Source organism: Nerophis ophidion, linkage group LG11, assembly GCF_033978795.1.
Source record: "Nerophis ophidion isolate RoL-2023_Sa linkage group LG11, RoL_Noph_v1.0, whole genome shotgun sequence".
In the NCBI taxonomy this organism is placed as follows: domain Eukaryota; kingdom Metazoa; phylum Chordata; class Actinopteri; order Syngnathiformes; family Syngnathidae; genus Nerophis; species Nerophis ophidion.
Genome location: NC_084621.1, coordinates 4,868,384 through 4,940,472, shown reverse-complemented (window position 1 = coordinate 4,940,472; position 72,089 = coordinate 4,868,384). Strand labels below are relative to the sequence as shown.

Here is a 72,089-nt window from a genome sequence, read left to right as displayed (position 1 = left end):
TACAAAAGTATGAGGTATACAATCAAATTATGGTTCAAAAATTGGCCAAAATCGTTGTAGCTCCAACTATCTAGATAATAGTGTGAGAGTCCAGTCCATAGTGAGGCCAGCAGGGGATCATCTTGATTGGAGACAAGTCAGAGACGTCCCCAACCTCAACCCTTGTTGACTAGCTAGTCGCTTCCTGTGTGTTCTACTTTTTAAACAGCGGCCATTGAAGCGACAGCCACAGTGTTGTTGCGGCTGGAACTAGTCAATGGTTACTTTTATAGTCCACGTTGCTTTGAGACAAGCAACGTGCTTGATTGGAGACAAGTCAGAGACGTCCTCAACCCTTGTTGACTAGCTAGTCGCTTCCTGTGTGTTCTACTTTTTAAACAGCGGCCATTGAAGCAACAGCCACAGTGTTGTTGCGGCTGGAACTAGTCAATGGTTACTTTTATAGTCCACGTTGCTTTGAGACAAGCAACGTGCTTGATTGGAGACAAGTCAGAGACGTCCTCAACCCTTGTTGACTAGCTAGTCGCTTCCTGTGTGTTCTACTTTTTAAACAGCGGCCATTGAAGCAACAGCCACAGTGTTGTTGCGGCTGGAACTAGTCAATGGTTACTTTTATAGTCCACGTTGCTTTGAGACAAGCAACGTGCTTGATTGGAAACAAGTCAGATACATCCTCAACCCTTGTTGACTAGCTAGTCGCTTCCTGTGTTCTACTTTTAAACAGCGGCCATTGAAGCGACAGCCACAGTGTTGTTGCGGCTGGAACTAGTCAATGGTTACTTTTATAGTCCACGTTGCTTTGAGACCAGGGAAGAAGACGTTAGCGAGGGCGGGCTGTGCCACCTCGGAGCCGGCCAGTGACTTCCTGTTCAGAACAAAATAAGCTTCAAAATAAAAGCATGACGGTATTACCCCGGATTCTACCGCAGCAACGAAGAAAATGCAGCTAGGATTTTTTTTTCTTCAGCTAGCCGGCCACCACCAGAAGAAAGAATAGTACCAGTACAAAAGTATGAGGTATACAATCAAATTATGGTTCAAAAATTGGCCAAAATCGTTGTAGCTCCAACTATCTAGATAATAGTCTGAGAGTCCAGTCCATAGTGAGGCCAGCAGGGGATCATCTTGATTGGAGACAAGTCAGAGACGTCCCCAACCTCAACCCTTGTTGACTAGCTCGTCGCTTCCTGTGTGTTCTACTTTTTAAACAGCGGCCATTGAAGCGACAGCCAAAGTGTTGTTGCGGCTGGAACTAATCAATGGTTACTTTTATAGTCCACGTTCCTTTGAGACAAGCAACGTGCTTGATTGGAGACAAGTCAGAGACGTCCCCAACCTCAACCCTTGTTGACTAGCTCGTCGCTTCCTGTGTGTTCTACTTTTTAAACAGCGGCCATTGAAGCGACAGCCAAAGTGTTGTTGCGGCTGGAACTAATCAATGGTTACTTTTATAGTCCACGTTGCTTTGAGACAAGCAACGTGCTTGATTGGAGACAAGTCAGAGACGTCCTCAACCCTTGTTGACTAGCTAGTCGCTTCCTGTGTTCTACTTTTAAACAGCGGCCATTGAAGCGACAGCCACAGTGTTGTTGCGGCTGGAACTAGTCAATGGTTACTTTTATAGTCCACGTTGCTTTGAGACCAGGGAAGAAGACGTTAGCGAGGGCGGGCTGTGCCACCTCGGAGCCGGCCAGTGACTTCCTGTTCAGAACAAAATAAGCTTCAAAATAAAAGCATGACGGTATTACCCCGGATACTACCGCAGCAACGAAGAAAATGCAGCTAGGATTTTTTTTTCTTCAACTAGTCGGCCACCACCAGAAGAAAGAATAGTACCAGTACAAAAGTATGAGGTATACAATCAAATTATGGTTCAAAAATTGGCCAAAATCGTTGTAGCTCCAACTATCTAGATAATAGTCTGAGAGTCCAGTCCATAGTGAGGCCAGCAGGGGATCATCTTGATTGGAGACAAGTCAGAGACGTCCCCAACCTCAACCCTTGTTGACTAGCTAGTCGCTTCCTGTGTGTTCTGCTTTTTAAACAGCGGCCATTGAAGCGACAGCCACAGTGTTGTTGCGGCTGGAACTAGTCAATGGTTACTTTTATAGTCCACGTTGCTTTGAGACAAGCAACGTGCTTGATTGGAGACAAGTCAGATACGTCCCCAACCTCAACCCTTGTTGACTAGCTAGTCGCTTCCTGTGTGTTCTACTTTTTCAACAGCGGCCATTGAAGCGACAGCCACAGTGTTGTTGCGGCTGGAACTAGTCAATGGTTACTTTTATAGTCCACGTTGCTTTGAGACCAGGGAAGAAGACGTTAGCGAGGGCGGGCTGTGCCACCTCGGAGCCGGCCAGTGACTTCCTGTTCAGAACAAAATAAGCTTCAAAATAAAAGCATGACGGTATTACCCCGGATTCTACCGCAGCAACGAAGAAAATGCAGCTAGGATTTTTTTTCTTCAACTAGTCGGCCACCACCAGAAGAAAGAATAGTACCAGTACAAAAGTATGAGGTATACAATCAAATTATGGTTCAAAAATTTTGCCAAAATCGTTGTAGCTCCAACTATCTAGATAATAGTCTGAGAGTCCAGTCCATAGTGAGGCCAGCAGGGGATCATCTTGATTGGAGACAAGTCAGAGACGTCCCCAACCTCAACCCTTGTTGACTAGCTCGTCGCTTCCTGTGTTCTACTTTTTAAACAGCGGCCATTGAAGCGACAGCCACAGTGTTGTTGCGGCTGGAACTAGTCAATGGTTACTTTTATAGTCCACGTTGCTTTGAGACAAGCAACGTGCTTGATTGGAGACAAGTCAGAGACGTCCCCAACCTCAACCCTTGTTGACTAGCTAGTCGCTTCCTGTGGGTTCTACTTTTTAAACAGCGGCCATTGAAGCGACAGCCACAGTGTTGTTACGGCTGGAACTAGTCAATGGTTACTTTTATAGTCCACGTTGCTTTGAGACAAGCAACGTGCTTGATTGGAGACAAGTCAGATACGTCCCTAACCTCAACCCTTGTTGACTAGCTAGTCACTTCCTGTGTTCTACTTTTTAAACAGCGGCCATTGAAGCGACAGCCACAGTGTTGTTGCGGCTGGAACTAGTCAATGGTTACTTTTATAGTCCACGTTGCTTTGAGACCAGGGAAGAAGACGTTAGCGAGGGCGGGCTGTGCCACCTAGGAGCCGGCCAGTGACTTCCTGTTCGGAACAAAATAAGCTTCAAAATAAAAGCATGACGGTATTACCCCGGATTCTACCACAGCAACGAAGAAAATGCAGCTAGGATTTTTTTTTTCTTCAGCTAGCCGGCCACCACCAGAAGAAAGAATAGTACCAGTACAAAAGTATGAGGTATACAATCAAATTATGGTTTAAAAATTGGCCAAAATCGTTGTAGCTCCAACTATCTAGATAATAGTCTGAGAGTCCAGTCCATAGTGAGGCCAGCAGGGGATCATCTTGATTGGAGACAAGTCAGAGACGTCCCCAACCTCAACCCTTGTTGACTAGCTCGTCGCTTCCTGTGGGTTCTACTTTTTAAACAGCGGCCATTGAAGCGACAGCCAAAGTGTTGTTGCGGCTGGAACTAATCAATGGTTACTTTTATAATCCACGTTGCTTTGAGACAAGCAACGTGCTTGATTGGAGACAAGTCAGAGACGTCCTCAACCTCAACCCTTGTTGACTAGCTAGTCGCTTCCTGTGTTCTACTTTTAAACAGCGGCCATTGAAGCGACAGCCACAGTGTTGTTGCGGCTGGAACTACTCAATGGTTACTTTTATAGTCCACGTTGCTTTGAGACAAGCAACGTGCTTGATTGGAGACAAGTCAGAGACGTCCCTAACCTCAACCCTTGTTGACTAGCTAGTCACTTCCTGTGTTCTACTTTTTAAACAGCGGCCATTGAAGCGACAGCCACAGTGTTGTTGCGGCTGGAACTAGTCAATGGTTACTTTTATAGTCCACGTTGCTTTGAGACCAGGGAAGAAGACGTTAGCGAGGGCGGGCTGTGCCACCTAGGAGCCGGCCAGTGACTTCCTGTTCGGAACAAAATAAGCTTCAAAATAAAAGCATGACGGTATTACCCCGGATTCTACCACAGCAACGAAGAAAATGCAGCTAGGATTTTTTTTTTCTTCAGCTAGCCGGCCACCACCAGAAGAAAGAATAGTACCAGTACAAAAGTATGAGGTATACAATCAAATTATGGTTTAAAAATTGGCCAAAATCGTTGTAGCTCCAACTATCTAGATAATAGTCTGAGAGTCCAGTCCATAGTGAGGCCAGCAGGGGATCATCTTGATTGGAGACAAGTCAGAGACGTCCCCAACCTCAACCCTTGTTGACTAGCTCGTCGCTTCCTGTGGGTTCTACTTTTTAAACAGCGGCCATTGAAGCGACAGCCAAAGTGTTGTTGCGGCTGGAACTAATCAATGGTTACTTTTATAATCCACGTTGCTTTGAGACAAGCAACGTGCTTGATTGGAGACAAGTCAGAGACGTCCTCAACCTCAACCCTTGTTGACTAGCTAGTCGCTTCCTGTGTTCTACTTTTAAACAGCGGCCATTGAAGCGACAGCCACAGTGTTGTTCCGGCTGGAACTAATAAATGGGTTGTACTTGTATAGCGCTTTTCTACCTTCAAGGTACTCAAAGCGCTTTGACACTACTTCCACATTTACACATTCACACACTGATGGAGGGAGCTGCCATGCAAGGCACCAACCAGCACCCATCAGGAGCAAGGGTGAAGTGTCTTGCTCAGGACACAACGGACGTGACGAGGTTGGTTCTAGGTGGGATTTGAACCAGTGACCCTCGGGTTGCGCACGGCCACTCTCCCACTGCGCCACGCCGTCCCGGAGCCGGCCAGTGACTTCCTGTTCAGAACAAAATAAGCTTCAAAATAAAAGCATGACGGTATTACCCCGGATTCTACCGCAGCAACGAAGAAAATGCAGCTAGGATTTTTTCTTCTTCAGCTAGTCGGCCACCACCAGAAGAAAGAATAGCACCAGTACAAAAGTATGAGGTATAAAATCAAATTATGGTTCAAAAATTTTGCCAAAATGGTTGTAGCTCCAACTAAACGTGTAAGAAACGGTCTGCTTATGTCGATGTCAAACAGTCATTTAGCATGTCGGGCAGCAAAATGGTAAAGGAAACGGTACTTCTCTCTGATGAATGCATATTAATGATCAGCTGCTGTAAAACCTGTCAGTATGATGCTAAAAAACTAAAGCTGCTAACCGTGCAAATTTTTCCTTGCCTTTGGTTCGTGTAAAACTTTGCACACGGAGCTTTTGAAAGTGGTGCACTTTGCAGTGATGCACATGAACTGACGAGTATATCCTTATAAGAGGACTTATATGCAAATCTCTCTTTTTTTTCTTGCTGTTTTTATTTCTTGCAAGGAGGCATACATTTTTATCGATTAAGTTTTGAGGATTCATGGCTTGAAAGTGCTAACCATCTAGTCTTCTCATGCCACTTGATGTCTGCCAAGCCACACAATGCGGGTGAAACAAAAAAAAAGCCAACAAAACCACCAATTTGAAACATGAAAATAAGATGCGGGAAATATTCAGACTTTTAAAAAATTTTTATTATTGTGTTCATTTTAATGGATCCCTGAAGACACCATGTTTGTACAACTGCATTCAAAATACAGTGGGGCAGAAAAGTATTTAGCGGCATAGCTCGGTTGGTAGAGTGGCCGTGCCAGCAACTTGAGGGTTGCAGGTTTCGATTCCCGCTTGTGCCAACCTAGTTACTACCGTTGTGTCCTTGGGCAAGACACTTTACCCACCTGCTCCCAGTGCCACCCACACTGGTTTAAATGTAACTTAGATATTGGGTTTCACTATGTAAAAGCGCTTTGATCACTTGAGAAAAGCGCTATATAAATATAATTCACAATTCACACACTTAGTCAGCCAGCGATTGTGCAAGTTCTCCCACTTAAAATGATGACAGAGGTCTGTAATTTTCATCATAGGTACACTTCAACTGTGAGAGACAGAATGTGAAAAAAAAATCCAGGAATTTTAAAGAATTTATATGTAAATTATGGCGGAAAATAAGTATTTGGTCAACCATTCAAAGCTCTCACTGATGGAAGGAGGTTTTGGCTCGAAATCTCACGATACATGGCCCCATTCATTCTTTCCTTAACACGGATCAATCGTCCTGTCCCCTTAGCAGAAAAACAGCCCCAAAGCATGATGTTTCCACCCCCAAGCTTGACAGTAGGTATGGTGTTCTTGGATGCAACACAGAATTCTTCTTCCTCCAAACACGACGAGTTGAGTTTATACCAAAATGGATACATGGATGATACAGCAGAGGATTGGGAGAATGTCATGTGGTCAGATGAAACCAAGATAGAACTTTTTGGTATAAACTCAACTCGTCGTGTTTGGAGGAAGAAGAATACTGAGTTGCATCCCAAGAACACCAGACCTACTGTGAAGCATGGGGGTGGAAACATCATGCTTTGGGGCTGTTTTTCTGCTAAGGGGACAGGACGATTGATCCGTGTTAAGGAAAGAATGAATAATTGAGCCAAAACCTCCTTCCATCATTGAGAGCTTTGAATGGTTGACCAAATACTTATTTTCCACCATAATTTACAAATAAATTCTTTAAAATTCCTGGATTTTTTTCCACATTCTGTCTCTCACAGTTGAAGTGTACCTATGATGAAAATTACAGACCTCTGTCATCATTTTAAGTGGGAGAACTTGCACAATCGCTGGCTGACTAAATACTTTTTTGCCCCACTGTGCATTATTTGTTTGTCCCTCACCATCCCGACAGGAACTTATATTTATACAAGTGTGGATTTTTGGGAGGTTTTATTTTTATCAGGAGCTAAATGTATCTCAAAAGTATTTATTGTGTCCTCCTGTAAATATATCTCATTTAATAAAACCACATTTTTGCAAGTGAGCAAAAATGTATTTATTGCTATGTCAATGTTTCTTTATGAATCAAAACATCGCTGCAATCATCCTCATGGAAAATTGTAAACTTGTAGTGTTTCTAAAAAAAAAGACATAATAAAGATATTTTTTGCAGACATTTGTTCAATTTGAACCTGACTCATTTGCAGCCCGTGCTTGTAAAATGTGTGCCATGGCTTCAGTTTTCATTGAACATGACTACACAAATACTGCTTATTTTTTTTAGAATTCCTGTAAAATAAACGTAAAATGTTAGAACAGATAATGTAGTTTATCTGATTAAAATAGTTTTAAAGGAAAACACCCAAACTTGTAAAACATCCATCCATTTTCGACCGCTTATTCCCTTTTGGGGTCGCGGGGGGCGCTGGCGCCTATCTCAGCTGCAATCGGGCGGAAGGCGGGGTACACCCTGGACAAGTCGCCACCTCATCGCAGGGCATTTTCATTGTAAATTCACAGCCAATGACTGGCTAATACAAAAGTGTCAAATCCAAGGCCGGCCACTTAATTTATTGTGGCCTGCAAACAATGCTCGTCAAAGTACTTTAAATGTATTTGTTGTTTTCATTTTGACAAAAAAAAAATACATGTATGAAATTGCATTTTTTTTTTCCCCAATCATATATGAAGTAACAAATTGAATGTTTATTTCCTAAAATAAAAATACATGCTTAAATGCCTGCATGAATCTGTAATAATATTTTTCACATTAATAATGTAATATTTTTACATTTGTATGAGTTTAGGTTGGAATGTAGTTATATCCTGTAATAATACTAACTGTTAGTTTTGTGTTTCCTTTTAATGTAATAAATGTTAAATCATCATACATTACAAACTTTTTTGTTAGAATAAAAAGAAATATCTGATTGACTCATGATTTTGAAGCAAGTTATCCATTAAATTGTGCATTGTTTAAAAATAACTTCATATTTGAAAAAAACAAAACACCAGAATTTTACCCTAAAAAAAAACAGTGGTACCATTTTTCTATTTAAAAACACAACAACCATGGATTTTTTTCACCAGAATTTGACTGTAAAATATGGCGGTACCCTTTTTCATTTACAATGATATGCTGTTTAAAAAAAACCCAACAAAAACGGTTAATTCTACGATAAAATTATGACCGAAATACATTTAAATTTTTTTTATTTTTTTTAAGGAGTATGTAAAAAATATAATGACCAAATACATAAGCAATTGCGTAATATCTTCCTTATTTTTTTATATTTATTTATTACTCACTATTAAATGCGGCCTTCTGAGAGTAGCACGAGATGTGGCTCCTCAATGAAAATCAATCAATCAATCAATGTTTACTTATATAGCCCTAAATCACTAGTGTCTCAAAGGGCTGCACAAACCACTACGACATCCTCGGTAGGCCCACATAAGGGCAAGGAAAACTCACACCCAGTGGGACGTCGGTGACAATGATGACTATGAGAACCTTGGAGAGGAGGAAAGCAATGGATGTCGAGCGGGTCTAACATGATACTGTGAAAGTTCAATCCATAATGGATCCAACACAGTCGCGAGAGTCCAGTCCAAAGCGGATCCAACACAGCAGCGAGAGTCCCGTTCACAGCGGAGCCAGCAGGAAACCATCCCAAGCGGAGGCGGATCAGCAGCGCAGAGATGTCCCCAGCCGATACACAGGCGAGCAGTACATGGCCACCGGATCGGACCGGACCCCCTCCACAAGGGAGAGTGGGACATAGAAGAAAAAGAAAAGAAACGGCAGATCAACTGGTCTAAAAATGAGTTTGACATCCCTGGGCTAATAATTGCATAACTTTCACTGGAACATTTACATCAGGGGTGCCCATTACGTCGATCGCGAGCTACCAGTCGACCGCGGAGGGTGTGTCAGTCCATCTCCAGCCAGGCTTTAAAAAAAAGTAGACCTAAAAATTACCAATCATCAATCTTCACCAAGAAGTCACTTGATTGACATTCACGGCACCTGAAGGTCTTGTGAGATGACGCTGGCTGCTGCGAGATCATTATTATTAAAATATGACCGAGAGGAAGGCGGGAAACACTTTTTATTTCAACAGACTCTCGCGCCGTACCTTCCGTCAAAACTCTAAAGGCCGACTGCACATTTCCATCCATCCATCCATCTTCTTCCACTTATCCGAGGTCTGGTCGCGGGGGAAACAGCCTAAGCAGGGAAGCCCAGACTTCCTTCTCCCCAGCCACTTCGTCTAGCTCAGGGGTGCCCACACTTTTTCTGCAGGCGAGCTACTTTTCAATTGACCAACTCGAGGGGATCTACCTCATTTATATATATCATTTCTATTTATTTATTTATGAAAGAGACATTTTTGTAAACAAGTTAAATGTGTTTAATGATAATACAAGCATGTGTAACACGTATAGATGTCTTTCTTTCACGAAGACAAGAATATAAGTTGGTGTATTACCTGATTCTGATGACTTGCATTGGTTGGAATCAGACAGTAATGATGATAACGCCCACATTTTCAAATGGAGGAGAAAAAAAGTTGTCCTTTCTGTACAATACCACATGAAAGTGGTTGGTTTTTGGCATCTAATTCATCCAGCTTCCATACACTTTACAAGAAAAACATTGGCGGCAAATTCCGTAGCTTGCTTGATTGACATTCACGGCACCCGAGGGTCTTGTGAGATGACGCTGGCTGCTGCCAGTTCATTATTACGAAAAAATGACAGAGAGGAAGGCGAGAAACACTTTTTATTTCAACAGACTTCCGCTCCGTCCCTTCCGTCAAAACTCTAAAGGCCGACTGCACATTTCCTATCTTCACAATAAAAGCCCTGCTTCATGCTGCCTGCGCTAACAAAATAAGAGTCTCGGAAAGCTGGCGTGCACAAGTGATGTGCACGCCAGCTTTCTGAGGGATCGCTTGTGCACGCCAGTTTTCCGAGACTCTGTATTTAGTTAGCGCAGGCAGCATGAAGCAGGGCTTTTATTGTGAAGATAGGAAATGTGCAGTCGGCCTTTAGAGTTTTGACGGAAGGTACGGCGCGAGAGTCTGTTGAAATAAAAAGTGTTTCTCGCCTTCCTCTCGGTCATATTTTCATAATAATGATCTTGCAGCAGCCAGCGTCATCTCACAAGACCCTCCGGTACCGTGAATGTCATTTAAGTGACGTCTTGGTGAAGATTGATGATCACTAATTTTTAGGTCTATTTTTTTTAAAAGCCTGGCTGGAGATCGACTGACACACCCCCCGCGGTCGACTGGTAGCTCGCGATCGACGTAATGGGCACCCTTGCTCTAGCTCTTCCCGGGGGATCCCGAGGCGTTCCCAGGCCAGCCGGGAGACATAGTCTTCCCAACGTGTCCTGGGTCTTCCCCGTGGCCTCCTACCGGTTGGACGTGCCCTAAACACCTCCCTAGGGAGGCGTTCGGGTGGCATCCTGACCAGATGCCCGAACCACCTCATCTGGCTCCTCTCGATGTGGAGGAGCAGCGGCTTTACTTTGAGCTCCTCCCGGATGGCAGAGCTTCTCACCCTATCTCTAAGGGAGAGCCCCGCCACACGGCGAAGGAAACTCATTTCGGCCGCTTGTACCCGTGATCTTATCCTTTCGGTCATGACCCACAGCTCATCACCCTAGGTGAAGATGGGAACGTAGATCGACCGGTAAATTGAGAGCTTTGCCTATGCCCCCCCCTCCCTTGTGGAGGGGGTCCGGTCCGATGACCATGGATGAAGTACTGGCTGTCCAGAGTCAAGACCCAGGATGGACCGCTCGCCTGTGTATCGGTTGGGGACATCTCTACGCTGCTGATCCGCCTCCGCTTGAGATGGTTTCCTGTGGACGGGACTCTCGCTGCTGTCTTGGATCCGCTTTGAACTGAACTCTCGCGGCTGTGTTGGAGCCACTATGGATTGAACTTTCACAGTATCATGTTAGACCCGCTCGACATCCATTGCTTTCGGTCCCCTAGAGAGGGGGGGTTGCCCACATCTGAGGTCCTCTCCAAGGTTTCTCATAGTCAGCATTGTCACTGGCGTCCCACTGGATGTGAATTCTCCCTGCCCTCTGGGTGTGAGTTTTCCTTGCCCTTTTGTGGGTTCTTCCGAGGATGTTGTAGTCGTAATGATTTGTGCAGTCCTTTGAGACATTTGTGATTTGGGGCTATATAAATAAACATTGATTGATTGATTGATTACAATAAAGTTACAGCTGTGTGTTTACAGTTGATCAGCGTGCAGAAAAGTGACGTAACGAATCAATCGAAAAGAATAATCTAATTGATCCATGAAAATAATTTTCACATGACGGCGGGGTCCCTGGTTCAAATCCCACCTAGTACCAACCTCGTCACGTCCGTTGTGTCCTGAGCAAGACACTTCACCCTTGCTCCTGATGGGTGCTGGTTAGCGCCTTGCATGGCAGCTCCCTCCATCAGTGTGTGAATGTGTGTGTGAATGGGTAAATGTGGAAGTAGTGTCAAAGCGCTTTGAGTACCTTGAAGGTAGAAAAGCGCTATACAAGTACAACATGCGTCTCACCAAAAAAAAAAAAAACGCTAATTTCTCACCGCAGTCTGGGAAGCACTTGAAGACTTTCCTGCACAGATTTTGTGAAGCTGCACGGGCTAATAAAGAGCTGATGGAAATCAATAGAGGCCAATCCTCCATTAATCCTGATGATTTGTGGCCATGTGGAGGTCAGGGATGAAGACCTGCGTCTCATCAGCCTGATGGACGTTTACGCTTTGCCTTAGTCTTCTCTTGCTGATCTGCAGCACCACTCCTCTGCACTTATTACCTCCATGTTAAAAGCTTTTCTTCCTGCCAGTTTTTCGCCTGTTTTTGTGGCTTATCAAAGCCTTCCTCTTTTCCCCCCAAAAAATACAACTCTAAAGAAAGCAGGGTTGTAGTGAGATGCAAAGTCAACAGTAATCATTAATGTATCGCAGTTATGCAGGAAGATGACAAATAAGACATTGTTAGTTACAAACCCCGTTTCCATATGAGTTGGGAAATTGTGTTAGATGTAAATATAAACGGAATACAATGATTTGCAAATCATTTTCAACCCATATTCAGTTGAATATGCTACAAAGACAACATATTTGATGTTTAAACTGATAAACATTTTTTTTGTTGTTGCAAATATTCATTAACTTTAAGATTTGATGCCGGCAACACGTGACAAAGAAGTTGGGAAAGGTGGCAATAAATATTGATTTAGTTGAGGAATGCTCATCAAAACTTATTTGTAGCATCCCACAGGTGTGCAGGCTAATTGGTAACAGGTGGGTGCCATGATTGGGTATAAAAGCAGCTTCCATGAAATGCTAAGTAATTCACAAACAAGTATGGGGTGAGGGTCACCAATTTGTAAGCAAATTGTTGAACAGTTTTAGAACGACATTTCTCAATGAGCTGTTGCAAGGAATTTAGGGATTTTACCATCTACGGTCCATAAAATCATCAAAGGTTCAGAGAATCTGGAGAAATCACTGCACGTAAGCGATGATATTACAGACTTTGATCCCTCAGGCGGTACTGCATCAAAATTGGACATTAGTGTGTAAAAGATATCACCACGTGGCTCAGGAACACTTCAGAAAACCACTGTCAGTAACTACCGTTTGTCGCTATATCTGTAAGTGTAAGTTAAAACTCACCTGTACAAAGCGAAAACCATTTATCAACAACACCCAGAAACGCCACCAGCTTCGCTGGACCCGAGCTCATCTCAGATGGACTGATGCAAAGTGGAAAAGTGTTTTGTGGTCTGACGAGTCCACATTTCAAATTGTTTTTGGAAACTGTGGACGTCGTTTCCTATGGACCAAAGAGGGGAACAAATAAAACACCTGGATTGTTCTAGGAGCAAAGTTCAAAAACCAAAATCTGTGATGGTATGGGGGTGTATTAGTGTCCAAGGCATGGGTAACTTACACATCTGTGAAGGCACCATTAATGCTGAAAGGTACATACAGGTTTTGGAGCAACATATGTTGCCATCCAAGCAACGTTATCGTGGACGCCCCTGCTTCTTACAGCAAGACGATGCCAAGCCACATTCTGCACGTGTTACAACACACTACTATTAGACGTTTTTAATTTGATTTAAGTAACCTGATTATTCAACGGCTATATTAATATTATATTTACAGTATGACATCTTTTGTATATACAGTATATATATTTAAATGGAAGGAAAACAAGTATTTTACAAAAGCCCAGGGCCCCCCGATACAATTGCTTTACTTACCCCCCCCCCCCCCCCCCCCCCCCAACTTCGACGCAGCTGAGTTCAATTATTTTTATAACTACAGAGCAAGAGAAGGATTAAAAAGGAGGGACAAAAAAAATTTAAGATTGTGGAAGTAGAAAGTTAAAGAACACAAGAAATCCATCAAAAGACAAAAATCAAATACAAACCCCGTTTCCATATGAGTTGGGGAATTGTGTTAGATGTAAATATAAACGGAATACAATGATTTGCAAATCCTTTTCAACCCATATTCAGTTGAATGCACCAAAAAGACAACATATTTGATGTTCAAACTCATAAACTTTATTTTTTTTTGCAAATGATAATTAACTTAGAATTTCATGGCTGCAACATGTGCCAAAGTAGTTGGGAAAGGGCATGTTCACCACTGTGTGACAACACCTTTTCTTTTAACAGCACACAATCAACCTTTGGGAACTGAGGAAACTAATTGTTGAAGCTTTGAAAGTGGAAATCTTTCTCATTCTTGTTTTATGTAGAGCTTTAGTCGTTCAACAGTCCGGGGTCTCCGCTGTCGTATTTTACGCTTCATAATGCGCCACACATTTTCGATGGGAGACAGGTCTGGACTGCAGGCGGGTTAGGAAAAGACCCGCACTCTTTTACTACGAAACCACGCTGTTGTAACACGTGGCTTGGCATTGTCTTGCTGAAATAAACAGGGGCGTCTATGATAACGTTGCTTGGATGACAACATACGTTGCTCCAAAACCTGTATGGACCATTCAGCATTAATGATGCCTTCACAGATGTGTAAGTTACCCATGCCTTGGGCACTAATACACCCCCATACCATCACAGATGCTGGCTTTTGAACTTTGCGCCTATAACAATCCGAATGGTTATTTTCCTCTTTGTTCAGGAGGACACCACGTCCACAGTTTCCAAATATTATTTGAAATGTGGACTCGTCAGACCACAGAACACTTTTCCACTTTGCATCAGTCCATCTTAGACGAGCTCGGGCCCAGCCAAGCCAGCGGCGTTTCTTGGTGTTGTTGATGAATGGATTTTGCTTTGCATAGTAGAGTTTTAACTTGCACTTACAGATGTAGCGACCAACTGTAGTTACTGATAGTGGTTTTCTGAAGTGTTCCTGAGCCCATGTGGTGATATCCTTTACACACTGATGTCGGTTTCTGATGCAGTAGCGCCTGCGGGATCAAAGGTCCGTAATATCGCTTACGTGCAGTGATTTCTCCAGATTCTCTAAACCTTTTGATGATTTTACGGACCCTAGATGGTAAAATCCCTAAATTCCTTGCAATAGCTCGTTGAGAAATGTTTTAAAACTGTTCGACTATTTGCTTACAAATTGGTGACCTTCGACCCATCCTTGTTTGTGAATTACTTAGCATTTCATGGAAGCTGTTTTTATACCCAATCATGGCACCCACCTGTTCCCAATTAGCCTGCACACCTGTGGGATGTTACAAATATGTGTTTGATGAGCATTTCTCAACTTTATCAGTATTTATTGCCACCTTTCCAAAACTTCTTTGTCACGTGTTGCTGGCATCAAATTCTAAAGTTAATGATTATTTGCAACAAAAAAAAATGTTCATCAGTTTGAACATCAAATATTTGTAGCATATTCAACTGAATATGGGTTGAAAAGGATTTGCAAATCATTGTATTCTGTTTATATTTACATCTAACACAATTTCCCAACTCATATGGAAACAGGGTTTGTACATAAACTTGGTTAGTAGTTATTATTAAACAATATCACATCTTTTAAAATAGTGTTGGTGTTTGCCACCTACTAAACACTCGGATCCTGCACCATCCCCCTCAGTCAGCTTGTGGTGCGTTCAATGACCTGCACTCTGTTTGGTCTTCATCTGACCCTCATGTGGACTGAATGATCCAGGGTCTCGCAATATTGCTGAAGACGACACCAAACAAAGACATTACATAGCATCGAAGAGAAAAAATGGTAGTAACATCGTCTGGAACCACTTGTGGGCGTCACCTGTGCCTGAGACCTGGGTCCCCTCACCCCCGAGATGGTGCGTATCAAATCGGGGTTCCTTGAGGTTAACTTGCCGACTCATTTGTTTTGTAAGGCACTCCGCTTATGTCCGTTCTGGCAATTCCAGTGACGAATAACCAGCGGATGCTTTTCAGATGACCCCATCGAGCTAACACGCACGAACCGCCCGCCATCTTTACTTTCAGTAGGACTTGATAGACGATCGGATACTTCAAGTACCGGACGCTCGTTGCTGTAGTTCAACGAACAACACCGATAAAAATGATCAAGGCTGACTCAACTAAGCCAGGGGTCGGCAACCCAAAATGTTGAAAGAGCCATAATGGACAAAAAATAAATAAATAATACGCCTGGAGCCGCAAATAAATAATTGTAATGAAGGCAACACATGATTTAAATGTCTTTATTAGCTATAATAGTGCGTTATCGAGTCCTTCAGGAGAGTTCCCTAAGATAAATTAAAATCAACCAATGTTTATTTATATAGCCCTAAATCACAAGTGTCTCAAAGGGCTGCACAAACCACAATGACATCATCGGTAGAGCCCACATAAGGCCAAGCAAAAACTCACACCAAATGGGACGTCGGTGACCATGACAATAATATAAATATAACATATAGTAGCCTATTGTCAAAATGACTTCAAAAGTCTTATATAATGCTTTTTTTTGGTGACTTCCATCAAGTAGAGCAGGGGTGCCCACACTTTTTCTGCAGGCGAGCTACTTTTCAATTGACCAACTCGAGGGGATCTACCTCATTTATATATATCATTTATATTGATTTATTTATGAAAGAGACATTTTTGTAAACAAGTTAAATGTGTTTAATGATAATACAAGCATGTGTAACACATATAGATATCTTTCTTTCACAAAGACAAGAATATAAGTTGGTGTATTACCTGATTCTGATGACTTGCATTGATTGGAATCAGACAGTAATGATGATAACGCCCACATTTTCAAATGGAGGAGAAAAAAAGTGGTCCTTTCTGTACAATACCACATGAAAGTGGTTGGTTTTTGGCATCTAATTCATCCAGCTTCCATACACTTTACAAGAAAAACATTGGCGGCAAATTCCGTAGCTTGCTTGATTGACATTCACGGCACCCGAGGGTCTTGTGAGATGACGCTGGCTGCTGCCAGTTCATTATTATGAAAAAATGACAGAGAGGAAGGCGAGAAACACTTTTTATTTCAACAGACTTTCGCGCCGTCCCTTCCGTCAAAACTCTAAAGGCCGACTGCACATTTCCTATCTTCACAATAAAAGCCCTGCTTCATGCTGCCTGCGCTAACTAAATAAGAGTCTCGGAAAGCTGGCGTGCACAAGTGATGTGCACGCCAGCTTTCTGAGGGATCGCTTGTGCACGCCAGTTTTCCGAGACTCTGTATTTAGTTAGCGCAGGCAGCATGAAGCAGGGCTTTTATTGTGAAGATAGGAAATGTGCAGTCGGCCTTTAGAGTTTTGACGGAAGGTACGGCGCGAGAGTCTGTTGAAATAAAAAGTGTTTCTCGCCTTCCTCTCGGTCATATTTTCATAATAATGATCTTGCAGCAGCCAGCGTCATCTCACAAGACCCTCCGGTACCGTGAATGTCATTTAAGTGACGTCTTGGTGAAGATTGATGATCACTCATTTTTAGGTCTATTTTTTTTAAAAGCCTGGCTGGAGATCGACTGACACACCCCCCGCGGTCGACTGGTAGCTCGCGATCGACGTAATGGGCACCCCTGAAGTAGAGGGACTAACTTTGAGTTCCTTACCCAGGTGGAGATCCAAGGCAGGTTGGGCTTCTTAAAGGGACACACACCTAGAAACACTTTTTTTTTTTTTTTACTTCCATCAAGTAGAGGGACTAATGTAAGTGTTATAATGAAGGCAACACATGACGTAAGTGTCTATAATAGCCTACTATCAAAATGCCTTCAAAAGTCTTATACCGGTATAAGTGTTATAATGAAGGCAACACATGACGCAAGTGTCTATATTAGCTATATTAGCCTACTAACAAAATTACTTCAAAAGTCTTATGTAAGTGTTATAATGAAGGCAACACATGACGTAAGTGTCTATAATAGCCTACTATCAAAATGACTTCAAAAGTCTTATATAAGTCTTATAATGAAGGCAACACATTATGTAAGTGTCTATATTAGCTATAATAGCCTACTATCAAAATGACTTCAAAAGTCTTATATGAGTGTTATAATGAAGGCAACACATGACGTGTCTATATTAGCTATATTAGCCTACTATCAAAATGACTTCAAAAGTCTTATATGAGTGTTATAATGAAGGCAACACATGATTTAAATGTCCATATAAGCTATAATAGCCTACTATCAAAATGACTCCAAAAGTCTTTATGTGTTATAATGAATGCAACACATTATGTAAGTGTCTATATTAGCTATAATAGCCTACTATCAAATTTGCCTGCAAAGGTCTTATATAAGTGTTATAATGAAGGAAACACATGAAATAAGTGTCTATATTACCGGGTAACTATAATAGCCTACTATCAAAATGCCTGCAAAAGTCTTATATAAGTGTTTTAATGTAGGCAACACATGATGTGAGTGTCTATATTAACTATAATAGTCTGCTGTCAAAATGACTTCAAAAGTCTTTATAAGTGTTATAATGAAGGAAACACATGATGTAAGTGTCTATATTAGCTATAATGGCCTACTATCAAAATGACTTCAAAAGTCTCATATGAGTGTTATGATGAAGGCAACACATGATATATGTGTTCTTATTAGCCTACTATCAAAATGACTTCAAAAGTCTTACATAAGTGTTATAATGAAGGCAACACATTATGTAAATGTCTATATTAGCTATAATTGCCTACTATCAAAATGACTTCAAACGTCTTATATAAATATAATGAAGGAAACACATGACATAAGTGTCTATATTAGCAATAAAAGCCTACTATCAAAATGACTTTAAAAGTCTAATATAAGTCTTATAATGAAGGCAACACATGACGTAAGTGACTATATTAGCAATAATAGCCTACTATCAAAATTAATGTGTCGCAGTCTGAAGAAAAACTTTGTTGACAGAAATGTTGAAATGTAATATTTATTCTACACATTTTTACAACATTAGTAAATCAGAGGCTACTCAGAAGGTGAGATAACTCCTGGAAATGACTGGCTTTTAATGGCCAAAGGTATAAATGTGTGTGTCCAAGAGGAAACGGGATGGTGTCTTCTTCCAATGGATTTATTACAATCTTTGGCAAGCTAGTTATGTTTGCTGTAGTCTGGAACAACAGTTCGTTTACATGTAAAATCTGCCACTTCTTCTTTGTCTCATTTTTGTCCACCAAAAGTTGTATACTGTGCGTGAATGCACAAAGGTGCGCTTTGTTGATGTTATTGACTTGTTGGAGTGCTAATCAGGCATATTTGTTCAGTGCGTGACTGCAAACTAATCAATGCTAACATGCTATTTGGGCTAGCTGTATGTACATATTGCATCACTATGCCTCGTTTGTAGGTATATTTAATATCCTTTACTTTTATCCTATTTGTATATCATTTAGTTTTGCATGTCTCATGACTGCATTTCTCATAGTTGTCTGTGTGCCATGTTGTTCCAGATCACAGCAAACATTACCCAGCTTGCCAAAGATTGTAATAAATCTATTAGAAGAAGACAGCCTGCCGTTTCCTTTAACTTGGAAACACACATCTCTCTGTATAACTTTTGGCCATTAAAAGCCAGTCCTTTTCAGGAGTTATCTCACCTTCTGAGTAGCCTCTGATTTACTAATGGTTTCTAACGTTGTAAAAATGTGTAGAATAAATATTACATTTCAACATTTCTTTCAACGAAGATTTGCTTCGGCCTGCGACACGGTCATTTTGATAGTAGGCTAATATAGAGACTTTTGTCATGTGTTGCCTTCATTATAAGACTTATAAACGTTTTTTAATTTTTCTACTTCAACATTCTGGGTTGCCGACCCCTGGTCAATAGTAGCTAACAGTCTATCAAGACTGTTTTTTTTCCTCTCTCACTTCCTTTTAAACCCGTAATGAGGAGGATCAGGGTTGCAAAACAGACAGGAAGCAGCAGAGGGTTTTGGGTTTCAGGATTCCCAAGTTAGCGTCCAAAGGTTGTGAAAAGAACACCGTGGATCAAAGTGTCCGTGAAATTGTGAACAAAGGGATTAATAAGACGATAAAAAGAGTATCAATGTCACCATGAAGAGCGGCTTCCACTTCACAGTCTGTCTGAATGTGAGACCTCACTGAGTTTGGGATGCGTGAGTGTTTGTGTGTGTGTGTGTTTCATTCTGCAAAAGCAACTTTTCTTACCCTCTGGTACCTGCTGATTTGTATTTGGGATCTGCATAAATCCTGAAAAATTGCACGCGTCCGCCATTGTAGTCTGTGCGGACACCATAGTCGATAAGCTTCTTCTTTATCGCTATCTTCTTGTTATGGGACATTCATCCTCTGCTGTTGCCTTTTCTAATATAAAGTAGTGTAAAGTTCTTACTTATATCTGTCAGTAAATTCGCCATGAAAGCGCTAAAACACACCGGTGTAGTGAGTATACATTATTCACCCAAGGAACTTTTGTTAGTAGAGAGTTGTTTCCGGATGAGATGCTGCTGTGATATTAATTCAAGTAAAGTCTGAATGTCATTAAAACAGTTAGCTCCATCTTTTGACACTTTTTCCACTCCCGTCCTTGCACGCTACACCGCTACAACAAAGATGACGGGGAGAAGACGCTGCCGAAGGTGAGCCAAGTAAATAAGACCGCCCACAAAATGTTGCATAGATTATTAAAACATAATCCATGCAACATTTTGACCAAAGAACCACCATTACATCACAAGGAAGTGTTTTACATTTAGAAAAAAACTAGTGTGCCTCATAATCCGGTGCACCCTATGGTCCAGAAAATAGGGTACATTTTAATTGATTGGTTCCGCCAAGAATTTGCGATGACAATATTGTGCCAATTCACGCAAATTCAACTAATTCCCAGTAATTATGTAAATACTTTGTCTAATGCCTGCAACTTGCCCACACATTTTCACTAATGGAGTCATTTTGGCCAACAAAATTTGTTTCTGAGCAGCGCTCAAACGCACATGTCAACTGTCTCATCATTTATGTTTGTTTCTTGTGGAGACAAAGCATGAAGAGCAACGTGTAACCATATTTTAACTCTTAATTGGTTCAGCTGCACAGTTTTCTTCCTCCTACATAGCACAGATTTACATTCTGACCCACTACCTGTCTAGGGCGCTAAGCCTTCTGGGTAATGTAGTGCATACACATTTAACTTCTTAGTTAATATATATTCATATATTTATTCAACCTTTATTTATCCGGGGCAATGAAAAATGTAAACATATTCTCATTTAAATGACAGCGATGTTGAAGTGTAATGATAATCTCTCATCATCTCTTATTTACCAACAAAAAGTACAGCTGATGATCATTATAATTATTTATTAGTATAAAACAAGTAGAACATCAATATAGCACAGTATTTGTTTTCCATTTTTGGTTGGGTTTTTTTCGCGCAGTGTTACAAGGAACACTAAAAACATTGATAGCAAATTAAAAAAAAAAAGGTAGGTTGATTCAAAGGTATTGAAACACAAAAACAAAGCCTCCAAACATAACATTTGCAGCAAATTTTCTGAAAAAGCTGATGTAAATTCAGGGATTTTAGACTGCGGCCATCACAAAAGTTTTAATCCTGGAGGGACTGTTGAATTGATTAACGTGGACCCCGACTTAAACAAGTTGAAAAATGTATTCGGGTGTTACAATTTAGTGGTCAATTGTACATGTACTGTACTGTGCTATCTACCAATAAAAGTTTCAATCAATCAATCAAACTGATTAATTTATTAACAAACATTTGACTTATTTACATTTTTTAAACCAATCGTGTAAAATCACTGTAATACAAAAAACACTCCGTGCATTTATTTTGAGACAATGGGTAAAGAAAAACTATGGATAAATATACAGGGCATAACTATTATGAAAAAAGAAAAAAACATCCTCAAATTAACATCTGTGCAAAGCCGGTTGCTGATAAAATTAAGGAAAGCAACATTTTAAAGTTCAATTTGAAAAAAAAAAAGACTTCATTAGTCCAAGCACATATTTATTCAACCAAGTTTTGACTCTTTTTTTTTTCTCGTGTTTTGTAACATTTCCTGTCCAGTGCTCTTATTTTTTGTTCCACTTCCTGTTTGTCTCTCCTCTCGCTTTACCTCTGGCTTGATTGCTGATCTTCACACCTGCCCCCTGTTTAATGATTGCAGACTCTACTGTTGACATGTCTAATTAGGAGGTGTGTGTGTGTGTGTGTTTTTGTGTGTGTGTGTACACTACAAGTTTTCGCTTCGTCTAATGCAGGGGTGTCCAAACTTTTTCCACAGAGGGCCGCACACGGAAAATTTAAGCATGCGGGGGCCATTTTGATATTTTTCCATTTTCAAACCATAACAAAATATGGGGATTTTATTTTTTTTTTAATCCTGAGGGCTCCTGAGGAGCATAGAGGGTCTCAGTCACTAAAATGTTAAAAATAAGTTTAATAATTATTATTATTATTTTATTTAATGCTTACAGTAAATCTCTATATCAACTTGAGTTTGATATAAAGTAAAACAAATAAGGTTTTATGCCTTTTCTGTCAAAGACGACTTTGTTTTTTTATAGTAAAACCGAAATATGCAGTATTTAGATGGATAGACAGATAGTTCTTTATTGATTCCTTCAGGAGAGTTCCTGTATTTAGCAATTAAAGCCCTCAAATATGAATAATGCAGGACACCATTGATTTGAATTATTTAATATTTTGGGATAATCACACTGAAAAGTTAAATAAAATCCTACTAAATATTTGAGATCCGAAAGGTTCCCCACTCATAAAGTGATATGTTTTTATTAGTTTTCAAGATCAACTTCCGATTTACAGTATCTGTCGATTTTAAGTTTGAACTATTATTTTGTTTGTTTTATGCTTTTTGGTCAAAACTTTGATGTTTTTGTATGGCAACCACACAACATACGCAATATTTTTTCCACAAAAAAAATTCCAAAGTGATCATTTTTAGGTAATAATTCATTATAACATTGATTTTTTTTGTCCTTTTTTTGGGAGCAATGAAAAAAAAGAAAATAAAGACAAAAGGAAAAAAAAAACTGCCTGCACGGCAGCTTTGTGTCAACATTGCCACTTTTTCTCATTAGAATTGACCTCATTCCACTTTTTTTGAATGTTTTTTATTTTTATTTTTGCAATGCTATCGATTTTGCAATTTTTGTAAAATGTGTGGTGGGCCGGTAAACGATTAGCTGCGGGCCGCAAATGGCCCTCGGGCCGCACTTTGGACACCCCTGGTTTAGTGCTCTTTGTTTTGCCTTGCGTCCGTCCCTAATATTCTATTCTAATAAAAGGGCCATCTCATTTGCACATTGTCTGTCGTCCCCGTCAACTACCACCTTATGGATCTGTGACTAAAGTTAACACAATCATTGGAACACAGACAGCAAATAACAGATTTTGGCACAAATGACACGTCCTCATAAACATGCTGGCTGTACCATGAAATATTTAACGTGGACCCCGACTTAAACAAGTTGAAAAACTTATTCGGGTGTTACCATTTAGTGGTCAATTGTATGGAATATGTACTGAACTGTGCAATCTACTAATAAACGTTTCAATCAATCAATCAATCATTAGGACGCTTACAGCCAATAGAAACAAGTTCCCGCCTCCAATTGTCAAACTAGCCAATGGGATTTGTCAAAAATCCGGAAGAGGAAGTCTAGGTTTTAAGATTTTTGGTTGAAACTATTTCAGTGTAACCCCAAATAATGGACTACAATTTAAAAAAATGTGACTTTGTTCATAAAAAACAACAAAGAATTGACAGAAAACAGCAAAGGTAAGACAAGATGTGTGCCACTAAATGCTACTTTTTGTACTGTTTTGCTTCCATGTCCATAAGAATAACACTGTCATAGTTTGAAGTGGCTAACGTTAGCTTCAAGCTAGGAAAAGTTTATTTGTGAAAGTCTAATATTTTCATGGACTTACTTAACATGTTTGCTGTTCTTCAAGTCTTTGCATGTTTTTAAGTTTTGCCCATTTAAGTGCTGGAGCTTAATTGCCCTCAAAGTGGGGTTTTTTCTGAGCTTATAGCTGATGTTAGTATAGCATAGGCATCCATCCATCCATTTTCTACCGCTTATTCCCTTTTGGGGTCGCGGGGGGCGCTGGCGCCTATCTCAGCTACAATTGGGCGGAAGGGGGGGTACACAATGGACAAGTCGCCACCTCATCGCAGGGCCAACACAGATAGACAGACAACATTCACACTCACATTCACACACAATTTAGTGTTGCCAATCAACCTATCCCCAGGTGCATGTCTTTGGAAGTGGGAGGAAGCCGGAGTACCCGGAGGGAACCCACACATTCACGGGGAGAACATGCAAACTCCACACAGAAAGATCCCGAGCCTGGACTAGAACCCAGGACTGCAGGAACTTCGTATTGTGAGGCAGACGCACTAACCCCTCTGCCACTGTGAAGCCCAATAGGCATATTGATGTTTAATCAATCGAATAATCAATATTTATTTATATAACCCTAAATCACAAGTGTCTCAAAGGGCTGCACAAACCACAACGACATCCTCGGTAGAGCCCACATAAGGGCAAGGAAAACTCACACCCAGTGGGACGTCGGTGACAGTGATACAATTACTAGTTATAATTTCAGCATAGGAGTGATTGAAAATCCCTCATTGACATTATCATTATCATTATACATTATATATATATATATATATATATATAAAAGAACGATAGTGTCACAGTGGCTTACACTTGTATCGCATCTTATAAGCTTGACAACACACTGTGTCCAGTATTTTCACAAAGATAAAATAAATCATTTTTTTGGTTCGTTTAATAGTTAAAACAAATTTACATTATAGCAATCAGTTGATAAAATATTGTCCTTTACAATTTTATAAAAGCTTTTTTTTTTTTAAATCTACTACTCTGCTAGCATGTCAGCAGACTGGGGTAGATCCTGCTGAAATCCTATGTATTGAATGAAAACAGAATCATTTTGAATCAGAGAAATATCGTTTTTGAATCGAGAATCGATATATAATTGAATCGCGACCCCAAGAATCAATATTGAATCGAATCGTGGGACACCCAAAGATTCGCAGCCCAACTTTTTGCTCTACAAGGCGAAGTTATGAACAATTTGAAGACCAGAAATGGACACTTTCCCTCATACCAAATATACTAAATAATATTGTGATGGGGCTTCACGGTGGAAGAGGGGTTAGTGCGTCTGCCTCACAATACGAAGTTCCTACAGTCCTGGGTTCAAATCCAGGCTCTGGATCTTTCTGTGTGGAGTTTGCATGTTCTCCCCGTGAATGCGTGGGTTCCCTCCGGGTACTCCGGCTTCCTCCCACTTCCAAAGACATGCACCTGGGGATAGGTTGATTGGCAACACTAAATTGGCCCTAGTGTGTGAATGTTGTCTGTCTATCTGTGTTGGCCCTGCGATGAGGTGGCGACTTGTCCAGGGTGTACCCCGCCTTCTGCCCGATTGTAGCTGAGATAGGCGCCAGCGCCCCCCGTGACCCCAAAAGGGAATAAGCGGTAGAAATGGATGGATGGATGGATGGATTTTTTTGGTTCGTTTAATAGTTAAAACAAATTTACATTATTGCAATCAGTTGATAAAATATTGTCCTTTACAATTTTATAAAAGCTTTTTTTTTTTTTAAATCTACTACTCTGCTAGCATGTCAGCAGACTGGGGTAGATCCTGCTGAAATCCTATGTATTGAATGAAAACAGAATCATTTTGAATCAGAGAAATATCGTTTTTGAATCGAGAATCGATATATAATTGAATCGCGACCCCAAGAATCAATATTGAATCGAATCGTGGGACACCCAAAGATGCGCAGCCCAACTTTTTGCTCTACAAGGCGAAGTTATGAACAATTTGGAGACCAGAAATGGACAATTTCCCTCATACCAAATATACTAAATAATATTGTGATGTATATCGTTATTATATACCGTGATATGGTACAGGGGGAATTGAAGACAACTATACCATAGTACTGTTATATACACAACAACATGTCATATACAACTGTGGATCGTAGACTCTGATTCTCAAGTATCTCTGGGTGGTTTACAGCCATGATCCTAAAAGTAATAGGAGATTCAGGTTAACAAGTCAGACTCCAGTGTGATCAGTCGTAGTGTTCTTCTGCGTATGTGCGGACTACACATGGCCTCAGTCCCCCTTGGCAGATTTATGTGTGTTCTAACAGCAGGGCATCCACCTGGACAAACACTGTCTCTTATTGCTACTCATTGTGCTAACAAGTCGTGGATCTGTAGAAAAAGGGAGCATGTCAGCCTTGGAAAACACGTATACATCTCAACTGGGAGTTTTTACAGAACAGCCATGGCGTTTGCGCTCTGAACAACCAGTAGAGAGAAGAAATAATAGACAGGGACACCATGCATTTGTTGTGACTGCGCTTTGTGCACGTTGTAAAAAGTGGCTTCATGCCGGATGTCCTGGAGGTGTTAAGGAGGTCAACTTGGGGAACTGGCCCCCTGAAGTCTCGCATTAGACTGTTTGCACTCTGCGGTGACAGGGTGAGGAGCTATGGATTGACCTGCACGCGAGCACAAAGATGCACCTGTTGCTTTTTGTTGTTTGCTTGAGTACATGGCAACTATAAGAGCCGTATAGTTACTGTTGTGCAAACAGTACAAGTGAGGATAGCCATTAGAAAATTTCTAGCAGACGTTCGGTAGTTTCTGACCTTTCTTCTCAGCCTTGTAAAAATGAACAAACAGCTGTGTGGGGAAATGTTCCGTATGCGTGCAGACTGTTTGGCAGGCCTTGCTTACAATGGACGTTCTTTTTATGGGTGACAAACTCTAAGTGTTATGGCAGCACACACTCTTGAAACTATATTTCACACACACAGTGAGCTTCCACATGGTGTGCAAGTGTAAGCTATTGAATGTCGGAGGCACATGTGTAGGGTGGTAATGCAACGTTTGACCGGAAACTTCGATCCGGTCGACTCTTAAAAACTACTTTTTAAACTGTCGCCATCATATTGGTTTTAAAATGTTTTAAAATATTTTACCATTACCAATTGTAAAACCAAAGTCAGCAAAAAACATAAAACACTCTCTTAGTACCTTCTTTTAAAGGCCTACTGAAATGAGATTTTCATATTTAAACGGGGATAGCAGGTCCATTCTATGTGTCATACTTGATCATTTCGCGATATTGCCATATTTTTGCTGAAAGGATTTAGTAGAGAATATTGACGATAAAGTTCGCAACTTTTGGTCGCTAATAAAAAAGCCTTGCCTGTACCGGAAGTAGCAGACAATGTGCGCGTGACGTCACCGGTGTGAGGGCTCCTCACATTTATAATGTGAGCCACCAGCAGCAAGAGCTATTCGGACCGAGAAAGCGACAATTTCCCTATTCATTTGAGCGAGGATGAAAGATTCGTGGATAAGGAAAGTTAGAGTGAAGCACAAAAAAAAAAAAGAAAAGGCGACGGCTCCAGGCGGTGACAGTGGGACCGTTTCGGATGTAATTGGACACATTTACTAGGATAATTCTGGAAGATCCCTTATTTGCTTATTGTTTTAATAGTGTTTTAGTGAGATTGTAAAGACATACCTGAAAGTCGGATGGCTGCGGTGAACGCCAGTGTCTCTCACAGCTGCCTTCTTGAGCTGCAGGAGGAAGTCCCATAATCCACTGAAGTCTCCGGTAAGAGCCGACTTAATATCACAATTTTCCCATCCAAAAACTTGCTGGTTGACGTAGAAAACATGTTCGCTTGACCGCTCTGTGTTAAAGCTTCACAACAAACAAAGAAACACAGGCTGTGTCTCGGTTGCTAAAGGCAGCTGCAATCCACCGCTTTCCACCAGCAGCATTCTTCTTTATAGTCTCCATTATTAATTGAACAGATTGCAAAAGATTCAGCAACATAGATGACCAAATTACTGTGTAATTATGCGATGAAAAGAGACGACTTTTAGCCGTGTGTGGTACTGGGCTAATATGTCCCCTCCAACCTGAGACGTCACGCGCACGCGTCATCATTCCGCGACGTTATCAACAAGAAACTCTGCGGCAAATTTAAAATTGTAATTTAATAAACTAAACCGGCCGTATTGGCATGTGTTGCAATGTTAATATTTCATCATTGATATATAAACTATCAGACTGTGTGGTCGCTAGTAGTGGCTTTCAGTAGGCCTTTAATGACAGATGAGGCTGAGTTGTTTTTGCATTAAAATATCTTTGCTTGTCTTGTAACTTGACTGGTAATTTTAATGTTGACATCTTGGCCAAGTATTGCTTAAAAACTTTTTTTTTTTTTTATTAAATCAACACAAAAACACACAAAATACACTTTCCATCAGTGCATCAACCCCCCAAAGAAAACCCCTCCCTCCCCCATTCACACCCATCCACACCCACTCACACAAAATAGGGTTGTTTCTTTCTGCTACCAAAATTCTGGTTCCCACAACATATATAACAGTCTGCAAGGGACACAGTCCCTGAAACACACATGATTGTGTGTGTCGCCGGTCCACTAACACTATCATTAATTACTATTTTTCATGTAATTGTTTTATATGATTTTACTTTCTTTTTTATCCAAGAAAATGTCATTGTTTTCCTTTTTTTTTCAATCTCATTTTATTTTATTAAAAAAAACAAAACAAAAAAAAAACCTTATATTCATCAGACCAGGTTGTTAATGAAATTAGACTTGTCTAAAAGGTTTTTAAAACCAGGTCCAGTCCAGACAATGTCCAAGTCAGGCTCAGCAACACACACCCTCATCCATGTACAACAACAAAAATTAGGGAAACAGATTGCATATAAGTTATAAACAAAATTACATTTTCATAAAAAGCATTTGTGTATAGTCCATATTATGTCCAAGTCAGACTCAACACACACCTTCATTTTGTACACTCAAAAATAGGGAACACAACAACAGATAGCATAAAAACTGTTTCAATAAATAAAGTAGATTAAAACTTAAGTCTACACATCCATCTTCTTCCGCTTATCCAAAGTCGAAGCCCAGACTTCTCTCTCCCCAGTTTCTTCTTCCAGCTCTTCCCGGGGGGATCCCGAGGACTTCCCAGACCAGCTGGGAGACATAGTCTCTCCACCGTGTCCAAAGTCTGTCCTACCACTTGAACTCGCCCTAAACGCCTCCCCGGCTTATTAACTTACTGTAAAACATGCTTTTAATTTGTGAAAGTAGAATTGTACACGGGAACACATGAAGAACATGTAAAACATCCATCCATCCATCCATTTTCTACCGCTTATTCCCTTTCGGGGTCGCGGGGGGCGCTGGCGCCTATCTCAGCTACAATCGGGCGGAAGGCGGGGTACACCCTGGACAAGTCGCCACCTCATCGCAGGGCCAACACAGATAGACAGACAACATTCACACACTAGGGCCAATTTAGTGTTGCCAATCAACCTATCCCCAGGTGCATGTCTTTGGAAGTGGGAGGAAGCCGGAGTACCCGGAGGGAACCCACGCATTCACGGGGAGAACATGCAAACTCCACACAGAAAGATCCAGAGTCTGGATTTGAACCCAGGACTGCAGGACCTTCGTATTGTGAGGCAGACGCACTAACCCCTCTGCCACCGTGAAGCCTACTATATAAGCAAAACATAGTATTAAAATTGTAATATCAATCAATCAATCAATGTTTACTTATATAGCCCTAAATCACTAGTGTCTCAAAGGGCTGCACAAACCACTACGACATCCTCGGTAGGCCCACATAAGGGCAAGGAAAAACTCACATCCAGTGGGACGTCGGTGACAATGATGACTATGAGAACCTTGGAGAGGAGGAAAGCAATGGATGTCGAGCGCGTCTAACATGATAATACAAGAAATACTTGAAAAAGTTATAAAAAGAAGAAAAACTTCTTACTTTTATTTCAGTGGTTGGCCGGCAGCTGGCGTTGAAGAAGGAAGGAGGAAGTCCCAATATGGAGACCACTATGTTGCTTAGTTATTACTGTCAGTTTCATAGTAGAATACCCTTTTCATCCTTACCCTTGATGATATCCCCACTGAGCATTTTACAACTTCTAATTTCATGTCACTTTTTACGGTTTAGCTCGGTTGGTACAGCGGCCGTGCCAGCAACTTGAAGGTTGCAGGTTCGATTGCCGCTTCCGCCGTCCTAGTCACTACTGTTGTGTCCTTGGGCAAGACACTTAACCCACCTACTTCCAGTGCCACCCACACTGGGTTGAATGTAACTTAGATATTGGGTTTTCACTATGTAAAGCGCTTTGAGTCACTAGAGAAAAAGCGCTATATAAATATAATTCACTTCATATGTGTGTTGTTATTATTATTATTACTTTTTGTTGTTTTATGCACCGCCAGCAGGAGAGTCTGCCTCATGCTTGAGTTTGATATTGTTATAGTCACATATTGTTGTAGGGTTATCCCCATACCAATATTTTGGTACTGGCACTAAAATGTATTTCAATACTTTTCGATGCTTTTTTTTTTTTTTTAGAAATAAAGGGGAACCACAAATTAATTGACTTTATTTTAATGTAAAATGTTGTGATAGATTAGTTATGTTTCTTATTGCAATCAAATAACAATCTGTCATTAGATAACAGAGTAAACATACAAGACAACTTCTATTTTAGTAGTGAGTAAGCAAACGGGTTACATAGGCTCCGAATTTGGCTGCTGCTGTCACGCCAAATTTCTTCCCCCTACAAAAACCTTCCCCCCGGAAGACATTTGGCGTTAATGCTTTAAGGACCCCAATGAGGGTGGAAGGACCTTAAAGCAGCCCACACAGCTGCCTGTTTTTAAAAGCATTATAATTGGCTTGATTGTCATTGGTGAAAAATAACGGTGAGGAAAAAATATTAGCATTACAGCATGCTAACCTTTCAATCTATTTTTGCTTCGCTAATTTTGCAGCTGTAACCCTTAAGAGTCATATAACTTGGTATTGTTCCGCTCTCATTGGGGTCCTTCAGGCATTGGAGGGGCTTCCGGGGGGAAGGTTTTTGTAGGGGGAAGAAATTCGGCGTGACACTGCCGAATGCAGTAACATATTGTATTCCATCCATCCATTTTCTACCGCTTATATTGTGTTTTTTGTCAGAATTATGAGCGACAAGCGGTAGAAAATGGATGGAATATTTATCTTCTTGTTCATTTACTGTTAATACTGGCTTACTTTCTGTTTTAATATGTTCTATTTTTACATTTCTTTTAAAATGTAATCATTTACTCTTCTGTAGGTTGGATACACTACATAAGTTTTGGGTGATAATACCAATTTTGATATCACTTCAATACTAAGAAGTTACATAGATTGGTCATTTTTAAAGTTCTTCTGTGTCCAGGGGCGTATTTCCTGAGTTTCTAAACAATAAAATTGTGACAAAAGATTTTGTGATAATAAAACATATCAATGTATTCATTGTAGTATTGACTGTATACAACGGGTCTTGTACATGATATCGTTAGTCGATGTCTGTGTAGATCCACCCATGGCATTTGTTTACATTCAGAAGTGCCAGCTTGCTGTTAGCCGTTAGCTACTGTATTTTCCTACAGTGTGTAGTGAACCATATTTAGCTATTCCTGCAAGGAGGATACTTGTAAGAAACATACTTTGTTTGTCTCCATGGAGGCGATTAATGATTAGGAAGTAGCTAAAACATGCCGGCTGTGGATGGACGTTAGCCGCTAGCTAGCTAGCCATGTTCAATAGCAGGGGTTACCAACGCGGTGCCCGCGGGCACCAGGTAGCCCGTAAGGACCAGATGAGTCGCCCGCTGGCCTGTTCTAAAAATACCGGTAGCTCAAATAGCAGCACTTACCAGTGAGCTTCCTCTATTTTTTAAATATAATTTATTCATTAGCGAGCTGGTCTCGCTTTGCTCGACATTTTTAATTCTATGAGAGACAAAACTCAAATAGAATTCGAAAATCCAAGAAAATATTTTAAAGACTTGGTCTTCACTTGTTTAAATAAATTCATTTATTTTTTACTTTGCTTCTTATAACTTTCAGAAAGACAATTTTAGAGAAAAAATACAACCTTAAAAATGATTTTAGGATTTTTAAACACATACCTTTTTACCTTTTAAATTCCTTCCTCTTTTTTCCTGACAATTTAAATCAATGTTCAAGTATTTTTTTTTTATTGTAAAGAATAATAAATACATTTTAATTTAATTCTTCATTTTAGCTTGTTTTTTCGACGAAGAATATTTGTGAAATATTTCTTCAAACTTATTATGATTAAGATAAAAAAAATTAAATCTTATTTCAAAGTCTTTTGAATTTCTTTGAAAAATTTGGTTCTGGAAAATCTAGAAGAAATAATGGTTTGTCTTTGTTAGAAATATAGCTTGGTCCAATTTGTTATATGTTCTAACAAAGTACGGATTGGATTTTAACTTATTTAAAACATGTCATCAAAATTGTAAAATTAATCTTAATCAGGAACAATTACTAATGATGTTCCATAAATTCTTTTTTAAATGTTTTCAAAAAGATTCGAATTAGTTGGTTTTTCTTTTCTTTTTTTTGCGGTTGAATTTTGAACTTTAAAGAGTCGAAATTGAAGATAAACTATGTTTCAAAATTTAATCTTAATTTTCTTCCTTTTTTAAACCGTTCAATTAAGTGTTTTTTTTCTTCATTTATTCTCTACAAAAAAAAATCGAAGGAAAAAAAATGTACGACGGAATGACAGACAGAAATACCCAATATTTTGCATGTATAGATGTATTTATTAAAGGAAAAATTGAGCAAATTGGCTATTTCTGGCAATTTTTTTTAAGTGTGTATCAAACTGGTAGCCCTTCGCATTAATCAGTACCCAAGAAGTTTCTCTTGGTCTCAAAAAGGTTGGTGACCCGTGTTTTAAAGCATCGCTTACTGAGCGGCGTGTCAGTGCTATTCCTTCACCTTTATCATTAGGTCCATTCTCCCTCTTCTGTCTACACACTGTTTCTGCTTGTAAGTACTCCATGTGTAAGTACTCGTTAAATCAGCAATGTCACGACGTCTGTAAAAAAATTAAAAAGTATCAGTGTTTTTCAGAGGCAGTATAGTACCGTTTTTTTATTCATTAGTACTACGGTACTTTATTAGTACAACCCTAAATTGTTATATTTAACATTTTGTAATTGTTTATAAGTAAGTTCTTTGACACAAATATTATTTTCGGTTTTCCTAAAATCTTTATACTCTGATTTAATCTGATTTTAATCATGGCCCACAAAGTAAAGGCTAAAATCACAAAATGTACTTTTTTGAAAAGTATCAGTATTAGTACAGTCCAGGTATATACTTGGTATGAGATTGATACCAAAATGTGTGTTAACAACCAGTGGTTGGACATCTTTTACAAAGGAAATTATGCTGAAATCTCTGAGGCAGTTCTGAATTGTCATCTGTAAAACAGCAGCTGTGAGTGTCTGTCTAGTCTGTCCGACTGAAGTCTTGGCGAAGGATGCTCCTCGATCGTAAATAAAACCGTCACAGAAATTGTATCTACTCCATTCGCCGCTCACATCTTTTCACACATCTTAAATTTCCTCGACACAAATGTCACAGACACAGCTTGCTGTATTTGTTTTCCTGCAGTACAGAGAATGATGTGTGGATGGATCAACACGATATAATAATAGAAATACAAATGCTGTATTTTTTACAAGCCACATCTTATTCTAGTGCATAGAACCAGTTTTTTTTTTCAATCAGTTACAAATTTTGCAATAAAAACTAGTCGGGTAATGCAAAATTAAGCCTGACAAGATTTTGAGTAATCCTAATTGTGATAAAACGTTTTATAGTTATCTCTCCTGAGAAAAAAAAAAAAAAAGACCTTTTGTTGCATAATAAAAAGTGATGATTCAGTGGTGAATACACCAATGTGGATACTGATGACAGCTCCAGTCAGCACCCATCTTGGGTGGGCGAGGCCAGCCATGCTTTAATAGGATAATCTCCATGACAGGCTCAGGTTTTTAATCCTCTTCAAAGAAAAATATCCACCTCATCTCTTACAACAAAGACTACCATCTCGGATATCTCTTCCTTAAAGACCACGGTCATTTTGATCCAACACTTTCATGTCCGTGGCAAAGCACCACAAGAGGATTACAAATGTACAGTATATCGTAGATAAAGATGGCAATGGCCTCTTCTGTATGGATATGAAAGGAAAGTTGGTTTGGTTGTAGAGAAGGACCATGACAGTTGATTCGGCATCGAACCCAAATCACTCGGGTTGTCACTGGTCCACACATTAACCTTCTGAGGTTAATGTGTGGCTGTCGGGCGCTTTTATTTTTATATTTTTCTATTTTACAAGGCCTGTTAAAATTGACACGTTAACTCATGCGATTAATCGTAAAGCATTGTTGCATTAATCATGTATAAATGCAGATGAATCACACACTGTATTTTGAGTGACTGAATGATGTTTACCGAGGGTGGCAATTTTCGCTTCAAAATACACACAGACTTTAGATAAAAAGGTTTCCAAGTTTTGAACAAATAAATACATGGCACGCATTCAAGTAAAACCTGTTTTTGTTTTATTACTGTATGATAGTCTGAAAATAAAATATAATTCGTCTCAAAATATTGGGGTCTTTTTCAAAAATAATTTAAAATTATGCACTAAAGTATCGCATTATTGTATGTGTGTCTTTGGTTTTGAAAATTACTAAATGTTTGCCTCTGTGGTTCAATGTAAAAATACAAATATTAATAACTATGACAATTATATACACACATGTTGAAAATAGATGACTATTTTAAACAAAAAAATAGCTTAAATAGTATATTATAATAGTTTGACTGTAAACATATGACACTAAATTGAATATTTTACCCTAACGTCTGTACTATTATATCATATTTTTTTTTTACATCTTATGGAGGACGTTTTTGTGTCTCACTAAGTTAACTTTGCAGGAATTAATTTTTGGGTGTTTGTGTGATAAGAAAGTAATATTGTGAAACATGTGTGGGGTATGATTAAATCTTTGAATATGAACTGGAATTTACATCTAAAAAAACAATCTAATAATAATCTAAAAATATGAACCCTTTATTTACATTTTGATTACATGACAATAAGTACCGTATTTCCTTAAATTGCCGCCTGGGCGCTAATTAATTTAAAACCTCTTCTCACTCCTGCGCCTACCAAAGGCATGCGGTAAAAGTAAGCACGCGCTAATTATTTTAAAACCTCTTCTCACTCCGGCACTTACCAAAGGCATGCAGTAAAAATGTTTGTGTGATGTAAGGATACCATCATGAAAAGCACATTTAATTTAAAAAAAAAAAAAAGTTATTATGATCTTACCTTTACTTATAAATATAGTCCATGCCAGCTCCTTCTGATCAAAAGCATCGATAACTTGTTTATAGAAGTCTTCCTTATCTTTCTTCAGTTTTAAAAGTCTCTCTGTCTCGATGGAGATCTTCCTTTATTACCTCATCCAACACATATTACGTCACTCATTTCACTTCTTCTGCATCCGAATAGTCGCAAGAAGGACCAGTAGCGGCCTCTACAACCAGGAGGCGGTAGTCATTTAATGACCCATATTTGACAGACGCAGCTACGGTATTGTGACGTTCTCAAGCCGTCGTCTTGCGGGTTCCCAGGACCACCAAGGAAGGACATGGCTTGAGCAGTTTGACTTTGGTTATTTTTCAATAATACCTCAGTCCAGGTCGCTCCTCTTCTCTGCTCGCTCGCCGTCTCTCCTCTCCTTGCCTGTCTGTCGGACCGTCGGTTCCACAGATATATTAAGAAAACATAGCTGCTTACTGTTCTTTTTAGCATACCGGTCGGTATTCAATACCTTGGATCTTAAATCCTACTGAATAGCTCTTAAACTTATTCCCTTTATGCGATTTCAAATTACCGGTATTGAATTTAGCCTCTTCCATTTTGAAAATGATAACACGAGTTTGACCCGGCGGTAATACTAAGCATGCGCTAATTAATTTGCGAAGCGAGGTTGACCCGGCAGCAATTCAAGACAGGCGCATACTATATGCCTGGCGGCAATTCAAGGAAATACGGTAGTTGGTATAAGGCGCAAACATTTTTCACCAGGTAGACTTAGACAAATGTTATTGATCCACAAAGGGAAAGTGTTCCACACAGTAGCTCAGTTTCAAAGGATGGAAAGGGTAAGGCTGGAAAGTATAATGCAGGCGTGGCGCAGTGGGAGAGTGGCCGTGCGCAACCCGAGGGTCCCTGGTTCAAATCCCACCTAGTTCCAGCCTCGTCATGTCCGTTGTGTCCTGAGCAAGACACTTCACCCTTGCTCCTGATGGGTGCTGGTTGGCGCCTTGCATGGCAGCTCCCTCCATCAGTGTGTGAATGTGTGTGTGAATGGGTAAATGTGGAAGTAGTGTCAAAGCGCTTTGAGTACCTTGAAGGTAGAAAAGCGCTATACAAGTACAACCCATTTATCATTTATTCATTTATAAAGTAGACTAAAAATGTACCATAGCATGCAGGTACTGCCTCATAAATCACTTAGTTCTCCAAGTACCAAAATAATGACCAACATGAAAAAACAACAACAGAGTAGTAGGCCTAAGTATTCATTAAAAACAAGGCAGTTATTATATTTAACAGTTTTGGCCACTGTAACATTACACACATTTTGTACAGTAAAACTGTGTTTGAATATAGAAAAATAAAACACTGTACTTTTAATAATAAATAAATTAGAATTAATTGCACATAAAAGTTTGGCCTGCCACTAAATGGAACTCACGTTCACTGCTATCGGACATAATGTAAAGATTAGTTGGTCTTCACAGTGACACACCAAAGTTGAATGCTGTGTTCCTTCCGTCAATATGAAACAAAACGTTGGCTTTAAAAACATTTTCTAATCCATATTGTTCAACCAAAGTCCGGATGTAATGTGCGGCGGCCATTAGCACCAAGAAAATGTAAGCGATACCCCAATGACCTTTGGCCTTTGTTTCCTCACGCCTCGACCTCTGTTGTCAGCTCTTCCTTGTTCAGTTGTTCATTCCTGCGGGTGGACGCACGTCCATGTGTTATATACATCCACATACATACGCGGCGAACACAATCCCCCTGGTCGGCCTGCCAGGAGCCCGGCTACATGTCACTGTGACACGCAGACTAATGCGGGAACAAGCAGAAGGCGGATTAAGCGAAAATCCTGCATGGGATTCCGTTATGTTGCCGAAGTCATGATTGGGATGAGGCAGGTGGGCCACAACAATGAGCTCTTTCAAGCCGCACCTAACTGTATGTAGGCAACATACACAACTGCAAAGCATCCCATAATATCAACCCTTATTCTACTTAAGCCTAACACGTAAATGTTTGCAAAATCGTATATTTTAGGTCAGTGTTTTTCAACCTTTTTTGAGGCAAGGCACATTTTTTTACATTAAAAAATACGGAGGCACACCACCAGCAGAAAACTTTCAAAAATTAAACTCCACCAGGTTGTCAATCAATCAATCAATCAATCAATGTTTACTTATATAGCCCTAAAATCACTAGTGTCTCAAAGGGCTGCACAAACCACTACGACATCCTCGGTAGGCCCACATAAGGGCAAGGAAAACTCACACCCAGTGGGACGTCGGTGACAATGATGACTATGAGAACCTTGGAGAGGAGGAAAGCAATGGATGTCGAGCGGGTCTAACATGATACTGTGAAAGTTCAATCCCTAATGGATCCACACAGTCGCGAGAGTCCAGTCCAAAGCGGATCCAACACAGCAGCGAGAGTCCCGTTCACAGCGGAGCCAGCAGGAAACCATCCCAAGCGGAGGCGGATCAGCAGCGCAGAGATGTCCCCAGCCGATACACAGGCGAGCAGTACATGGCCACCGGATCGGACCGGACCCCCTCCACAAGGGAGAGTGGGACATCCATCCATCCATCCATCCATCCATTTTCTGCCGCTTATTCCCGTTCGGGGTCGCGGGGGGCGCTGGCGCCTATCTCAGCTACAATTATGGCGGAAGGCGGGGTACACCCTGGACAAGTCGCCAACACAGATAGACAGACAACATTCACACTCACATTCACACACTAGGGCCAATTTTAGTGTTGCCAATCAACCTATCCCCAGGTGCATGTCTTTGGAAGTGGGAGGAAGCCGGAGTACCCGGAGGGAACCCACGCATTCACGGGGAGAACATGCAAACTCCACACAGAAAGATCCCGAGCCTGGATTTGAACCCAGGACTGCAGGACCTTCGTATTGTGGGACATAGGAGAAAAAAGAAAAGAAACGGCAGATCAACTGGTCTAAAAAGGGAGTCTATTTAAAGGCTAGAGTATACAAATGAGTTTTAAGGTGAGACTTAAATGCTTCTACTGAGGTGGCATCTCGAACTGTTACCGGGAGGGCATTCCAGAGTACTGGAGCCCGAAATGAAAACGCTCTATAGCCCGCAGACTTTTTTTGGGCTTTGGGAATCACTAATAAGCCGGAGTCCTTTGAACGCAGATTTCTTGCCGGGACATATGGTACAATACAATGTGCAAGATAGGATGGAGCTAGACCGTGTAGTATTTTATACGTAAGTAGTAAAACCTTAAAGTCACATCTTAAGTGCACAGGAAGCCAGTGCAGGTGAGCCGCTAAAATTCGCTCCATTCTGTCCACTAAAGACGCTGAGATCATTATCCATGTGTTTGTTACGTCTCGCCTCGACTACTGTAACGTATTATTTTCGGGTGTCCCCATGTCTAGCATTAAAAGATTACAGTTGGTACAAAAGCGACTTATTTTGAGTTTATTAGAGTTTTCCTGTGTGTAGTGCTTTAGTTCTTGTCTGGCGCTGTTATTTTGGTGGCCCTTCCTGTTTTGTTAGTGTTTTCCTGCAGCAGTTTCATGTCTTCCTTTTGAGCGCTATTCCCCGTTCTAACTTATATCTGTCAGTAGGCTCGCTATGGAAGCGTTAAAAACTACAACGTGGCTGACAGGGAGAAGACGAAAGCCACGTAAATAAGACCGCTCACAAAACCGTGCATCCTGAAAGACCTACTGAAAGCCACTACTAGCGACCACACAGTCTGATAGTTTATATATCAGTGATGAAATATTAACATTGCAACACATGCCAATACAGCCTTTTTAGTCTACTAAATTGCAATTTTAAATTTCCCGCGGAGTGTCTTGTTGAAAATGCCGTGGTATGACGACTCGTATGATGACGCGTGCGTTTGACATCACCAGTTGTAGCGGACATTATTTTCCAGCCCGATCCAAGCTATAAGTAGTCTGCTTTAATCGCATAATTAAACAGTATTCTGGACATCTGTGTTGCTGAATCTTTTGCAATTTGTTCAATTAATAATGGAGAAGTCAAAGTAGAAAGATGGAGGTGGGAAGCTTTTAGCCTTTAGCCACACAAACACACGGTGTTTCCTTGTTTAAAATTCACGAATGTGAAGCTTTACTATGGATCAGAGCGGTCAAGCGAACATGGATCCCGACTAAATGTCAACCGGCAGTTTTCGGTGAGAAAATTGTGGTCTTACCGGAGACACCAGCAGAGCTTCGTCCTGCTGCAGCGCGTGACTTCCCTGAGAGACTCTGGCATCAATACACCCCGTGGCCACACCCCTCCGACTTTAAGTACTGTATAATCTCACTAAAACAATAGGCAGATAAGGGATTTTCCAGAATTATCCTAGGAAATGTGTCTAATAACACCTGAATCACTCTCACCGCAATCACCTTTTAAATATATTTTTTTAACTTCACTCTAAATTTCCTCATCCACAAATTTTTCATCCTCGCTTAAATTAATGGGGAAATTGTCGCTTTCTCGGTCCGAATAGCTCTAGCTGCTGCTGGCTATGAATGTAAACAATGTGAGGATGTGAGGAGCCCTACAACCAGTGACGTCACGCACACATCGTCTGCTACTTCCGGTAAAGCAAGGCTTTTTTATTAGCAACCAAAAGTTGCAAACTTTATCATCTATGTTCTCTACTAAATCCTTTCAGCAAAAATATGGCAATATCCCGAAATCAATCAATCAATCAATCAATCAATGTTTATTTATATAGCCCCAAATCACAAATGTCTCAAAGGACTGCACAAATCATTACGACTACAACATCCTCGGAAGAACCCACAAAAGGGCAAGGAAAACTCACACCCAGTGGGCAGGGAGAATTCACATCCAGTGGGACGCCAGTGACAATGCTGACTATGAGAAACCTTGGAGAGGACCTCAGATGTGAGCAACCCCCCCTCTCTAGGGGACCGAAAGCAATGGATGTCGAGCGGGTCTAACATGATACTGTGAAAGTTCAATCCATAGTGGCTCCAACACAGCCGCGAGAGTTCAGTTCAAGCGAATCCAAGACAGCAGCGAGAGTCCCGTCCACAGGAAACCATCTCAAGCGGATCAGCAGCGTAGAGATGTCCCCAACCGATACAGGCGAGCGGTCCATCCTGGGTCCCGACGAGCGGTCCATCCTGGGTCTCGACTCTGGACAGCCAGTACTTCATCCATGGTCATCGGACCGGACCCCCTCCACAAGGGAGGGGGGGGACATAGGAGAAAGAAAAGAAGCGGCAGATCAATTGGTCTAAAAAGGAGGTCTATTTAAAGGCTAGAGTATACAGATGAGTTTTAAGGTGAGACTTAAATGCTTCAAGTATGACACAGAGAATGGACCTGCTATCACCGTTTGAATAAGAAAATCTCATTTCAGTAAGCCTTGAAGAGACGGTCAGAAAGCGGTTTGAATTTGGTCTGTAAAACATAAACTATGCAAATGTTTGACCAAAGAACCACCAATACATGTTACATAGACTACAATGAAGTGTTTTACATGAAGAAAAAAAATGTCATAACAGGACCCTTTAAGATGGCTGTGCTGAAATCGTCCCTAAGCCGCACTCCAGGAAGGGTGAACTGTAAATCTTGTGTACTTGTACTGGCAGACAGGCCACACAAACAAAGAGGTTAGGAGAGCAGCTACCTGTGGTGAGAAAGTCGCTGAGGAGGGATAATGTTTTCAAGGGCTGGTATGTAAGCTGCTGTTTGCTTCGGGGGGAGGGATGCAGGGCTTGGATTCTAAATGCTTTGACCTCCTGCTCTGCGACATCTTTATTCTACGGCTGACAAAAAAGTGAATCCTGGGGCAGCATAAGGAGTTCTACATCCATGCCTGATTTATGGACCTCAGCTGCCAACAACCACCAGCTGGTGCCCAGATGGGCCTCACAGGAGAGAAAAGATGTAAGCTGCATGAGAAAGAAAAGGTTAGAACGAGAGCTATTAAAACACCTGTATTTGGATTATATTAAACCACTTGTTGGCCATTGACTATTATTCCAATGAAGCCTAATATTCTTTACTGATAATTTCAATTAGATGATCGTTTTTTTCTCGCAGAACCCACCACTCGGGTGTTTTGCATGTCTAGAGACGCAAAGCATTAAATTAAACCCACCTATGAATATACTATGGATCAGCTGTTTGTTCTTGGCCAATCAAAACTTTTCACAGTTCAAATTTCTAATACATTTTGTTTGTTCTAAATTGGTTACCATGTGTTTTTTTTAACCCATGAGGATGGATTGATTGATTGATTGATACTTTTATTAGTAGATTGCACAGTTCAGTACATATTCCGTACAATTGACCACTAAATGGTAACACCCCAATAAGTTTTTCAACTTGTTTAAGTCGGGGTCCACGTTAATCAATTCATGGTACAAATATAAACTATCAACATAATACAGTCATCACACAGGTTAATCATCATAGTATGTAGATTGAATTATTTACATTATTTACAACCCGGGAGGTGGGATGAGGAGCTTTGGTTGATATCAGTACTTCAGTCATCAACAATTGCATCAACAGAGAAATGGACATTGAAACAGTGTAGGTCTTATTTAGTAGGATATGTACAGCCAGCAGAGAACATAGTGAGTTCACATAGCATAAGAACAAGTATATACATCAGAAATACATTTGATTATTTACATTAGGTTATTTATAATCCGGGGAGAATGGAGGAGGGTATTAGTAAAGAGTTGAAGTTGCCTGGAGGTGTTGTTTTAGAGCGGTTTTGAAGGAATATAGAGATGCACTTACTTTTACACCTGTTGGGAGTGCATTCCACATTGATTTGGCATAGAAAGAGAATGAGTTAAGACCTTTGTTAGATCAGAATCTGGGTTTAACGTGGTTTGTGGAGCTCCCCCTGGTGTTGTGGTTATGGCGGTCATTTACGTTAAGGGAGTAGTCTGACATGTACTTCGGTATCAGGGACGTGTAGCGGATTTTATAGACTGGGCTCAGTGCAAGTTGTTTTACTCTGTCCTCCACCCTGAGCCAGCCCACTTTGGAGGTGGGGGTATAAAAGTAACCGGACTAGCTTGGAGTATAAGTTTGAGGGTTTTGGAGGTGCTGGGATACCAGGAGGAACCTAGACCTATTTTCCCTTATAGGAAAATGATGAGGGATATAACATTGCAGTTCAAATTTAAAGAACATTTTCAGTCCCTTCAGGAATTTTCTATGCAACGATTGCGCCAATTCATGCAAATTCAACAAATCCCTACAAAGTATGCTTGGCCTCCCACCTTTGTCCAAAGCTTGCATCTTCCACCACACACTTAGTCCAATCGGCATCATTTTTGCCTATCAAATTTGTCTCTGAGCGGCGTTCAAATGTTCACATCAACTGTCTGGTCAAGACTCAGGTTTGTTTTTTGCGTAGCCGGAGCAAGAACAACAATGTGGAACAATAAATCAACTCTTTAGTGCTCAAACGTCACAATTGTCTTGCTCTGGCATAGCTAAAACCTACTTCCTGTTCCAGCCTACAGCGCTAAGCCTTGTGGGTAATGTAGTACACAAAGAACATTCATTTACTAGTTTACATGTATATATATATATTTATTCAACTTAAATTTATCTAGAGTAAGACAAGTAAGAACAGTCATAGTTGCAATGCTAACCTAGCAAAGAAGCACTGTCTCTAATTTACCAACAAGATTCAACGCAATTGATCGCTCTTATTAGTTTAAAAATGTTAACGTGCAGGTAAATATCTTGGAATATAAATAAATGTTTAAGATGAACAACCATAGAATAAACATCAACATATCTGCAACTTGTGGATAACCCAGCACCACAAGTTTCCGACAGAAAAGGATACCTTTGGTTCTCTTTCTTTCTGTAATTCTAAATTATTTATATCATTAGTTATTGTTCAAAACAGAATAGTAATTTAACAATGAACTTTGAGTATATGCTTTTATTGCCACCTAGTGTCTACTTTTAAGTCCGTGCGGTATAATGAGTAAAACATCAACACAGTATTTGTTTTACTTTTTTTTTGCAATCCTGCGGTTTTTTAGGTTAAGATTACAAGAAACACTTAAAACATCTATCCATCCATCCATTTCCTACCGCTTGTCCCTTTTGGGGTCACGGGAGGCGCTGGAGCCTATCTCAGCTTCATTCGGGCGGTAGGCGTGGTACACCCTGGACAAGTCGCCACCTCATCGCAGGGCCCCACTTAAACCATTGATAGCAAATTCATAAAATCAAAAGATGATTCAATGGTATTGAAAAAATAAAAGTCTTTAAATATTGCAACTTTCGCCGCAAACTCAAGTATTTCGATGGCACCAGCCAGAGGAAGCCTGCCTGATCCATGGGGGCACTGCTTACTAAATTCAGAGTAACTGGAAAAGTGACATTTAGTACTGTTTTTGCTCATGCGACATACACCTTACTTTGTTTTTTATTGCAAAATTAGGACTAAAATCCCAATGTGACAGACAAGCCAAGTCCTGGGATGATCACATGACAACCATTAGTTGACCGTGAATTGATTAACGTGGACCCCGACTTAAACAAGTTGAAAAACGTATTCGGGTGTTACCATGTAGTGGTCAATTGTACGGAATATGTACTGTACTGTGCAATCTACTAATAAAAGTTTCAATCAATCAATCAAAAACCACTCAATGATGCAGGTGGAGTTTCTGGCTTCAAGGGCGCTCTGGGCAAAGACCCCCTTTCTGAGCCCCTCTTGTTTTTACCACCACTTACTTGACAAGACTCAAAAACCCTTTATGGCATAATCTACATATTAACCCCTGCATTCATCAATGTCTCATACATCAGTTGTCCCCAAATACCGGGCCGCGGCTCGATTGGTACCGGGCCGCAGAATAATTTTTTATTTATTTATTATTATTTTTTTTTCATTAAATCAACATAAAAAAACACAAGATGCACTTACAATTAGTGCACCAACCCCAAAAAACTCATTTTTTCATGACAAAAAAAAAAGAAAAAGGATTCCCACCCCTCCAGGCCGTGGGACAGATTATCAAGCGTTGACCGGTCCGCAGCTACAAAAAGGTTGGGGACCACTGTCGTACATTATACACAAGCCAGAAAGTGCCATCGCCTCCAGAATTTTGCAATGTTGCGATTGCGCTGATTTAGTTAAAATGTGTCCCTATCAGTGTTCGTAATAACAGCGTTATATGAACACGGCCTTATTAAAGCCTTTACTTTTACTACACTGTAAAAAAAAATTCTGTAAAAAAACGGTAATCTACTGCCAAACAAAAACCATAAAATTAAAGCAAAACACTGTAAACCAAAAAATGATCAAAAACATTATATTTACAGAAATTTTCATTAAACGTTTTGCGGAAAAATATCGTAATTTTACAGATTTTTACTAAATTGTTGAGATCAACCACCTTTAATAAAGTGAGGAAGCAAACAGTTCTGCAGAAAAATACCTGTTTCCAATTAATTACGATCAACCACCTTTAATTAAGTGACAATGCTGGCAGTTCCACAGAAAAATACCATTATTTTACAGATTTTTTCTGAATTATTAAGATCAGGGGTCTCAAATTCAATTTACCGATGCAGAAACTACATGAAAAGTGGATTCACCTTCTTTGAATGACCATACCGACCTGGCAAAATACTTGCCAACCTTCACGAGAGACTACCTGTGACCTTCACGAAGGGTTGTCCTGATATCGACCGGTCAAATATTTTTGGGGAGCGCCGTGACGGCACTGCCCCTATCGTCCTCGACAAACTTTCGTCGCATTAGATCATTTACCAGACAAGCAGCGAGCCGACTGTGACGCATATAGTGCATGACTTTGTTTAACATATTATTCTGGCTGAAAGACATACATAATAACCAGCCATACAGGTCACACTGACGGTGGCAGTATAAACAAATTTAACACTGTTACAAGTATGCGCTACATTGTGAACCCACATCAAAAAAGAATGACAAACATATTTCGGGAGAACATTTTCACCGTAACACAAAATTAACACAAAAGAACAAATACCCAGAATGCCAAGTGGCGCTACTCTTCCGGGCTACACCCTCGCCACCACCCCCTCCGTGCGTCGGTTGAGGTGGGCGGGGTTTGGTGGTTGCGGGGGTGCAGCCCGGAAGAGTAGTGCCACTTGGCATTCTGGGTATTTGTTCTTTTGTGTTTATTTTGTATTACGGTGAAGATGTTCTCCCGAAATGTGTTTGTCATTCTTTTTTGATGTGGGTTCACAATGTGGCGCATATTTGTAACAGTGTTAAATTTGTTTGTACTGCCACCGTCAGTGTGACTTGAATCGGCTGTTGGCTGTGATCAAGTATGTCTTGCAGTCACTTTTGTGTGTCGTATTACAGAGAAAAATGTTAAATTATTAGTATGAGTACAAACCTTCATATAACAGGCTACAAATTTTTTCAACTTGAATATAAAAATACACATAAATATTAAAAAAATAAGATTTTCCTTAAAATTACATATGAAACTGTTAGATTGTTAGTATGGACATAGACTTTTATATAACAAGCTACATATTATATGAATGTTAATTACTGTAATTTTACATGAATTTGAAAGTAATTTGAGAAAACAGAAAATGATATGTATTATTAATATGGTATTTTCTGTAAAAAAATAGAAATATACATAGTTTGTCATTACTGGCATATTACCTAAAATAACAGGCGGTTTGTTTATTTACAGATAGTGTCTCCAATTCTATAGTTTTATAACCTATTTAAAAGAAGTAGAAAAATTACAGTAGAAATTTTGAGTAAATTAACCATAAAAATAGGATTTTTTTTTTTACAATGTAGTAAAGAGTAATATAATTACTTTTAGGTCTGTTACGACGCTGTTCGCGATAGTTTGGCACACTACTTTTGATGTAGTGTCATGCCGACAACGAGACGGGGTCATAAAGGAAGCAAGTTCAATGCAGGAAATGTCTTTTTACTTGTTAAAGCAACAAGCAGCACCGCACTAAACTGAACTTAATATCAAATAGGAAGAGGCACCATCATATTGTCACACAGCCGACAACATATGCACACATACACAAGGAGAATGATGAACAACAAATCAATGATTGAAATGGCAAACTTGCCATCCAAACAATACCCCGTTTGTTGACAAGAAGATATGACAGCCATCGAAGCAGATTCAGTCTCTTATTAAGCAGAGGTAGCAACACAAGAGTTGGGCTTCAGAGCTGACAAACTTTGCCGCTGCTAACTGCTAAAGCTAACAAACACAGCTCCATTGAAACCTTCGATGACATCACCCATCACTAGGCAACAGGCCCCGCCTTTTAAAAGCACAGACACGTGCTCTAATTTGAAACGTCTCTCAACTGCATATGCCAGATATTTTCTTTTTTTATTTGTTATGTATTAAATACTTTTCCGAGTAATTAATTAGATTTAAAGGCCTACTGAAAGCCACTACTACCGACCACGCAGTCTGATAGTTTATATATCAATGATGAAATATTAACATTGCAACACATGCCAATACGGCCGCTTTAGTTTACTAAATTGCAATTTTAAATTTCCCACGAAGTATCCTGTTGAAAACGTCGCGGTATGATGACGCGTGCGTGTGACGTCACCGGTTGTAGCGGACATGTTCTTCCAGCACCGATTACCGCTAAAAGTCGTCTGCTTTAATCGCATAATTACACAGTATTCTGGACATCTGTGTTGCTGAATCTTTTGCAATTTGTTCAATTAATAATGGAGAAGTCAAAGAAGAAAGATGTAGGTGGAAAGCGGTGTATTGCAGCTGCCTTTAGCAACACAACCACAGCCAGTGTTTCCTTGTTTACATTCCCGAAGGTGAAGCTTTACTATGGAACAGAGCGGTCAAGCGAACATGGTTCCCGACTACATGTCAACTGGCAGGTTTCGGTGAGAAAATGGTGGTAATAAGTCGGCTCTTACCGTAGACATGAGCAGAGCTTTTGTCCTCCTGCAGCTGCGAACTCTCTTACCTTCTCCCACCAGAGACACTGGCGGTCACCACACCCGTAGCCACACCCCTCCGACTTTGAGGTACCATATAATCTCACTAAAACACTAGTAAAACAATAAGCTGATAAGGGATTTTCCAGAATTATCCTAGTAAATGTGTCTAATAACATCTGAATATCTCCCACTGCCCCCGCCTTTTTTCTTTTTTGTTCTAGTCCTTCACTCTCATTGTCCTCATCCACGAATCTTTTATCCTTGCTCAAATTAATGGGGAAATCATCGCTTTCTCGGTCCGAATCGCTCTCGCTGCTGGTGGCTATGTTTGTAAACAATGTGAGGATGTGAGGAGCTCCACAACCCGTGACGTCACGCGCACATCGTCTGCTACTTCCGGTAAAGGCAAGGCTTTTTTATTAGCGACCAAAAGTTGCGAACTTTATCATCGATGTGCTCTACAAAATCCTTTCAGCAAAAATATGGCAATATTGCGAAATGATCAAGTATGACACCTAGAATGGACCTGCTATCCCCGTTTAAATAAGAAAATCTCATTTCAGTAATTCTGTTAGTAATTCAATTACCTTTTTTTGGCAAAGTAAAGAGTAACTATATTTAATTAATTTTTCAAAGTAATTTTCAGAACACTGGTCCCTGCATCACAGTTTTCCTCACTTCCTTCTTTACATTGACACAGATAAAGACTTGTGGCGATAACCTCCCCGTCTCCCATTGTTTGGTTTTCATCAAATTGTGTGCAGATTTTTTCCCCACCTCATCCATTTGGGACACCCTGAAAATGCTGCCAATGCGCAATTTTCTTAGTGAGCCAAAATGTTTCATGTGACCGTCAATTAGGGGCTTAATGAGGTTGGGCATTTAAAGTGTCACTGACATCATCAGTTCTACGATCAAATGAGGGATTTAGAATTAATGTTGAATAACAAGCAAAAAAAAATTGTTATTGAAGATCTTCAAAAAACAACAAAATAATCTCCAGTCTTTGGTTTTACCAAAGTGAAAGAGAGGGGAATTTATGCTTTCCTTCGCATAACGTGAAATGTAATATTTGAAAAGCAATCACTGATAAAGGAATATGACGAGATTGCTAAACGCAAAGGGGGAAGGGGGATTTTGGCGAGATGAAGGGAAGAAAAAATACTGAGCTTGTTAAGAAAGTCATCAGAATTCAGCTCTCATTTCCTCCATTGATCTCACGTCGAGGGTGAAAGCAAAATGTTTGGCTTATTTTAGCCAATTAAGCCGCGAGGGAGCCAATTGTGAAAGAGCTATTGAGCGTTTCTTTGCTCAAAGTGCTTATTGTGGTGCTGCTTGCAGAGGGATCAATTGCAGCCTCTATGATCGGATTATCCAGGTAATCAATTCTGGGCACTAATATATTAACAAGGTAATTATTGTGCTCGGGGAGAGATGGCCCTGGCAGGCGTACGCAACATAGTGTCATATTGTCACAAAGTTGGCAAATACTTTATGCGTCCAGAAATGAACATCAAAACCTTTGAAAAACAGAAGGTAATGAAGGACATTAATCACCATTCAAAAATTGGTGATATTACCTCTGTCTCTCTCTCTCTCTCTCTCTCTCTCACACACACACACACACACACACACACACACGCACACACACACACTTGTATTTATTACCTTCTCGAGACCTCTAAAAAATGCTTACCTCTTTAAGACCACACTTTCAGATTTGTATTTACAACATTAAAAATATCCATCCATCCATCCATCGATTTTGTACCGCTTGTCCCTTTCGGGGTCACGGGGGGTCGCTGGAGTTTGGCTGCGTTTCAGGCGGAAGGCACTGTACACCCCGGACAAGTTGCCACCTCATCACAGGGCCAACACAGATAGACAGACAACGTTATTTAGAAAGCCCTAAATCACAAGTGTCTCAAAGGGCTGCACACGCCACAACGACATCCTCGGTTCAGATCCCACATAAGGGCAAGGAAAAACTCACAACCCAATGGAATGTCAACGAAAATGACTATGAGAAACCTTGAAGAGGACCGCATCCGGTCTCCCGAGAGGCAATGGACCTTGAGTGGGTCTAGCATAATATTGCAAAAGTCCAGTCCATAGTGGATCTAACATAATAGTGAGAGTCCAGTGCTTAGTGGGGCCAGCAGGAGGCCATAGTGGGGAAGGGATCTGCAGTTCCTACCACTACATCTTGCGATAACATGTCGGGCTTCCTAATTACTTCTCAAAATGACTCAATATAAAGGCAACTCTACTGGTACTGCTACTTGGTGTTTAATGTTATTTTCTTTACATTGATTGTTTTCCATGGTTGTGTTGACATTTCCTTTTCTTCCTGCTTTGATAGCTGTGGGGACTATAATCAGATGAGGGATACATTTCAAATAAGATTTTTACTTTTAATATATTTTTCTAAAAGTCGTTACAAATATCAATAACTATCAATATTGACCGATATAAAACACTTATATCTTGATACAGTTGTCAGTCATATCGTCCAGCCCTAAAAATATATCCATCCATCCATTTCCTACCGCTTATTCCCTTTGGGGTCGCGGGGGATGCTGGTGGCTATCTCAGCTACAATCGGGCGGAAGGCGGAGTACACCTTGGACAAATCGCTGTCTCATCACAGGGCCAACACAGATAGACCGACAACATACACACTCACATTCACACACTAGGGCCCATTTAGTGTTGCCAATCAACCTATCCCCAGGTGCATGTCTTTGGAGGTGGGAGGAAGCCAGAGTACCCGGAGGGAACCCACGCAGTCATGGGGAGAACATGCAAACTCCACACAGAAAGATCGCGAGCCCGGGATTGAACTCAGGGCTCATTGAACTCAAATATAAAGAAGCCTGTTGTGAAAAATGACTGGGAATTTCACAATAAAAAGGTCACAATTTCCCACGAAATCTTATAATTTTGCAGTATTATAATAAACGTCTTAATTTTACTCAACGCAAGTCAAAATTCTACAAGAAAAACTGAACATTTGTGCAATGTTCTGATAAAAGCTGGAATTTTACTCAATGACATTTGCAATTTTATAAGAAAACTTTTACATTTTGGCAATATTATGATGACAAAAGTCATAATTTAACTAAAAAAATGTCACTATTTTACAAGAAAAAAAAAGTTGGCAATATTGCGATAAAAGTCAGAATTTTATATAACAAATGTCACCATTTTGCAATTAAAAAGTAAATATTTTTTTTTACATTAAAAAGTCATAATTTTACGAGAGAATATTGCAATGTTACAGAAACAAAAATAATATGACAAATTGTTCCCAATTTTATAAGAAGAAAGTCGACACATTGTGAGAAAAAGACTGCTTTTAGTTATTTTATTTTTGTATTTTTTTTTTTTTTAATTAATTCTGACCGAAGAGGATGCATTTCACTTTCTTACACACACTTGTTATCACATATGTTGACCAGAGGAGAGGGGGAGCACTTTTAAAACTGACAGTCAATTTGAACAATCCCTCCTTTTGGGACCACCATAATAGATAGATAGATAGACAGATAGATAGGGACGGCGTGGCGCAGTGGCGCAGTGGGAGAGTGGCCGTGCGCAACTCGAGGGTCCCTGGTTCAATCCCCACCTAGTACCAACCTCGTCACGTCCGTTGTGTCCTTGAGCAAGATACTTCACCCTTGCTCCTGATGGGTGCTGGTTAGCGCCTTGAATGGCAGCTCCCTCCATCAGTGTGTGAATGTGGAAGTACCTAGAAGGTAGAAAAGCGCTATACAAGTACAACCCATTTACCATTTACCATAGATTTCACCACCAGGGGTGCAAATGAGACATTTTGTATTCGATGCAATGTTTTTCCGTATTGCGATCATGATTTATGTCCTAACTTTTTCACCGGTCCTCATATGAAAGGTACTTTTCCTTTGTTGACGTCTCAAGAAGGGTAGGAATACAAGAACACACACACACACACACACACACACACACACACACACACACACACACACACACACACACACACACACACACACACACACACATCAGATATTACTGATCGTTAGGTATAATTGTTGTGATCTGCAGGCGTTTTGTGTTGATTTTTAAGAGACTTGACCCTGCCACTGAAAGCCTTTAAAGTGTGTGTGTGTGCCTGCGCGTGTGCGTGTGTGTGTGTGTGCGTGTGCGTGTGTGTGCGCGGTTAAGCCTGCATCTCATCACCCTTGATGCCTCCATTCCAGCAAAAATGCTAAATTCCCTGGATAATGTAGTTTGGAATTTAACTTCATTGATTATTTGGATTTCTGGATGAGCTAATCATCTTTTTCTTTAATTCTATTATACACATTTGAGTCCCCAAACTACATTGATAGTTTCATGCATTACACCAGCAACACACCCAAGCAGACCGCACTAATCTATGCCAGGAGAGATGTCAAACACCTTGACAATCCGTCCCTTCAGACACTTGTGATATACGTATACAATATTTTGACCTGTTATTGCTCAAACGACAACATTGCCGTCCTCATGCGGCCCCAAGGCCTTAGGCCAGGGGTGTCTTGGGCTAAAAAAATGCTGAATGCTAACTACATGTAAAGAAACTGTATATGTGTGTATATATATATATATATATATATATATATATATATATACATATATATATACAGGACTGTCTCAGAGAATTAGAATATTGTGATAAAGTCGTTTATTTTCCGTAATGCAACTAAAAACATGAAAATGTCATACATTCTGGATTCATTACACATCAACTGAAATATTGCCAGCCTTTTATTATTTTAATATCGCTGATTATGGCATACAGCTTAAGAAAACTCAAAAATCCTATCTCAAAAAATTAGAATATTTCCACAGACCAAGTAAAAAAAAAAAAGATTTATAACAGCAAAACAAAATCAAACATTTGAAAATGTCAATTAATGCACTCAGTACTTGGTTGGGAATCCTTTTGCACGGATTACTGCATCAATACGGCGTGGGATGGAGGCAATCGGCCTGTGGCACTGCTGAGGTGTTGTGGATGCCCAGGATGCTTCAATAGCGGCCTTTAACTCATTCGCATTATAGAGCCTGGTGTCTTTCAGCTTCTTCTTCACAATACCCCACACATTCTCTATGGGGTTCAGGTCAGGGGAGTTGGCAAGCCAATCGAGGACAGTAATGTCATTATCAGTACACCAGTTACTGGTGGTTTTGGCACCGTTGGCAGGTGCCAGATCGTGCTGGAAAATGAAATCATCTTCTCATTTGGCGTTTAAGCCAAAAGTCCGTTCTCCCTCTTCTGTGTACACACTGTGTCTGCTTGTGAGTACTTCAAAGGCCGTATACTACTGAATATGATTCATTAGTATCGCGGTACACTACTAATACTGGTATATCGTACAACCCTAATATATGTGAATAATATTAGTATAATGGATATTATATTAATTGGATATTCAAGTCCTACCTTGTTTACTTCTGTGAAAAACTCCTTAAAGTTTTATAATAAATCGGAAAGGTCAAGCAGATAAAATGCGCCAAACATAGATAAGCGTGGAGAGAGTGTTTTGCATTTTTCCTATAATGCATCGCGTTGGATTTATATGCGTTTAATTTTGAATTATGTTTTGTGATTGGACGTTTGTAATAATATCCACAAAGGTTAGTGATCAGATTGTGTTACGTGTGACTGTTTGTGTTGACTTCTGATGTTGGTTGAAGTTTATTTTTGTGATGAGTGAGAAACATTGTTTGGAAGGGGTCATATATGTGAATGCTGTGCTGTGAACCCTTTTAAAGTATCATTTATGGCTATCAACCTGATTTACTCACGTTGTTCATAGGACCGCAGCAAATTTACAACATTTAGATGATCGAATTGAAATTGGAGGCACCCTGCGGCAAGATCCTCTATCGCAGAGGTAGGGAACCTATGGCTCTAGAGCCAGATGTGGCTCTTTTGATGACTGCACCTGGCTCTCAGACAAGTTTTAGCTGACATTGCTTAACAGGATAAGTAATGAATAAATCTGCTGGTAATCACAGTATCAAAAATAACGTTCAAAATATAAAACATTCTCATGCATTTTCATCCATTCATCCGGTTTCTACCGCACCTGTTCAAGAATTCGCATTAATGGTAAGAAGTATTTTATTTATTTTTGGCTAGCCTCAGAATAACAATGTTATTAAAAAGAATAAGAGACTTATTATACTCTAAAAATGTTGGTCTTTCTTAAAAATGCATGCATATGGTTGTATTCAGTGTTAAAGTTGTATGGCTCTCACGGAAATACTTTTTAAAATATTTGGCTTTTATGGCTCTCTCAGCCAAAAAGGTTCCCGACCCCTGCTCTATCGGGTCTCACCTGGACCTTGGGCTGTGGTTTTGACACCACTGCCTTAGGCCTTAGACTACATAGTTAAGCCTTCTGGGTAATTAGGAATATAAACAATTAGCAACACACTGGCATCCTCACTTCGTAGTTTAGATATATTAATATATGTTTTTAACCATTATTAATCCAGGATAAGTCATTTGATAACACATTCTCATTTGCAATGTATTTACATGACCGACATGTTGAAGTGTGTTGATAATCTCTCACCTTCTCTCACTTCCCAACAACAATTACCGTTATAAATCACTCTTAAAGGCCTATTGAAATGACATTTTCTTATTTAAACGGGGATAGCAGGTCCATTCTATGTGTCATACTTGATCATTTCCCGATATTGCCATATTTTTCTTGAAAGGATTTAGTAGAGAACATCCACGATAAAGTGCGCAACTTTTGGTCGCTAATAAAAAAGCCTTGCCTGTACCGGAAGTAGCAGACGATGTGCGTGTGACTTCACGGGTTGTGGAGTTCCTCACATCCTCACATTGTTTATAATCATAGCCACCAGCAGCGAGAGCGATTCGGACCGAGAAAGCGACGATTTCCCCATTAATTTGAGCGAGGATGAAAGATTCGTGGATGAGGATAGTGAGAGTGAAGGACTAGAAAAAAAAAGGCGAGGGCAGTGGGAGCGATTCAGATGTTATTAGACACATTTACTAGGATAATTTTGGAAAATCCCTTATCTGCTTATTGTGTTACTAGTGTTTTAGTGAGATTATATGGTACCTTAATGTCAGAGGGGTGTGGCCACAGGTGTGGTGACCGCCAGTGTCAGGTAAGAGAGTCCGCATCTGCAGGAGGACACAAGCTCCGCTCATGTCTACTGTAAGAGCCGACTTATCACCACCATTTTCTCACCGAAACCTGCCAGTTGACATGTTGTCGGGAACCATGTTCGCTTGACCGCTCTGTTCCATAGTAAAGCTTCACCTTCGGGAATGTAAACAAGGAAACACTGGCTGTGGTTGTGTTGCTAAAGGCAGCTGCAATACACCGCTTCCCACCTACATGTTTCTTCTTTGACTTCTCCATTATTAATTGAAGAAATTGCAAAAGATTCAGCAACACAGACGTCCAGAATACTGTGTAATTATGCGATGAAAATAGATGACTTTTAGCCGTGAACGGTGCTGGAAGAACATGTCCGCTACGACCGGTGACGTCACGCGCACGTGTCATCATTCCGCGACGTTTTCAACAGGATACTTCGCGGGAAATTTTAAATTGCAATTTAGTAAGCTAAACCGGCTGTATTGGCATGTGTTACAATGTTAATATTTCATCATTGAATTACAAATTATCAGACTGCGTGGTCGCTAGTAGTGGGTTTCAGTAGGCCTTTAATAGTTCACAAATGCTCTCAATGTGCGGTGGTAAATGTGTTAAGACATAAATTAATGTTTAAAATGGACAGACACTTTTCAAGTGTCTGCAAACTTAGACAGAGCGGACAATGACGAATTGTGGTGTTTCTTTCTATAATTATAATCAATTATTGCTATTAGTCATAATTTATTTGAAAAATACAGTAACTGTACAATGAGTTTTAAATATCCATCCATCCATCCATCATCTTCCGCTTATCCGAGGTCGGGTCGCGGGGGCAACAGCCTAAGCAGGGAAGCCCAGACTTCCCTATCTCCAGTCACTTCGTCTAGCTCTTCCCGGGGGATCCCGAGGCGTTCCCAGGCCAGCCGGGAGACATAGTCTTCCCAACGTGTCCTGGGTCTTCCCTGTGGCCTCCTACCGGTTGGACGTGCCCTAAACACCTCCCTAGGGAGGCGTTCGGGTGGCATCCTGACCAGATGTCCAAACCACCTCATTTTGCTCCTCTTTATGTGGAGGAGCAGCGGCTTTACTTTGAGTTCCTCCCGGATGGCAGAGCTTCTCACCCTATCTCTAAGGGAGAGCCCCGCCACACGGCGGAGGAAACTCATTTCGGCCGCTTGTACCCGTGATCTTATCCTTTCGGTCATGACCCAAAGCTCATGACCATAGGTGAGGATGGGAACGTAGATCGACCGGTAAATTGAGAGCTTTGCCTTCCGGCTCAGCTCCTTCTTCACCACAACGGATCGGTACAACGTCCGCATTACTGAAGACGCCGCACCGATCCGCCTGTCGATCTCACGATCCATTTTTCCCCCACTCGTGAACAAGCCTCCTAGGTACTTGAACTCCTCCACTTGGGGCAGGGTCTCCCCCCCAACCCGGAGATGGCATTCCACCCTTTCCCGGGCAAGAACCATGGACTCGGACTTGGAGGTGTTGATTCTCATTCCGGTCGCTTCACACTCGGCTGCGAACCGATCCAGTGAGAGCTGAAGATCCCGGCCAGATGAAGCCATCAGGACTACATCATCTGCAAAAAGCAGAGACCTAATCCCGTGGCCACCAAACCGGAACCCCTCAACGCCTTGGCTGCGCCTAGAAATTCTGTCCATAAAAGTTATGAACAGAATCGGTGACAAAGGACAGCCTTGGCGGAGTCCAACCCTCACTGGAAATGTGTCCGACTTACTGCCAGCAATGCGGACCAAGCTCTGACACTGATCATACAGGGAGCGGACTGCCACAATAAGACAGTCCGGTACCCCATACTCTCTGAGCACCCCCCACAGGACTTCCCGAGGGACACGGTCGAATGCCTTCTCCAAGTCCACAAAGCACATGTAGACTGGTTGGGCAAACTTCCATGCACCCTCAAAAACCCTGCCGAGAGTATAAAGCTGGTCCACAGTTCCACGACCAGGACGAAAACCACACTGTTCCTCCTGAATCCGAGGTTCGACTATCCGGCGAAGCCTCCTCTCCAGTACACCTGAATAAACCTTACCGGAAAGGCTGAGGAGTGTGATCCCACGATAGTTGGAACACACCCTCCGGTCCCCCTTCTTAAAGAGAGGGACCACCACCCCGGTCTGCCAATCCAGAGCTACCGCCCCCGATGTCCACGCGATGCTGCAGAGTCTTGTCAACCAAGACAGCCCCACAGCATCCAGAGCCTTAAGGAACTCCGGGCGGATCTCATCCACCCCCGGGGCCTTGCTGCCGAGGAGCTTTTTAACTACCTCAGCGACCTCAGCCCCAGAAATAGGAGAGTCCACCACAGATTCCCCAGGCACCGCTTCCTCAAAGGAAGACGTGTTGGTGGGATTGAGGAGGTCTTCGAAGTATTCCCTCCACCGATCCACAACATCCGCAGTCGAAGTCAGCAGAACATCATCCGCACCATACACGGTGTTGTTAGTGCACTGCTTCCCCTTCCTGAGGCGGCGTATGGTGGTCCAGAATCGCTTCGAAGCCGTCCGGAAGTCGTTTTCCATGGCTTCCCCGAACTCTTCCCATGTCCGAGTTTTTGCCTCCGCGACCGCTAAAGCTGCACACCGCTCATATTTGACACACGCAGCTACGGTATATTAATAAAACATAGCTGTTTACTGTTCTTTTTAGCATATTCAAGAGCTTGGACCTTAAATAGCTCTTAATCTTCTTCCCTTTATGCGATTTCAAATTATTGAAATCAGCCTCCTCCATTTTGAAAATGATGACAGGTGAAGTGTCACTCGTGACGTGACGAGTTTGACCCGGCGGAAATTATAGGCTTATGCTAATTATTTTGCGAAACGAGTTTGACCCGGCGGAAATTCGAGACATGCGCTAATAAAAATAATATTTTGCGAAACAAGTTTGACCCGGCGTTAATCCTGAGCCGGCGGTAATGCTAAGCATGCGCTAATTACTGTGCGAAACGAGTTTGACCCGGCAGTAATTCTAGGCAGGCGCATACTATATACCCGGCGGCAATTCAAGGAAATACAGTAACTGAAAACATGTTTTATTTTGTAGTTCATTAAAAAAGCCACCCTTTGCTCTGATTATTGCTTTGCACACTCTTGGTATTCTCTCGATGAGTTTCAAGAGGTAGTCACCTGAAATGGATTTCACTTCACAGGTATGCGTGAAGCTCATCGAGAGAATGCCAAGAGTGTACAAAGCAGTAATCAAAGCAAAGGGTGGCTGTTTTGAAGAAAAAAGAATATAAAAGATGTTTTCAACTTTTGGCTTGTACTGTACATTAATATATCTCCATAGATAAATTGTGAAAGATGTCTAGCATCATGTATTTTCCTGCAACTGGATCATTCCAGCACACCTCCCAGGTGCTAAAAACAGGTTCTGTTTGCACTTCTTTATAACCCAGAAAAGGTGGCACAGATTATATTTGTGTGCTACATGTTTGACAACATGGCAAAACGCCAAAGGTTATCAATCAATCAATGTTTACTTATATAGCCCTAAATCACTAGTGTCTCAAAGGGCTGCACAAACCACTACGACATCCTCGGTAGGCCCACATAGGGGAAAGGAAACCTCACACCCTGTGGGACGTCGGTGACAATGATGACTATGAGAACCTTGGAGAGGAGGAAAGCAATGGATGTCGAGCGGGTCTAACATGATACTGTGAAAGTTCAATCCATAGTGGATCCAACACAGTCGCGAGAGTCCAGTCCAAAGCGGATCCAACACAGCAGCAAGAGTCTCGTTCACAGCGGAGCCAGCAGGAAAACATCCCAAGCGGAGGCGGATCAGCAGCGCAGAGATGTCCCCAGCCGATACACGGGCAAGCAGTACATGGCCACCGGATCGGACCGGACCCCCTCCACAAGGGAGAGTGGGACATAGGAGAAAAAGAAAAGAAACGGCAGATCAACTGGTCTAAGAGGGAGTCTATTTAAAGGCTAGAGTATTCAAATGAGTTTTAAGGTGAGACTTAAATGCTTCTACTGAGGTGGCATCTCGAACTGTTACCGGGAGGGCATTCCAGAGTACTGGAGCCCGAAATGAAAACGCTCTATAGCCCGCAGACTTTTTTTGGGCTTTGGAAATCACTAATAAGCCGGAGTCCTTTGAACGCAGATTTCTTGCCGGGACATATGGTACAATACAATCGGCAAGATAGGATGGAGCTACACCGTGTAGTATTTTTTACGTAAGTAGTAAAACCTTAAAGTCACATCCTAAGTGCACAGGAAGCCAGTGCAGGTGAGCCAGTACAGGTGTAATGTGATCAAACTTTCTTGTTCTTGTCAAAAGTCTAGCAGCCGCATTTTGTACCAACTGTAATCTTTTAATGCTAGACATGGGGAGACCCGAAAATAATACGTTACAGTAGTCGAGACGAGACGTAACAAACGCATGGATAATAATCTCAGCGTCTTTAGTGGACAGAATGGAGCGAATTTTAGCGATATTACGGAGATGAAAGAAGGCCGTTTTTAGTAACGCTTTTGATGTGTGACTCAAAGGAGAGAGTTGGGTGGAAGATAATACCCAGATTCTTTACCGTGTCGCCTTGTTTAATTGTTTGGTTGTCAAATGTTAGTTGTATTATTAAATAAAGGTCGGTGTCTAGCAGGACCGATAATCAGCATTTCCGTTTTTTTGGCGTTGAGTTGCAAAAAGGTAGCGGACATCCATTGTTGAATTTCATTAAAACACGTCTCCAGCTGACTACAATCCGGCGTGTTGGTCAGCTTTAGGGGCATGTAGAGTTGGGTGTCCTCAGCATAACAGTGAAAGCTAACACCGTATTTGCGTATGATGTCACCTAGCGGCAGCATGTAGATGCTGAAGAGTGCAGGGCCAAGGACCGAACCCTGGGGAACTCCACACGTTACCTTAACGTAGTCCGAGGTCACATTGTTATGGGAGACACACTGCATCCTATCAGTAAGATAAGAGTTAAACCAAGACAGGGCTAAGTCTGACATACCAATTCATGTTTTGATACGTTCTAATAAAATATTATGATCGACGGTATCGAAAGCAGCGCTAAGATGGAGGAGCAGCAACATAGATGACGCATCAGAATCCATCGTTAGCAATAGATCATTAGTCATTTTTGCGAGGGCTGTCTCCGTAGAGTGATTTGCCCTGAAACCGGATTGAAAGGTTTCACATAGATTATTAGACGCTAAGTGTTCATTTAACTGCTCCGCAACAATTTTTTCGAGGATTTTTGAAATAAAGGGAAGGTTAAAGCATGATGACATACATGTTGAGGGAAATGAGTGTCTGGTACTCAAAAACCTACTTTTTTGCACTTGTTATCAGTTCTACATGCAGTCTTAGTAGATCACTACTAGTATAATTCAAATGTATAGTTTGCACACACTATTTAGCACTTGTTATTTGTGTTTTAGTAGATCAGGCTCAAAGTATGAGAGTACGAAATAAGCTTAACAGAGGAGAGAAAATGGATTTAAGCTTGGTTCAGTTGTTTTCTAATTCTCATGACAATACAAATTAGGAGGAGTGTGGATAGTTTGAGGGTGTAGTTGTGTAAAGTATTCTCAAACAGTCACTTTCAGGAGTGCTGGCTGCAGTTAACTGTTTAAAGGCCTATGTGGCTTTGAAGAGCTGTTTCTTTGTCTGCTAGATGAAAACAGGGGGCTTAGTCGAGCTGCTTAGTATTCCCCCTGAGGCTCTCTGCCTTTGGCCGCCATATGGGAGAGAAGACCGCCATATAAGTACTTAAGCAAAGTTTATATTTACTCTGGAATTTTCTAAGCTTTGCTTTACTTGAGTGGAAAAACAATAACCAGGCTGAATCAACGCTACCTTTATAAGGACTTATGCAAAGTTCACATTAGCAATTGAAATTTTAACCTCGGCGGCGTTGTCCGAGCGAGTACATCATGTTTCTACAGAAGTACAAACATGCTTTTTTTAATTTGGACTCCCAAAAAAGGTCTGAAAAAAGTGCTTTATAGAAATAGAATTACCTGGGTAATATCATGTGGATGCTGACAAAGTCTAGCATTGAGGACTTAAAGCGGTCATATACTTATTTTTCTATATTTAAAACACTTCCTCGTGGTCTGCATAACATGTAAAGGTGGTCCAGTGTGCAAAATTCCGTATATATTACGTTTTTAAACCGCTTTCAGGATTCGCTGTTTTGTGGGCCATCTTATTTACGTGCCTCCACTTCAACTGCGTCTTCACAACGTCAGCCATGTAGTAGTTTTTAGCGCTTCAATATTGAGTCTACTGACATGTAAGTTAGAACTATACGCTACTTTTGTATAAGAAATGGCAACGAGGATGGATGTGCATGTACCAGCCAGTCTGCCCCACAACAAAAAGATTTAAAAAAAAAAAGGAACGATAATGAACTAAAATGGTGGACTCGGTCAAAGTTCTTTGGGTAAATCTCTACCATATATGGTTATATCCAATCAAATTAAAGTTAAAGTACCAGTGATTGTCACACACACACTAGGTGTGATGAAATTTGTCCTCAGCATTTGACCCATCCCCTTTTTCACCCCCTGGGAGGTGAGGGGAGCAGTGAGCAGCAGCGGTGGCCACGCTCAGGAATCATTTTTGGTGATTTAACCCCCAATTACAACCCCTTGATGCTCAGTGCCAAGCAGGGAGGTAATGGGTTCCATTTTTTCAAAGTCTTTGGTTTGACTTGACACAACCGACCGATCTCAGGGCGGACACTCTAACCACAAGGCCACTGAGCAGGTCGTCAATGATGTCATATGTTGGGAAAAATGTGCAAATTTCAAACGACTCGTTTGGAGGAAGTATGAAGGAAGGCGGGCTTCACGGTGGCAGAGGGGTTAGTGCGTCTGCCTCACAATACGAAGTTCCTGCAGTCCTGGGTTCAAATCCAGAATCGGGATCTTTCTGTGTGGAGTTTGCATGTTCTCCCCGTGAATGCGTGGGTTCCCTCCGGGTACTCCGGCTTCCTCCCACTTCCAAAGACATGCACCTGGGGATAGGTTGATTGGCAACACTAAATTGGCCCTAGTGTGTGAATGTGAGTGTGAATGTTGTCTGTCTGTCTGTGTTGGCCCTGCGATGAGGTGGCGACTTGTCCAGGGTGTACCCTGCCTTTCGCCCGATTGTAGCTGAGATAGGCGCCAGTGACCCCCGTGACCCCGAAAGGGAATAAGCGGTAGAAAATGGATGGATGGATGGATGGATGAAGGAAGGCAAACATTTTTTTATAAATATCCCCGCAATTCATCCATGGTTTGATTTAAAATTTTCCGGACTTAAGCAAATCCCAGATACACAAAAACAGGTACCAATAGGTAATAAAAGTTGGTTTTGCCTAATAGAGCCCCTTGAATGCAGATACCACACAATCAATCTTACCATAAATTGATTAACGTGGACCCCGACTTAAACAAGTTGAAAAACTTATTCGGGTGTTACCATTTAGTGGTCAATTGTACGGAATATATACGGTACTGTGCAATCTACTAATAAAAGTTTCAATCACTCAAAAAAAAATATGACATTCCAGTTCTTGAAGATTACAATGTAATTACAATAACAAATCCTTGTCTTATATATTGCAAATACAGACTATTACTGATATCTCACATGAAAGCAAAAAATGCTGGCTTCCCTTTGTTGTTCTTCACGGCTGTATTTGTGCGGGTTGTAACAAAGCAGAACATATGAGAACTGTTTACCAAATAACTCCTGGGGAAGCTGTCCATCTGGATAATTGAGCATGAGCCCATTGCAAGCCTGAAGAGGAGCCTGCCAAGTTAAATCCAATATTTGCCAAGAAGCCTGCAGTTAATGCGTTTCTGTTATGTTCACCTCAGATTTTTAGTTGCAGACAGAAGTTTACATAAACTGATCATGGGCACAAGCGTCCATAGGAATTCAGGGCCCTTAATGGGTTTTTGCACAATCAATGTTTTTATGTTAACTAATAAACTAATAAAGTACTATCTAATCTAATCTAATGACAGTCAAAATAGAAGCAATAATTCTTTTTTTTTTAAAAAAGCTGGCTTCCTCAAGAAGAAAAAAAACATTTTGTGATGATGTTTTTAGAAAGATGCACACTGGGGGGCTCGGGTGCTGTTGGGGCGGAGGCGGTCTTCCTGTCCGGCTGCGGGGGGTCTCTGGGTTCCCCCGGGCGGGGCGTCCCGTCTTTCTGCCCGTGTGGGGGGTTCTCTCCCCCCGGCTTGGGGTCTGGCCGTCCGCTGCTTCTCTCGTGCCCTGTCCTCTGCCGGGCGCGTCTGTCTGGGCGGCACGATGGGTTCCCGCCACCGGCCGGCCTGGCTACATGGGGCGGGTGGTCCCTGGTTCCCTGGGCGCCACTCCTGCTGTTTGGGTTGGGCTCTCTGGGCGGCTGGGTCCGCACTCTGGCTCCCACGCACACTAGGGGTCAAATATATTGTACATACAAACACACATATACTAACACAACACACACTGTTACTCATACATACAAATGTCCATACATTGGTACCTACACTCCCACATACATACACAAATACAGTACATACCTACATAGTCCAAGTTCATCCATCTACACGCACATTCACGATACGAACATACATATACTGTACATATACATTTACTGTACAAACATTCATATACACATTCTGTTCATATACAAGTACATATACATACATACACTCATGTACATAATCATGTTTCATCAAACATATATCAACGTGTTGCCCTAGGGTAAACTGGGTAACACAAGGCATATTGACAGAGCTTAAACCATTGTTACTATAACAATCTACAAGATTAATATAGGTTGCCTCTCTCTCTTCCCTTTCATCTTTTGGTATTCCTTCTTTTTTTTTTTTTTTTTCAGTTATTTATTTATTTTTTTTAAATTATCTTTTTAGCTATCATTATGTATACGCATCGTTGCATTTGAACAACTTTATTGTTGATAATAGAGGTAAACTATTGGTATTGTTCATGATCAATAGCGCTTTTTCTATTGGTATTTGTGTTGCTCCAGTTTTAGTGTAAAAATGCTCATTGTCATTACTATATTATTATTTACTTCACTAACTGCTTATTTGCTATCACTTTTACGATCATATTTGTACATATTATGTATGTGCTGGTGTTGTTCTATTGTTGTTGTTGTTGTTATTGTTGTATTTGCTGTTGTTGTTTTTGTCTCTCTGTAAATGATAGTTGAATCAATATTTCACATAAGTGCGTTTTTCCATTGTTAGTTAACTAGATTACAAGCTCGATTTGTCCGGGGTGTACCCTGCCTTCCGCCCAATTGTAGCTGAGATAGGCACCAGCGCCCCCCGTAACCCCAGAGGGAATAAGCGGTAGAAAATGGATGGATTGATGAAAAGCTAACATGCTGACGATCTTATGCAAGAAAGTTGGAAAAGGCATCCTCCAAATGTCCGACAGGTCTCTGCTTCAAATGTTGAAAGGTCCGCTTTGCAAGTTATTCTCGTTTTGGACATATTTAGGGTGGATGCTCGCTGATCACCAAGTTTCGATGACTTCATGGGCTATTATCAACAAATTAACTTGTTGGCAAAAATTGTGTGCATTTGATTTTTGTGTGCATGCATCACACTCAAAAACAAGACACCTTTTTAGTTAATTTTTTTGTTATTTGAATACTTATAAACAAAAGATTTTCATCCGACATGTTGCTTACCCAATGGTTTTATCGGCCTTTTCTTTCCTTCTTATAGACTTTGCTCATATTTTTGGTCTCACAATGGACATCAGAAGACGTTATCTTGGCTGTACGACTTAGAGGTGAGTTGTATCACATTGGAAGCCTTTTACGTTTTGGGACATGCCATAACATTATTGCCATACCAATTGATCTTATTGCAAAAAAAGTTCAATTGGATTGAGAAACAAATGGCTGCTTGTTGTTAGAATTTGAAAGGTTGGAATGAAACAAACCTTATTTTCTCTCTTGCATCCTCAAATTTACGGGAGAGTACACCTATTATTCTTCGGGTTTTGTACCTTGTACATTTAAATTGATTCGGTAACACCTGGGAATCGATACCGGTACACCGGTACATTTTACGGGCGATGCTATGACAGACATGGTACAGAGATGTATGGATACCCTGCGACACTCAAAGCAGATGCATTTCCAACGATAAACTCAACGAAATCACAAAGGTGAGTTTTGTTGATGTTATTGACTTATGTGCTAATCGGACATATTTGGTCGCGGCATGACTGCCAACTAATCGATGCTAACATGCTATATAGGCTAGCTGTATGTACATTCGTAGCTATATTTGCATCCAGCCTTTCACTCCACCCACATTTAATGCCAAACAAACACTTACCAATCGACATATTTAAGTTGCTCCTGCACATTTTACCGGCGATGCTATGACAGACATGGCACAAAGATGTATGGATACCCTGCGACACTCAATCCTTGGTTAGAAGGCGATCGCCGAATAGCTTCAATAGCTTCAGTTTCTTCTTCAATTTCGTTTTCGCTGTCTGCCTCCATACTCCAACCATCCGTTTCAATACATGCGTAATCTGTTGAATCGCTTTAGCCGCTGAAATCCGAGCTAATGTCGCTATATCTTATTTTTTTTTATTTTATTTATTTATTTCGGCAATCTTCACATAAAACAAAGAACAACAAAAAAAGAAAAAAAAAACACTCATTTGAGCAATGATTGAGCCGAAAGGGTGTAGGTTGAAGCAACGCTTATATAAACCTACCCCATCACAACAAGAACAAGGTTCAAAATATATAAAATCTAAAACATGCTTCACTTATATTACTTTTTTTTTTTAAACAATATATAAGCAACATATATGTAGCACACGTCTCATATACACAGTTTAACATTTAAATCAAACATATACATTTGAACACTTATATATATATATATATATATATATATATATATATATATATATATATATATTATATATACACAATTTATTTAAATTCCATATAAAGTGGTAATATATACATTTTAATATAACCTATATGTATAATTATGAAATCATAAATTGTATTTATATACATATTATATATTATTGTCTTTCTAAAACAATGTTTGCTCTTCTTTCTTATATTTACTAATGATAAATGATTTAAAAAGCTTTTTAAACTGGTTTATGTTGGTGTTGTGTTTTATTTCATCCTTTAAACAGTTCCATATTTTAACCCCTGCTATTGTTATACTCATTCGTTTCTGCATTGTTCTACAATATTGGATCTTAAAAAGTAATTCTCCTCTTAAATTATAATTCCCTTCTCTCTGTAAAAATCTTCTCTGTAACCCTGTTGGAAGTGAATCTTTACTTGCTTTATAAATCATTTGGGCAGTCTTGTGTTGGATGAGATCTGGTAGTTTTAAATCAAATGTTTTTATAAATAATCCATTAGTGTGTTCTCGTGGTCCTGTGTTATGTATCAGTCTGATACATGTGCTATCCGCCATGTTTGCATCACTAAATGATGTCACAGGAAAATGGACGATGGATTTAAAGATAGCGAAAATCAGGCACTTTAAAGCCTTTTATCGGGATATTCCATGATGGGTAAAATTTTGAAAAAAAACTTTGAAAAATAAAACAAGCCCCTGGGAACTGATTTTTATTGGTTTTAACCCTTCTGGAATTTTGATACTGTTCCCCTTTAATAAATACAGTTTGTACAATTTAGAACCAATTGGAAGCTCATAGTACATCAGAATTTGAAAAACCCAATTACATATATACTTCACATCAGATAGCACCTCATTCTACTTGAATTAAAAACCAAAGCAGTGGTTGTCCAAAATAACCCAATTGAAGCCATTACTGAACCCTCAAACCCCTCTACTTAATTAAAACAGTTACAGTAGTCCATACAGCAGGAAGGGGATTCATATGGCCTGATTCATCGAGGTTTACCTGACACATGAAACATGACAAAGGACGGTGCACAATCCACTTTACCTGCCAGATAGCAGTAGAGTGTTGAATATCTTAAAATTTGTTTTGTGCCAACTCCAACTTTGTATGTACAATGCTGAGTTGCAATGCTGAGTGACACTTTCCATCATTTTCAGCAGACTGCATTTATAAATGATAAACCCCCTTCTTCCTCTCACGTGAGATCCACCCAGGAATGGGACCATGTGAATCCTTCCCTACTGCACATTTGTGAGAAAAATTCTCCATCCAACAAGGGATGAATGTGTCTGTTGTCAGCGAGAGTGTACTTTTGGTAATAGAAGTACACATCATTAGTACGTCTTAATCAACACTTACTTCCCCGAGTTTATTTGTGTTTTCCAACTGCTGACAAATCTATGGTGTGTACGCCATCTGTCTGGCTTGTCAACAGAGAAAACAAGCAAAGAGAAAGTAAACAGAGAGAAGCAACAGAGAAATACGAGAGTACACAATCAAAGACAAAGAAAGATGAGGAGTAGGCGGGGAAACGGAGGCTGACTTTCTATCCAAGGATCTTAACCAGCCGTGAGATTGGACTGGAATACCAAAACCAGATACCTCCCCCCGGGGTTCCGTCCACCTCCATCTTTACCCCTCATCACCACGGAAGAGGTTGCCAAGGCAACGGAGCTGGAGGTCAGAGGCCAGGTGTGTTGAAGGGTGGGGCAGGTGGGTGGCTGAACGCGGTTCCATCTGGATGAGTGACCTGACATAATCAGATAGAAGTCGCACTCCACAAGTGGGAGCGAGAAAACGCTAAGCTGATTAGTGAAGCGTGATGGCGACTGGAATCATCTATCAACCTTCCTTGATATTGACGTTTACAGCAGTGAACATCATCGAGACAAAGCGACTGAGGGTGTCGTAAGACAATAACAATCAACGCTTTCTGGTGTTCTGCCACACATTAACTTTGCTCGTACATTATTTTTTACTTTTTATGGTCACTGTTACAAACAGTATCAAGGGTTGGAATTGGGGGTTAAATCACCAAACAATAGATTCCTGGGCGTGACATCGCTGCTGCCCACTGCTCCCCTCACCTCCCGAGGGGTGATCAAGGGGATGGGTCGAATGCAGAGAATAAATTTCACCACACTTAGTGTGTTTGTGTGTGACAATCATTGGTACTTTAACTTTAACGTCTCTTACAAAATCCGAGGACGGCTCATGATAAAGTCAAATCAACCCGAAAATAAAATATATACATTCTAGGGACATCAAAAATAACGAGTGAACTCATGTGATTTATCACATTACTCATGTGTAAACGCAGATTAATCACAACATTTATTTTGACCGTACATGCTGCTTTACCTTAACGGCAGATGGCTACCTGAATGGTATGAGTTGTTATACGGTTAGTGATTAGGTGCAAATATGAATGAGGAGACGCCGACTGGTGTGCTCGCTGGCCAATGTCACTTCAAAATACTTAACAGAAGCAAATAAATGACGTACATTCAAGTAGGGCTGGGCGATGTATCGATATACGCGATATATCGCGATTTTGTCTCTGTGCGATATAGAAAATGACTATATCGTGATGTTCGAGTGTACGTTCTGACGTACTTGCTTTTAGCTGCTGGCATTACACTACATCAGGGGTGCCCACACTTTTTCTGCAGGCGAGCTACTTTTCAATTGACCAACTCGAGGGGATCTACCTCATTTATATATATCATTTATATTTATTTATTTATGAAAGAGACATTTTTGTAAACAAGTTAAATGTGTTTAATGATAATACAAGCATGTGTAACACATATAGATGTCTTTCTTTCACAAAGACAAGAATATAAGTTGGTGTATTACCTGATTCTGATGACTTGCATTGATTGGAATCAGACAGTAATGATGATAACGCCCACATTTTCAAATGGAGGAGAAAAAAAGTTGTCCTTTCTGTACAATACCACATGAAAGTGGTTGGTTTTTGGCATCTAATTCATCCAGCTTCCATACACTTTACAAGAAAAACATTGGCGGCAAATTCCGTAGCTTTCTTGATTGACATTCACGGCACCCGAGGGTCTTGTGAGATGACGCTGGCTGCTGCCAGTTCATTATTATGAAAAAATGACGGAGAGGAAGGCGAGAAACACTTTTTATTTCAACAGACTTTCGCGCCGTCCCTTCCGTCAAAACTCTAAAGGCTGACTGCACATTTCCTATCTTCACAATAAAAGCCCTGCTTCATGCTGCCTGCACTAACAAAACAAGAGTCTCGGAAAGCTGGCGTGCACAAGTGATGTGCACGCCAGCTTTCTGAGGGATCGCTTGTGCACGCCAGTTTTCCGAGACTCTGTATTTAGTTAGCGCAGGCAGCATGAAGCAGGGCTTTTATTGTGAAGATAGGAAATGTGCAGTCGGCCTTTAGAGTTTTGACGGAAGGTACGGCGCGAGAGTCTGTTGAAATAAAAAGTGTTTCTCGCCTTCCTCTCGGTCATATTTTCATAATAATGATCTTGCAGCAGCCAGCGTCATCGCACAAGACCCTCCGGTACCGTGAATGTCATTTAAGTGACGTCTTGGTGAAGATTGATGATCACTAATTTTTAGGTCTATTTTTTTTAAAAGCCTGGCTGGAGATCGACTGACACACCCCCCGCGGTCGACGTAATGGGCACCCCGGCACTACATGCTCTTCCCACTCCTCGTGTCTTCTTCTCACAGACAGTAAGCGCACCTTCTTACATACGTCACATACTGTCACGTCATACGTCACACATACAGAGAGGTAGCAGCATGGGTAATACTAGCCGTGATGCTAGCGGAGCCGTGCGAGTGGTACTACGAGAGAAAGAAAGTGCGAGTCTAATAAAAAATGATGGAAGAATTAATTCCCAAGAAAAACCGCAGGGGGGTTCATCGTCTGGCGGTGGGTTGGCTTCAAACAAGAAGATGTCGAATAGACAACTTTATTTTGTCATGTGTGGGGCACAAGTGTTCCTACCAGAAGTAGCATTACTGCTAATATGTAGCATCATTTGTAAAGTCACCTGCTAATAACTGTTTAATAAATACATGTTTGGTCAATTAACTTAGTTGTGATTTCCATCTCTGCATGCAAGTTTAAAATGAGCATACATTAATGCAGTATGAAGAAGAATGTTTTAATGTAGACACATAGAATCATCATACTGCTGTGATTATATGCATCAAGTGTTCATTCAAGGCTAAGGCGAAATATCGAGATATATATCGTGTGTAGCGATATTGCCTAAATATATTGAGATATTTAAAAAAGGCCATATCGCCCAGCCCTACATTCAAGCAAAACATAAAAATTATTATTGTATGACATTGTTAGGGAAATATTTTCTCTCCTTGTTGACGGAATAAGAACACCTTAAGAATTGGCCTTCATTCTGTCAGGAGGAGATAAACACAATGGATGCACTTACACACATATATCATTACTATCAATGCCATGAGGTACTGGCCTGTAAAGAAAGCGATGGAGGAGAATGCACGCACTTTAAGCAAAGTTTCAGTTTCAATTCTTAATTTTAAATTAAAGGCCTACTGAAATGAGATTTTCTTATTCAAACGGGGATAGCAGGTCCATTCTATTTGTCATACTTGATCATTTCCCGATATTGCCATATTTTTGTTGAAAGGTAGAGAACATCGACGATAAAGTTTGGTGCTGATAAAAAAGCTTTGCCTTTACCGGAAGTCGCAGACGATGACGTCACAAGGGTGAGGGCTCCTCACGTCCTCGCATTGTTTATAATGGGAGTCTCCAGCAGCAAGAGCTATTCGGACCGAGAAAACGACAATTTCCCCATTAATTTGAGTGAGGATGAAAGATTCCTGGATGATTATATTGATAGCGAAGGACTAGAAAAAAAATAAATAAATAAATAAAGTAAAAAAAAAAAAAAAGGCAATTGCATTGGGACGGATTCAGATGTTTTTAGAAAACATTTACTAGGATCCATCCATCCATCCATCCATCATCTTCCGCTTATCCGAGGTCAGGTCGCGGGGGCAGCAGCCTAAGCAGGGAAGCCCAGACTTCCCTATCTCCAGCCACTTCGTCCAGCTCTTCCCGGGGGATCCCGAGGCGTTCCCAGGCCAGCCGGGAGACATAGTCTTCCCAACGTGTCCTGGGTCTTCCCCGTGGCCTCCTACCAGCTGGACGTGCCCTAAACACATCCCTAGGGAGGCGTTCGGGTGACATCCTGACCAGATGCCCGAACCACTTCATCTGGCTCCTCTCGATGTGGAGGAGCAGCGGCTTTACTTTGAGTTCCTCCCGGATGGCAGAGCTTCTCACCCTATCTCTAAGGGAGAGACCCGCCACACGGCGGAGGAAACTCATTTCGGCCGCTTGTACCCGTGATCTTATCCTTTCGGTCATGACCCAAAGCTCATGACCATAGGTGAGGATGGGAACGTAGATCGACCGGTAAATTGAGAGCTTTGCCTTCCGGCTCAGCTCCTTCTTCACCACAACGGATCGATACAACGTCCGCATTACTGAAGACGCCGCACACATTTACTAGGATAATTCTGGAAAATCCCTTAGCTTTCTATTGTGTTGCTAGTGTTTTAGTGAGATTAAATAGTACCTGATAGTTGGAGGGGTGTGTCCACAGGTGTCTTGAGGTCAGTCTCTGAGGGAAGTCGACGGCAGCTGCATGGACGGCACGAGCTCAGCTGATCTCAGGTAAGAGGCGACTTTTTACCACCATTTTTTCACCGAAACCTGCCGGTTGACATGTATTCGCGAACCATGTTCGCTTGACCGCTCTGATCCATGGTAAAGCTTCACCTCCGGGAATTTTAAACAAGGAATCACCGTGTGTTTGTGTGGCTAAAGGCTAAAGCTTCCCAACTCCATCTTTCTACTTTGACTTCTCCATTATTAATTGAACAAATTGCAAAAGATTCAGCAACACAGATGTCCAGAATACTGTTTAATTGCGCGATGAAAAGAGACGACTTTTAGCCGCAAATGGTGCTGCGTTAATATGTCCTTTACAGTCCGTGACGTCATGCGCACGCGTCATCATTCCGCGACGTTTTCAACAAGAAACTCCGCGGGAAATTTTAAAATTGTAATTTAGTAAACTAAAAAGGCCGTATTGGCATGTGTTGCAATGTTAATATTTCATCATTGATATATAAACTATCAGACTGCGCGGTCGGTAGTAGTGGCTTTCAGTAGGCCTTTAAGCCCTCAGTTTCAATTCATGCAGAGGCGTTTCAACCAGGGTGGACAAAAAGCCTGGGAAAACAGGCAGCCATTAGAGAAATTGCTTTAACCTGATAGTTTGTTCGCTTTCTCTCCAGGCCTGGTATCTCTGTTTTTTGTGCTCGTATTTTGTGGAATAAATATGCGACGTCAAGGCTTGGTTAGCCCAGAATTTTTTAATAATGAATGAGGGAAAAACGGAAATTTTAGTTTTTGGTCCGGCCCTCCCTGACTTGGGACCATTGCAAAATGATGTGCGTCCCAAAGTCACCAGCCTTGGTGTCACTATAGACAGTGATTTTAAACTAGACAAACAAGTCAATGGAGTTTTAAAATCGTGTTTTTATCACCTTCGTCTTTTAGTAAAGGTTAAACCGTTTTTATCTTTTAACGTTTTTGAACAAGTCGTGCATGCTTTTATTTCAAGTGGCCTGGACTACTGCAATGCACTTTATGCTGGCATTAGCCAAAAAGCTCTCTCCCGGTTGCAGTTAGTCCAGAACGCGGCTGCACGACTTTCAACAGGGGCCAGGAAACACCAGCATATGACCCCAATTCTTCAGAGTTTGCACTGGCTCCCTGTTCATTTTAGAATTGATTTTAAAACATTGCTGTTTGTTTTTAAATCTTTACATGGACTGGCACCTCAATATATCTCGGACCTCATCCAAATTTACACTCCTGCGCGCGCTCTGAGGTCCGAGAGCCAGTTCCAGCTCGTGGTGCCCAAGACCAGACTTAAGACCAGGGGAGACAGGGTCTTCTCTGTGGTCGGCCCTAAGCTCTGGAACACTCTGCCCCTCCATGTTCAAACTGCTTCCACAGTGGAGTGTTTTAAGTCTCGTCTTAAGACCCACTTTTATTCTTTGGCTTTTAACACTACGTGAGTTGTGTGGTCCTCTGTTCTCTGTGTTTTTTATACACTTTGGTTTCTATGTTACTGTTTTAATTGAT

The 72,089-nt window shown here is 40.8% G+C and overlaps 1 long non-coding RNA gene across 1 annotated transcript; it reads left to right on the top strand.

Moving 5' to 3' along the window:
* The first annotated feature begins 23,038 nt into the window (after nt 1-23,038).
* Nucleotides 23,039-66,571, top strand: LOC133562437 (uncharacterized). The gene is made up of 3 exons (XR_009808900.1): nt 23,039-23,198; nt 63,685-63,751; nt 66,321-66,571. It is a non-coding gene; the product is annotated as an uncharacterized LOC133562437 (long non-coding RNA).
* Nucleotides 66,572-72,089: the final 5,518 nt, after the last annotated feature.